This window comes from Cryptomeria japonica, chromosome 2, assembly GCF_030272615.1.
Source record: "Cryptomeria japonica chromosome 2, Sugi_1.0, whole genome shotgun sequence".
In the NCBI taxonomy this organism is placed as follows: Eukaryota; Viridiplantae; Streptophyta; class Pinopsida; order Cupressales; family Cupressaceae; genus Cryptomeria; species Cryptomeria japonica.
The window spans coordinates 259,679,088-259,751,176 of NC_081406.1; positions in this window are offsets into that span (position 1 = coordinate 259,679,088).

The window sequence follows — 72,089 nt, forward strand, 5'->3', positions numbered from 1 at the left end:
TTTTAGCATTGTGTTCCTATTTTAAAGCAAAAATCAACAAAAAATATTTAAAAAGAATTAAAAACAACAAAAACAACAAATTTAGAATAGTTGTCTTTCTATTTTTTGGACACTTAGTTAAATTTTTTGGGCTTACAAACAGATCAATGCCTGCACAAACGCATTAATGTCTACACTCTGGTTCGGTGCCTAGCTAGACCAGAAAACCTGCCCACCTTTTAATCCAAGTTTCAAATTTTAGTTGTTAGCTAACTCTCTGTCAACATTTAATTTTCGTTCCTTTGATGTTTGTGCATGTGCATCAACATCTGCATCTTCAATCCATGTCTACGCAATAGGTATAATTTGAATTCAAAATTTCAAAATTTCAAAAAAATTTAGATTTTGTGCTTTCTATTTGTTAGGCGCGCTATCTCCCTTCAACATCCATGTAGGCATTGTGGCATTTGTGCCTGTGGATCAACACCTGCACTGTATCCTTAGGGATTTTTTAAGTACTAATCAGATTTTGAGTTTTACAAGGCTTTCCTTGCCTATCCAAGATTGAAAGCAAACTACTAACAATTTTTGCTGCAACACGTTTGTTGAAGACATTATTTTTTATACTAATATTGATTGTTTTGTGCCTTTTAGATAGAAATCATATACATGTGGGAATAAAATGAACAAGTGTCTTATGTGTTTGGTGAGATTGCACACTTAGTGTAGGGTGGACCCATCGTTGCACTCAAGTATCCTCTCCCCTCGCCTTCATGGACCTTGGGTGTAAGAGAAAGAGTGATCAACATCTTTTATTTTTTGTAATTGATGGGCATTTATTGATTAAGGATTTCATCACCCCATAAGAGTATCTTGAATTGGGACATGTTGGGGATATCAAATCTCCCAACGCGATCTTGAGCGGGTTTTTTGAGTTGCTATATAAATAAGATGGTTAGGCGGCTGAAGTGTTGAGTTGATTCGACATATGTGGGGGCCCTCCTTGCACCAATAAGCTCAGTTAGAGCCTTAAGTGGCTTGCTTTGAGAATCTATTGTTGGATTGGTGATCCCTCAGAAATTATACTAGACACCAGTTTTAGTAACCAAAATCCTACATTTGATAGTGCAGGGGATGCAGATTGTACCTTAAAGTTACTCCTCATGTAGCACCACAAGATCAGACATGAATTCCCCATATAATAGATTCTCAGATCTTTGGGGTAAGGGAATCTGGTATGCTCAAGAAGTGTGTGTTGTGGAGTGGAGCCAGTGCTACTAGAATCCCTATTTGTCCGCTTGTTGGAGGTATTTTATCGAGGGGCCTATCAAGTGTTTTCCACTTTCCAGCCTTAGTTGTATGTTTGATGCATGCCTTCATTTTGTGCTATACCAGTTAAATCTATTTGGGGTAATCTAGGCCCCCTATCACCTTTACACTCATTGTTGAGTGTTACACTTGGTCAATGTGTATACTTTGCTTGATGTTTTCTTGCCAAGAGTAGTTGGCAATTACACCCTTTCCAAACAATTCGCAAACATTTTCCAAATCAATTTTTTGTAAATCAAACCTAAGTCCCACACATTTTTAACCATTTTCCTTCATGCCCACATCAACCCAACATCCTATAAGATCAATCCATCGCCGAATCAAAAAGAAGAAGCTTAGCTTGAAGAAACTCCTTAAGCACCATAATTTTTTGTCATAAATCCACCCCGCTTCCTCCAATGGTCATAAATTCATAATAACCACCACCGATTACTTCACCAAGTGGGTGGAAGCCATACCACTCACCTTCACAACTAGCAAACATATTTCCAAGTTCATCATGAATTACCTTATCTGTCACTATGGAATTCCCAAAGAAATCATCACAGATAACAACAAACCCTTCAAAAATCAAGATGTTAAAGAACTATGCTAGAAATTCTCCATCCAACATCGCCTTTCCACTCCATATTACCCACAAGGTAATGGTCAAGTTGAGGCTTCAAATAAAATCCTCATCAAAATCATAAAAAAGAGTCAATGAAGTTGGTCGTGGCTGGAACTTGCAACTCCACCCCGCCCTTTGGGCTTACCGCACAAGCATCCACACACCCACAAGTGCCACCCCATACTCACTAGTCTTCGGTTCTGAAGTTGTCCTACCCCTTGAGATTAAGATCCCATCACTAAGGGTTTCGCTGTAGAATTCCCTGATGAGGAATATAGAGTCGCTAGGCTACAAGAGATTGGACTACTAGATGAAAGGTACCTCAAGGCCTTGAATCATCTCCACAATTTTCAAAATAGCTTGTGGTTAAGTTACAACAAGAAGGTTTGAACTCTGGAGTTTGACATCAGTGATCTCGTACTTATGGAAAATCAAAGGAATCTACATGATCGTGAAAATAAAGGCAAGTTTGAGACTAATTGGCTTGGACCCTATGTTATCACAACAAAATATGGATTAGGTTCCTATCAATTGGCTACTCCCGAAGGTGAACCCTTGGATGAGCCTATGAACATCATGCACCTAAAGAGTTTTTATGTCTAGTTTTCAGAGATCACCAAGTTTTCAAAAATCAAAAAATACAAAAAAATGAAAAAAGTAAAGAAAAATTAATTCGTTCATTTGTGAAACCCACTCTGTGGTGTTATGGGCAAGTACCTTGGTGAAAACCTATTTACATGCATCAAGGTAAATAATCTAGATCCATTGTCGATTTGGAGAAACTCAAATTTTCCCCAACCTCCCGCCCAAGGGTGTTGCAATTTTGATAATGTTCACGACCAAATTCCGCTTCATGCCATTTCCTTCTCCCAGCCCACATGCTCGGTGTTCATATTCCATCAATCGAATAATATGACATGCAATTCACAACCACTCACCTGTGGAGATGATCAATTGAAATATGCAAAATTAATTGACATGACTCATACAGTCAGATCCATTGTTCCAAATGTTCTGACGTGACATGAGTCATCTTAAGATCCTCCACTAAGCTCTCATTTACTCCCACCCACCCACCCTATTCTCATATTCCATAATAAAAATTTAATATTTTGATGTCATTCCCACACCCTAGTAATGAGGAGGATTATACAAGCCTATTCATAAGGACATATGTGCATGATGACTCCCCCCTTGATTTACCATCATTCTCCCTACTTCGCTTGCAGCCGGTTGTCTCCTTCATTCTACAAAAAAGGAAAACCTGTGACCCTCCATTCCATTCCTCTCACTTGCTTGCAACCATTTGACCTATCCATTTATTTAATCCATGCCATTGCATAAACCTTCCCATCCCACTCCTTGAATGTCTAATCTCTTAATGAATCTATATAATGGTGCAATCATTGGGCCCAACTTGTAGCTGGTTGTCTCTTTCATTCTTCAATCCACATCACCACTTAAACCTTCATCACCTCGCCAATGTATATCAAGGTTATTTGTATCTTCATTGCTCCACTATCCCTGAGATGATGATTCTTTACCCAAGCCATGAATAAGGATTATCCCATCACACTGAGCTTCATCCCATCACACTGAGCTTCATCCCATCACACTGAGCTTCATCCCGATTCTTGAGCTTGAGCTTCTTCTTGACTTGTGCGTCATCCAGACACTCGTCCACATGAGCTTAACCGAATCTTTGCAGTGAGTACCAAATCCACATTCATATGTCCATACCACTTGCTCTATTGCATATCTAGATTAGTCACTTACTCCTACCCATCGAGATGCATCCTTCCCAGTATGGCAGTTTATCCCTAGTCCTAAGTCCTACTCTTGGAAAGAGAGGTCAGTTGGCCATGTGCATTTTTGTTTGCATGATTTGGTCTTTTTGCTTTGATTTGCATCATTTTTTCCTATGACTACTCGTACCTACAGTTGTCCAGATCATCTTATATCCAGGTATGTTTTGAATGGGTGTATATTGGGGCTTATCTTTGTGGTATGGTGTGTTTGATGGTTTCTCTTGCATGAACCTACAACCCTGTATCTACATCTATATGGTGTTTACATAGTTGTGTGCAAGAGACACCTATTATCTGAGAGTCAATCCATGCCTTGGATTTTTCATAACATTCTGATTCCTATAATCAGTGGTGTAGACTATCCCTGCTAATATCAAAACTAGGTTTGCTCTCCACATTTCACACAAAAAATCCCTCCATCTCAATCTCATCATATTTTCATTTCATCCTATCACTATGCATTTTGGAGACCTCAATTTATTCACTTTCCTAATTTCTTCTAGTCCTATGATGTTGTACTATGGTTGGCACATTACAAAAATTATCATTTCACTACCATTTAGTTGCATATATTTGCATAATCATTGTTCATTTAGTCACATAATCATAGTTCATTTAGTTGTATAACAATAACTGCATTTGAGACATGCAAGGTGATACATATAATCTTTACTATCTACCGAAATGTATGTGTCATGCATGTTCACAACTGTACATTGTAGGTTCATAATAAATACTAATGTAAGTTTTCAAACATTAGTATCTCATGTACCACTGCAATCATTAATAATCACACTATTCAATATAAAACATTTGAAAATAATCACACTTTGGTCAATTAGTCAAGAACAAGTCCAACACACTATGCATCAGAATCTCACTCATTAATTTTTCATGCCAATGGTCATGGAATTCATTAAATGGCCACACTATTTTAGTTTGTTATATTTATTAGTGGCTAAATAAGGGTTTTTATTAAAACAACCGACACATTTAGTTATCATCCATTTAGGTGCATCTCATTAATCACATCACATTTATCATATCATAAAAAAATAATAACGTGCATATAAGACATTCATTTGCATCACATATCATAAGCATCATCATCACTTAAAAATACAAAAAAATGCATATCATATATACATATCATCTACATGCATCCTGCATGCACAAACCTATTAGAAACATCACATATATTACATGCATAAATACATACATACTCATCCATCCTGCATCACAAATAAGTCAAATAACATTGATCATATGCATCTCATACAATCATCATCCATCACATCATAAAACAATAATCAAAATCCATAATAAAGTCCATATATATACAAATGCCGCCAAAATCACATCTCATATATATATATATAAAATGAATAAATGTGTCAATCATGGTACAATAGCATGTCCTCCCTGAAGGGTCAAAAAAATGGTATGTCACATACAAGAACTATCATATGCTCTCCTAATCTCCTCCCCCTGTTGCACCTGAAGGCCCATCTAGTGGTCATGGTGCCCTCATCCCCATAGAGGTGCTTGAATGGTGGCTCTATGTCATATGGGACCAAGTGCTCTTAATATATGATGCAGCTCTGTGATCTGCTAGCACTACCCCATGGTACAATACTCTATAATAGGCTGCCTCTCAACCCAAACTCTTTGGCCTCTGTTGTTCGCTGGTGAGATCTTGTTACCCTATTATTTTTTCAATAGTCAAAATCCTATCTTTGGTAAAATAAAGCATAGTTAATGTTGCCTCACCAAATTCAGCACATTTAGTTCTTAATTATGTAGCGGTCTTACTTGTCCTGTTTTAGTGAACCTACATGTTGAACTCGTGTCTCGGTTCCGAGTTCAAAGTTCACCTGGCACCTTTATGTGTCCCGCGGTTTTGTTTGTTGTTAAGGGGTGAGTGTAAGTATGTTAGGTCAGTTTTGAACTTGAACCATTGAACCATTTCTTGTCTGGTTCAAGGTTCGAGGCTCATCTTTGTGTTCATCTAAAAGTTTTCGCTTGTTCCTAGTTCAGTTTTGTGTTGAGCCACAAGGTGGTATTTTGCACTTCAAGTCCTCTTCATTATTGTTCTACCATGTTGAACTTGAACCTTTGAAATTTTTGTTAAATGGTTCATGGTTCAACGTTCATTGTAAGTTGGCTCTATAATTATAACAAGGTGAGGAAAGTAAATGAAAGGTGGCACAGAAAAAGGAATATTTTGAGCATGTCAAGTTTTAAAAGTATAATTATGGAAAGTAGTCATGAAAGCTTGAGTTACTTGTGTGGAAGTGATTTGTAATAAAAGTGGTTGTCAGAATCCCATCAAATCAGAAGTTCCTTCACATGCTTGTATGAGTTGTTAAGAAGCATGCATAAGTTTTGTATAGATTTTCTTACCTTTAATATGCAAACCCTTTAGCTATAATTTAGTAGTTGTTTATTGTTGGAGAAGAAAAGGATATTGAAGGTAATTATAGCTCCATATTTTCAAGGGTTGCAAAGATTTCATGATAGTAACAGGTGAGTTTTGATTATCCCTTTCCCGGTGTGTTACTTGCTCGAAAAGCCATTGTAGTGAAATCTTTTGTTTTGGGTAGAATTATGTTCTTGTTTTAAAATTGTTTGATGAATGTAAGAGCGGCTTCCATGAGGCTGACCTTGCCAAAAATTGGTCATACATCATGTTTAGTGAGTACACTTCTAGAGTTGGGAGACACTTCTTTGGCTTAGGCTGACTTGGGAGATTTTCTAGAGAGAATGGGAAACCCAAATGGAAATTCAATAATGGGAAAGATTGTTAAGAGTGGGTTGATTGAAGTTGATGCATTCCCTATTGCTGCCCCTTTCCCTGGACTAGTTATGGAATGCATGAGTAGATAAGGACTAGTTATGGAAAATGGTGATGGCCGCCATGGGCATTTCCCATAAGGAGTTGTATGAGGACTAGTCTATTGGTACTTCATATGCATTTTTCTCTGAGAAAAAATGCACCTACAAGAGCGTCATTGCGAGGAATTGACTCCTTAAGTTGCAGAAAGGAGGTTCTAAGTTACCCAAACCTCTCACAAGAGAGCATTTCATAACAGAGGTCCGAGATATTGTAATTTTGTTGAATAGAATTAAAGGGAATGCACATGCCTTCTATTGGGAAGACTAGATATATTTTTACATTCAAGTGTTGTTGACTGGTGAAAAATATCTAGACTGGGCACAGGTTATCACCAACAAACTCTATGAGGGTTGGCATAATTTTGTCAATATGACCAGTTTCTATATATCTTCTTACCTATTTTACATTCTTGCATGTACTAGAGAATGGCAAGGGTTGCATCATGAACCCTAGGTTGATGGCATGAAAGTGTATGAGTATTACCCACACTTGCAACAATGGAAGTATGCTGAGAATTTTACAAGATGGAATGATGTCTTTGCAGGCAAACTTGTCTTTGAATTGCAGGGGAATGTGAATAAGAGGATGTCAGCTGAAGCCGTGGAGTGAATCAGCATATATGGAAGCTACTCCATTCAATTCTCCAGATTTACCTACATTAGAGTGGGGGCTTTGAAGGTGAACCATTTAAACTGCCCAAGTATGCCCTAGACAACCATGTGCTTATTGAAGTTTGTAGACAACTTGCCCACATAGATAATAAATTAAAGGAAAAAGGTAAGTCTGAGGTAGCCTTTCCAATTGAACTTGGCCATTACAGTTGCAAATTTGTTTCTGATTCCTTGAACCTAGAACTAGAATTCAAGAAAATGAACTTACAACCTTACATAGCCAGATGCAAGTTTGACAGTAGAGGATATGCAATAGAGCATTTGAATGTTGATGCAAACTTTCGGCATGAACCCCAATTAGATGACTATTGGGAAAATTGTTATGATGAATTGGAGGTCAGAAGAAGACTGTGGTCAATGTTCACCTTGCAACAAATAGTTACAATGGGATTGTCAATAAATATTTCTAGAGTATGAGAGGAAGAGAGTGAAGATGTGTTGGATCCCAAGTTCAATGAGAGAGTTCAAGGGAAACCAATTCTTGAAATCAATTGGGACAGGAGAGAGGAAGAAAGTATTTAAACTAAGTCCTTTAATATCATAAGGAGAACAAAGAAGTGGTTGAGGGACCGCAGATTCACTCCTAAAGTGGAAACAACTAGTCAACTTCATGCTACTACTTAGTTTCCCACTTCTTCCTCTAATGTGATTGTTGATATTGCAGGTGCCACAAGACAAAAGGCCAAAGAATTTGGGAGTAAAAGGTCAAAGAAATCTCCATTAAATTCCTCACCAGTTCGAGTCACACACTCTAAGAGCAAAAAGGAAAGCAGGAAACCTACGGTGGACCAGATTGTTGTTGACCTAGACTCGGGTGAAGAGACTCAAGTAACCATGGATGAACAGGTGCCAAATGATCCCCCAGATCAAGATATGGACAAGGAAAAAGAACCTAAAGAAGACCAGAACCCAATAGGAACCATGACCATTGTTGGTCCTCCTAGCTATCAGACGCCTCCACCCAAAATTCCTCCAATGCTCCCACATGGCTAGAGGCTTCTATTAGTGAAAAACACAATTTGGTTCCCATCACCATTCCCATTGAAGACATGGTTAACAAATACCTTGGGAAAACATCTAAGTTCAAAAAGCTTAAGACAGAGGATATGATAGATATTGATGATGATACAGGGCACTGGGTAGAAGAAGTGGCCAGGCCTATCTCAGATAAAGATGTAGGAAATGCCACTAAAAAAGATTATGTTGTTGAAAAGGTTGATCTCAGAGTTGCTTCAAGGTCTGCAGATGCTAAGTCCACCAAAAGGATGATATCCATAACTTGGAAGGATGAAAAGGACAAACAAGAGTTGAAGAAAATTGTCAGATAGATGACAGGATATATAAATGTCATAAATAGCCCGAATCCCCAGCCTCTATCACAAATGTCACTATCTTTTGATCCGAAATCACTAGTGAACCTAAAGCTACTAGATCAAGTTCAAAGGAACTGCATGATAGCTGAAATTTTTGATAAGTGGGTTAAGTCCATAGCATAGCAAGGCACATATCACATTGATAATTTGATAAAAGTGTTTGGGGATGTCATGGTTGTAAGTAAGGAGCTGGAATTGGAAGCCTTAGCATGGGAGAAAGAAAATAATAAATGGGTAGTAGTATTGACACAAATGAATGATGTGCAAAAGTTTGGAGTTATGAAATTTCTTGTCGAGAATCCTTTGGATAGTTTAGATGATAATGTCTTGTATGTGGCAAACAAAAATATTGAATGGAGGAACTTAATCATCAAACAAGGCCATGAAGAGTCCATCAAATTGCTTAAGGAGTTAAAATAATGCAAAAAGATCTGTAGTGCATTGATATACAAATTTTGAAATATGATGGACAAATTGGCAAAGATGCAGCAAAAATGATCACATCCTTCAAGGAAAGAGTGCAGCTCATCTAAGAGATGAAATCCCTGACTACTGATGATTTCTCTCAAAAAGCGAGGATTGAGTCCATGTTGACAGTTTGTTTTGATCATGTGGAAGAACATAAGATTAAATTCTTGCAGGTAAGCAAGGATAGAGAGGTCTAGAAACAATGCATTATACATATTGGGCTTCCTCAGTATCAGCTTGTCCTCAACTTCTCAGTAGCACATCTAGAGTGGTGGAACATACGTGGCACATCAACAAAGAAGGATAAGCAAGAAGATTCTTCAGCTGCATCTAAACCTTGATCATGCCACCAATGAATTGTCACCCTATTCATGACTCTTGTCCGGTTTTCTTTTTCTTGTTATTCTAGCTATAGGTAGGACAATTTCTTTAACTCTTTAATAGAGTTAAAATTTAATTCTAGTTACTTTTCAAAAACTATAAGCCTGGAGGCTATTTATGTAACTAAAAATGCTATTTCAAAGGCTCGGAAAAAAAAACTTTCAGATGGGTTAAGAAGACTTGGTTTTCTTTCAATATGATATGAATTTTCAATGAAGAAATTTTATCTGTGATTGAAATGATACATTTTTCTATCATCTTCAAATTTGTGTGTTTGAATGCGAAAGTGGATCTCTGTTGGGATTTATTTAATGTGTAGAATTTGTTTTCTTCTTGATTATTCATTTATTTGTATGAGTAAAGAAGTTTGTGAATGATTATATCTCATAAAAATATGTTGATATCTCTTTGTTTGGACATTATGACCCCCCTTGTCCTTTGAGGCATGAGAGAGATTCAATCAGAGTCCATGACATTTTGATTCTGTTAGAAAGGGTATGTTCATAAAATGGAATTGATTTGATTGTGAAGTCCGTGAGCTTCGCCTATATAAGTATTTATATTTAGCAACATTCATATTGTGTTGATGAATGAATACAAAATGCCTTTCTGGCTTTCTAGTTAAAAGTGGAATCAATGTTTTGTTTGTGTTTAAAAATTCATTGAATATCATATGGGGAGTTGTACCCTTATGCAGAGGGTAACCCAATAATCGGTTCACCCAACTGTTGGTTTCTTTTCCCTTTCAATGAGGGGATACCTAAGTCATTCACTACAAAATTAAAGAAGGTCAAAATCTGTTAAACAACATATGTGCATACACCTGTGCAAACCCTATGGGCTCTAATAGCTGTCGGGTTGCATCTCGCTCACCTCGCAACCTAACTGTGTCTGGCTCTACCTTTCTCAGTCGGAATGGAGTGTGGCCATCTCCTCATCCATCCTCTATATCTCTTCCCTCATCTGGTGGATATCCTCCTCACTCCTCACCTACTCTAGAAGCTGGTTTGTCACATCCCTCTCTCATTTGAGATTCCCAACCTCTGTCAGTGCTATCTAGAGATCCTCCCTCAGATCCTTCACCTCTCTCCTATATCTATCAACCTCAAACTATAGACTTGCTGCCCTCAACCACTCCACAACCAACTCCTCCTCCAAATTCCTAGTCCTCCCCTGAGCAACATCCCTTTTCTGAAACTCTACCTCCAGTCTCCTCTCCCTCTCCCTTGCCCCATCCCTCTCCTGCACAAACATATCATACTCTGCCTGGGAGACCCATCCTTCCTATACCTATCCACCCTCCTCATCCTAGTCCTATACATCTGGGATGTCCATTGGCTCCACATCACCACCCTCTCCCTCTTAGGGAACCTATCCAATCTGCACTATTGGTGGTTGTAACTATAATGGTAACTCCTCTCGAGGCACCTGTTGTCTCCTACTCCCTCTCTATGGAGCCTGTACCCCCCTCCCCCTCTTCCTCCTCATCGTTGTCCCCCCCTTTTTTCCACCCTATATACTGACCCATCCTCATCTCCCCCCACCACCTCATCAACCGATGGTCCTAGCTCATCTAGCTCTAGAACTCTAGGAATGCTCAATTGGATTGGCCTATGTGCCTCCCACCAGTACATGGATATAATTGTGCACCCTGGATCCTCACTTGCCTGATACCACTCATCCCAGACACTCATCTCTACAGTCTCTCAGCTAATCCTGACCTCTAGTAGCCCGACTGCCTGTCCCCATACCCTGGCCTCTTGTGTGATCTGTTGGTATAGTCACTCATACACGACTAAATCATGCACATGTCCGAACTGTCGCATGACCCAGTGTGATGTGTAGTTCTCAATAACATACACCGATCTACCAAATAACCACATCTCTGATTATGCCCAGGCTAACTGCCAATCCCCCCGCCACCACTCACTGTCCATATATGGGTGACAACAAAAGAACATCATCTGATCAAATATCCACCTCCAAAACCACATAGCTTCTAGGTAGTGATAGTGCAGCAAGCCCTGATACCTGTCAACATATAAAAATCATCACCTCCTCTCCTGCTGCCCTACTGGTCATGCTATTGCAATGTGCTCCCATGCCCAGATATGAAGTAGTGTGACTCTTGTACCTAGATTCTGGTAATCCCAGTATAAACACAAGTGTATATCATAATAGAGTTTTCCTAGCATAACTTCTCCCCATGCATACTCCTGAGCATCCTCAATCATATAATACACACACTTGCTTCATCCCACTAAAAATCCATGTCCGCTCAAATCTGGCATCAAGCACCCACTAATAAAACTACAAATGAACAACACTAGTTGTGGGATGTGTCAAATCTGCATAGCCCAACCTAACTGCATTTGTGTCCCCTCCATCGGCAACACTACATACTCACATACCTGTCATAGGTAGTACTCTCGTCCATCCAATCTATACTTGGGGATCATGCCTCGGATGGGGTTCTTCATGATCCTCCAAAAGTCTAAAAGTGTGATGGTGGGCTCTCCAGTAGGAAGATGGAAAGTACATGTCTTGCTATCCCACCACTCCACCAGTGTTGTCATCATAGTAGTATGATCCCTAATCCTAGACCATCTCCCAGTGAACCCTAAGCCCATTGTTCTCAAGATCTCCCTCTCATCTACTTTGAGCCACCTGTATAGCCTCATGGTCGGAGGCCAGTGCTCTCGGGATGTAAGCGGTCCCTCGTCCTCTTGCATCTAGCCAATTCACTTCATTAACCTTCATATTGTACCCTATTCCACCTATTTATCCTACCCTACCCCTATGCTACTCTATTCTATCTTATTTCCTATCCCGTGCTATCCTCAGGGCATGTGTGCATCCCCTTGAATCTTCCCTATCCCTTTCCCCTTTTCCATTTTCCCCCTCCTAGATTCCCTGATGTAGATGTTGATCTTCACTAGAGGAGGCGTCAAAACTGTGATGCATACATCATGCCATAGGCAGAGATGTTCAACCACAGTCTCAGCCCCCTTTTGACCCCTTCAACCACGAACGATGCCTACAGAGACGTTGAACCCCTGCAGAGATGCTGATAAAATGATTAACCTGTACAAGAATGCAATCCATCTCTCTCCAAAGGCTATGTTCTCTCTAATCTCCTAAAGGTGTATGTGACAATGACTCCTTCTTGGGCCCTGTGTGGCTTATATAGAGCCCCCCATGGCCCAGTTTCCTCATCCTTCGGTCAATTCACTCATTTTCTTCCACCATCATTATTTTTTCTTTTCTCATCTCCCCTTTTCCTTTCTTCTTCTATCATTTTCTTATTTTCAAAAATTTTCCCAAAAATTGAAAAATTCCCAGTTAAATTCTCGAGGGGGCATATGCCACCCGCATCTTCACGCTGGGGCACCCCTTTTCTGTCTTTTACCCATCGCCAATTTTGCCGCTACGTAAAAAAGGGGCAAAATGTAGACGTTCAAAATTAATTAAATTAAACATTTAATTAATTTTATCCTTCCGAGGTTATTAATTAATTTAATTGTGTTCTTTATTCCTCTCAGAATTCAATAAATTTAATTTAATTAACCCTATCACTATCTAGTCTAATAATTGATTTATTAAATAAATTGATTCTTCCTCATTCTTCTAAAGTTCTCAAATTAATCATTTCTTCTAAATCCTCTCTTTGTTAATTAATGACAATTAATTAACCGAGTCATGTGATTCCTACAAATCACTCTCCCTAATTTTTCATTAGCCTAATTAATTTTTCTAGAAGCCTACTTAACATTATTTCCTAATTTTTAATTCCTCCACTCATTCTCTCTCCTCTTGTCAAATCCTCCTACAAATCCCTCTTGCCTTCTAATCTTCTATTATCCCACCTAATCACCTCCTTAATCATTTGCGAGTGGCTAATATCCATGATTACCCACCAAGTCAACCAATAGCCATAAATGGCTAATAAGTCCACTTGTCCCCTCCTCACCTTCCAACCTTAAATGCACCTAATTGGATCATTTCAAGGATTTCAAAAATTCTCATGCTCCCATGCACTCTCATCTTCCCAAGGAATTTTAAATTCCTTTTCTCATTTTCTTTCCCAATGCACTCCATTATTTGAAAATTTTTAATTCTCTTGTTCATCCCGATGAAATTTTTAATTCTTTCTTGTCTTCCCAATGTACTCTGGATATCTTCCCCATGTACATTATGGAGTGTGGAGACAAGATATGTCTTTTTGGAAAATCTCTTGGTCTCTACACCATATCCTCTCAATCCATGTGCTTCCTCTCCTTCAATCTCCACCCTTGATCCCTCTTCAATCTTGACCGTCCAATTCTTCCCTTTCCAATCTATAAATTGTGGTCTCCTCTCCTTCATTTCACATCTTCAACTTGTACAATCTCATTCTATCAATTTTAGCTTAGATTTTGTCCCTAACAACCTCATTATAGTTATTTTGCATCCATAATCACTTAGCAACCCAATCCACTCATCCACTTTGGCATACATCAATTCATCTCCCATCCATTGTTGTGCATCTTGGAGAGCAACCCACAAATCCACTAAGGGACAATCCAAACAAGTCAAGGAGGGGCGCATTCTTGGATTCATCAAGGGTCCAATCCAAGGAACAAGTGGTTCCATAGAAAAGGTATAAGGTTATTTAGTATTTTATTTCACATTTTATGCTTGTTTTGATTTAAACTAACCTTCTCACCATTGCCTTGTTTTCCCTTGGTTCAATTGGGACACCCTTGGCTCAATTCTATGAAAGATATATACATTTAACTATTCATAAAATCTTGGCGTTCCCTCACAATGGGTGAGTCATAATGATCAATCATAGTTTTCTTCAACTCTTAGCCAATCATGGAAACATCACCCTTAAATTATTTTGGTCTCAAAAACCTTAACTTTTGAAACCTCATCAAGATATCTTTTTTCTTTCCTATCAAAAGTATAAAACCAATAGGATATCAGCCTTTAGTAAACCTTTGAGGTCCACTTCAACTACTCTTACTAATGATTCTTTATCTATGGATATGGAAATAAGTGTTCTTGTCTCACATCCTAGACCTAGACTTCTTCCCAATCCTTTTATTCCTCCTATATATGTTGCAATTCCACTTCCCTAATTTTATAAAGGACAAAGAGAGTAACTCCCGACATCTTGTATCTCTCAACCTAGTGTAGTTTCTTCTATTCCTTTTTCAGTTCATAGTATAACGAAAGGAAAGAAACCAATGTTGAGTGATCCCTAACCTTCTTCCATATGAGCTTCAAGTTGTAATAAAAAAATCATGTAATGAAAGAGAACACCGATGAAGATGTCATGCCAAGTCTCCTGATCTTGCTTCTCAAAATATTCTTGTTGTCATGAAGGATTGCACTCGCGATGCTAAACTTAAAGCTCAACAATCTTGTGAAACATGGAAACACCTTCGAGCCAGTGGGTTGCTCAAAGTGATGGTGAATCTCTAGATTATAGGTTAGCTTCATGTATTATGAATCTCCTGCAAACTAATTTCTGTTGAGAGAAAGTTTAGAAGGAATACTGAAATTAAACCTATCCTATGAGGTGATGCACCAAACATTATTTCTGAGACCTGCAACCTGCTTAACTCACAAAATCCTTCATCTAGTAGAATTCAATCACTCATGACTCAACTAAACATGTGATGCATCAATATTTCATAGAAAGGATTGAATTTAGAGTTTGCCTAAAGGAAAACAAATTATTTTCACAACTACAAACTACTAAAATCAGCTAGCACAATCTATAACTTTCACCTAACATGTAACTAATGAATAAGACATATTTAAAGGATTTAAGCACAAATCACAATAATAACATCAAATCATTCATCCATAACACAATACAAGAAGTGTAGAGAAGGAAAATTTTGCTATTTTATCAAAAAATGAAGGAGTTGTTGCCATTAAAAAACTTAGAAAATGAGCTTTCATGCTCAAGGGAAGCATTGTAGCTCACATTTCCAAGTTTGTAACAGCAGTGATTCCTTTATTTTCAATAAAATAGCACAATTTTCCTTCTCGACACTTCTTGTATTGTGATATGGATGAATGATTTAATGTCATCATTGTTATTTGTGCTTAAATCCTTTAATTATGTCTCATTCAAATATGATTATTGTGAGTAGTTACATGTTAGGTGCAATCTATAGATTGTGCTAGCTGATTTTAATAGTTTGCAGTTGTGAAAACAAATTGTTTTCCTTTAGGAAAGCTCTAAATTCATTCATTTCTATGAAATATTGATGCATCACATGTTTAGTTGAGTTGTGAGTGATTGAAGTCTACTAGTTGAAGGATTTTGTGAGTTAAGCAAGTTGCAGGTCTCGGAAAGAATGTTTGATGCATAACCTCATAGGATAGGTTTAATTTCAGTATTCCTTCTAACCTTTTTCTCAATATAAATTAGTTTGCAGGAGATTCATTATACAAGAAGTTGACCTATAATCAAGAGATTCACCTTCACTTTAAGCAACGCACAGGATCGAAGGTGTTTCCATGTTTCATAGGATTGTTGAGCTTTAAGTTTAGCATCATGGGTGCAATCCTTTGTGACAACAGTTCCCTCTCCTAAGTATTTATATGTTGAATTGATCATATTTTGCCAGCATTCACCTAATCCTAGGGAGGTGCTTTATCTTGATCATCCTCGTCAAAGATTAAATTTATCTAGATGCATAATAATTCTTCTTCATATTATCCACATATGAGATCTTCTATCGTGGTTAATTTGGATGGCGATGTTGATAATAATGATGTGAATTCTAATGGGGTTCTTCCTATAGTGTGCTAGTTAAGTGGTGGTATTGTTGTTGTGGCCACCTAGGTTCAAACCCTCATTGGACCATTGTGATTGTGAGCATGTGCCTTTATTGATCTAATGTACTTATGGATTTGAGCCTTAGCTTTGTTATTTGGGGATGAAGTCCCCTATTTGTGTTGGACATTGTTGCTACTAGGAAATGTTGTTGTCATTGATGTCAACATATTCCTATGATTTATTGCTCTGGTGATTGTATATTGGTTTATTGGGATCATGGTTTGGTGTATGGGGTATTTATAGTATCAGTATATATTTCTGTACTGGTTTCAATGATCTGAGAATCTTAATTGATCATATCATATGATCCAGTTTGCAGTTTGGTTTTTCTGATCAGTGCTTTCTAGAGTTCAGTATTTCCTCTGGAATATTCTGGTGTGATCAGATCTTCAACTGAGATTTTCGGAGATTGTTTTGGATGTACTTGTGTATCTTCATTGTATATGGTTCATAATTTGGTGCTCCACAAGTTATCATTCTTCATGATAGTTGCTACTATTTGAATATTCTTGAGGTTCAGATGTTGATCGATGAAGATTTGATAAGTGGTGTTGGTGCAACTATTACTGATGATTCTAATGTGCTTTTTGGTGTTTGCTAATTATTTCCTCTTTTTTTTGATGATCTGCATTGATCATTGTGCAGGTTTTTAGTGATTTTGTTGAACCGGTGATGTTCTTTGTGTTATGCAGTATTCCTGGTGGTGTAGCGTGTTGCAGTTGATCTTGGCATGAATTTGGTGGTGTTGTGTGTTTGGAGATTTTATTTAAGTCCTTGTTATATCATGTATATCATTATGTTGGTCTGGTGGTCAATCTTTGTATCGTGTGATGTAATATTGTATTTGTGAGTTGAGGGTTTGGCTGACCTTATTGTCAAGGTTGATGAATTGTATAAATAGGTGATATAGTCATGTAATTTAGGTGTCAAGGTTGTGTCTGCATTATTAGAGAGTGGTGTATGTGCGAACTAAGGGATTCATCTTTTGGTGTGGAGTATTGAGCAGAGATTGGTGAAGAGAAGACATAAGTGCTTAACTAGAATTGTCATTAGGCATTAGAAGATCCTCTTATTGCAGTTCATTCCTTTTGGATTGTAGTCTGAATCTTGTTGTAAGTTAGTGAGACTTCCTTGAGGGTTGCAGCCTTTTGAGTTATTGTATCCTGAGTAAGTGAGCTCTAGGTAGTGTGCCTAAATGCTGGTGCATTCCCCATTGTAACTATTTACACATACTACTGCAGAGTATCATCTTATTATGGGTAGGTTCCCACCATGGTTTTTCCCTTAACCACATTTTCCACATCAAAATCTTGGTGTTGTGTGTTGTGCTATCAATTTTTTTCTCTTTGTTATTGCTGCAAATTATCAGATTTGCTTTTGTGGTTAAGTTTGTTAATCCGGTGAACACTAATTCATCCCCCCTCTTAGTTTTCCTTCATCATTGTTGCCAATAGTTTGTAACCTCATCAGTTTACAGCTCTAGGTCAAAAGTGTTTCATGTGGAGACAAAAGGCGTGTCATGACAACATCACTAGTCACATTAAAAAGTTTACTCGACACTTATTTAAACAAAATTTATGTGAATTCTAATGATTTTGATGTTATGTATAAAGTTGAGATTAATCATGAGTTATCTTAAATATTTTCAAAAGCTTTAACTTTAGCTCCTAGTGACAAATATTCATCATTAGAGCATGGTCCTTGTTTGATACTAGTGATAGCTCCATCTACTATATTAGTTGTGGCTCCTCTAGCATCTTTTCCACCATCTCTAAATGATGTTGAGCAAGATTGGAAGGTGGATGATTTTCTACATTATCTTCACTCATGAAGTAGATTCTTTTGTTTGTTTGCTTGCATGTAATGTGATCCCATAATGTGATGCTTAGCATGTCTTTGTGTTTTGTTAAAATTTCTTTGGATGACCATTGTTGCTTGATTGGCATAAGGCAACGAAGGGACATTAATTTTCATGACATTCCTCTTTTGTATCTCACTTATTATATATATTGTATACATGTTGTATTGTAAATGTGCTCTTGTTTTAAATGTGCTTTTGTGTTGTGTACTTGGGGACGATCCAAAGCAGTGAGATCTTTTTTATCTCTTCCATGTTGACCCAAAAAGACTTGTGTTGCTAATCTTATGTGCTCTTCTTCCATTGTGAACATAGTTCCACTACCTTCAGGGGGTGGCAGGGGGGTGAGGTCCATTCATATAATCATACTTGATATACATGATTTATATGATGCACATATTGATCCCATATAGTGGATCCATTATGTTCTCTTTCATGTCTTGTGACTTTTGCCTTTGATTTGCCTAGATGCTTGGGCACATTTCATTGTATTGATGTGCTTGTCTTTTGGATGCATGTATGCTACCTTAAATAAATTGATCTTGGTAAGGCATACACAATCACTTTAATATGGGGGCATACACTTTTCTACATGTTACACTTAGTGCACACACCACAAGGTTTTATTTGTACACTTTGATCACACACCATGATATGTTGGTGCATGCTACAACACCCATTTTGTGGGTATGTGCAGGATCATGGTGTGCCAAAACAAGCCCTTAAGTGGCAATGAAATTTCAAAAAATCAAAGTTATGCAACTTGACATGAAAATTTGAATAAGTTATGAACATTATTTTTAAACCCATAGGAGGAGAGAGGTGATCGAGGGTAATTGAGGGAAAGAAATAATGTGAGAGAGAGTTGGGTGTAATTAGAAGATAAGAAGAGAGGGAGAAGATTAAGTATCAACAAAAGGAGAGAGGGAGAGATATGGAGAGAGGTGAAGAGAGTGATAGAGAGAGGATAATTAGGGGGAGTGGAGGGGGAGAGCGAAGTATTAACAAAGAGATGGAGAGAGAGGGTAATCAGGGGGCTCTTTCCCCATCTCACCCCCTCTTCCTTTGTTGATACTCCCTCCCTCTCTCTCTCCTCCCCTCCCCTTCCCCTAATTACCTTTTCTCTAGACCTCTCTCTTTGAACCTCTCTCCCCATCTCTCCCTCTCTCCCTTTGTTGATACTTTACCATCCCCCCTCTCCTCTCAACCCCTAATTACCCCCAACTCTCTCTAATTCTCTCTTCCCCAAATACAATATCTCTATCATAACTATCCTCACCTCTAACGTTACCATATGACCCCTTAGGTGTCGTTAGGGGTCATATTGTGTCCTAACAGGTCATATGGTGTCCTATGAACCCTTAGGACACCATATGATTTCATTATGGGTCATATGGTGTGCTAAGGGGTCATATTGTGTCTTAAAGGGTCATATGGTGTCCTATGACCCCTTAGGACACCATATGACCCCTTAAAACAATGTATGGTGTCATTATGGGTCGTATGGTGTCCTAAGGGGTCATAAGGTATCCTATGACCCCTTAGGACACCATATGGTGTCGTTAGGGTTTATATGGTGTGATAAGGGGTCATAAGATATCATATGACCACTAAGGACACCATATGACCCCTTAGGTGTTGTTAGGGGTCATTTTATGTCCTAAGGGGTCATATGGTGTCCTATGACCCCTTAGGACACCATATGGTTTCATCATGGATCATATGGTTTGTTATGACCCCTTAGAAAACCATATGGTGTTGTTAGGGGTTGTATGGTGTGCTAAGGGGTCATATTGTGTCTTAAGGGGTCATAGGATGTCATATGACCACTTAGGACACCATATGACCCATTAGGTGTCGTTAGAGGTTATATTATATCCTAAGGGTTTATATGGTGTCCTATGACCCCTTAGGTGCTGTTAGGGGTCATATTGTGTCCTAACGGGTCATATGGTGTCTTATAACACCTTAGGACACCCTATGGCATCTTATAACCCCTTAGCATACCATATGGCATCATTAGGGGTTATATGGTGTGCTAAGGGGTCATATTGTGTCTTAAAGGGCCATAAGACATCATATGACCCCTTAGGATACCATATGACCCCTCAGGTGTTTTTAGGGATCCTATTATGTCCTAAAGGGTCATATGGTGTCTCATGACCCTTTAGGACACCATATGACACCTTGGACACCATATGATGTTGTTATGGGTCTTATGGTGTCCTAAGGGGTCATATGGTGTTCTATGACCCTTTAGGACACCATATGGTGTTTTTAGGGGTCATATGGTGTGCTAAGGGGTCATATGGTGTCCTATGACCCCTTAGGACACCATATGACCCTTTAGGTATTGTTAGAGGTTGAATATTGTGTCTTAATGGGTTATATGGTGTCCTATGACCCCTTAGGACACCATATGGTGTTGTTAGGGGTTGTATAGTGTGCTAAGGGGTCATATTGTGTCCTAAGGGGTCATAGGACATCGTATGACCCCTCCTTAGACACCATATCATCCATTAGGTTTTGTTAGGGGTCATACTATGTCCTAAGAGGTCATATGGTGTCCCGTGACTCTTTGGGACACCATATGACCCCTTAGGACATCATATGGTGTCGTTATGGGTCTTATGGTATCCTAATAGGTCATATGGTGTTCTATAACCCCTTAGGACACCATATGACCCCTTAGGGAACTATGTGACATCATTAGGGGTCATATTGTGTCGTAAGGGGTCATATGGTGTCCTATGACCCCTTAGGACACTTATGATGTTGTTAGGGGTCATATTGTGTTCTAAAGGGTCATATGGTGTCTTATGATCCCTTAGGACACAATATGGTGTCATATGGTGTCCTAAGGGGTCATATGGTGTTCTATGACCCCTTAGGACACCACATGGTGTTGTTATGGGTCATATGGTCTCCTAAGGGGTCATATGGTGTCTTATGACCCCTTAGGACACCATTTGGTGTTGTTATGTGTCGTATGGTGTCATAAGGGGTCGTATGGTGTTCTATGACCCCTTAGGATACCATATGACCTCTTAGGACACCATATGATGTCGTTAGAGGTCATATGGTGTGCTAAGGAGTCATATGGTGTCCTATGACCCCTTAGGTGTTTTTAGGGCTTATTTTGTGTTCTAAGGGGTCATATGGTGTCCTATGACCCCTTAGGACACTAAATGACATTGTTATGGATCATATTATGTCCTAAGGGGTCATATGATGTCTTATGACCCCTTAGGACACCACATGGTGTCATTATGGGTCGTATGGTGTTCTAAGGGGTCATATGGTGTTTTATGACCCCTTAGGGTACCATATTATGTTTTTATGGGTTGTATGGTGTCCTAAGGGGTCATATGGTTTCCTATGACCCCTTAGGACACCATATGACCCCTTAGGACACCATATGGTGTCATTATGCATTGTATGGTGTCCTAAGGGGTCATATGGTGTCATTAGGGGTCGTATGGTGTCCTATGACCCCTTAGAACACCATATGACCCCTTAGGTATCATTAGGTGTGATTTTGTGTCGTTACAAGTCATATGGTGTCCTATGACCCCTTAGGATAGAATATGACCCCTTAGGTGCTGTTAGGGGTCATATTGTGTCCTAATGAGTCATATGGTGTCCTATGACCCCTTGTGCACCATATGGAGTTGTTAGGGGTTGTATGGTGTGCTAAGGCATCATATTGTGTCCTAAACGGTCCTAGGACATCATATAACCCCTTAGGACACCATATGACCCCTTAGGTATCGTTAGGGGTCATATTATGTCCTAAAGGGTCATATGATGTCTCGTGACACCATATTACCCCTTAGGAAACCATATCATGTTGTTATGGGCCTTGTTGTGTTCTAAGGGGTCATATGGTGTTATATGACCTCTTAGGACACCATATCATGTTGTAAGGAGTCATATGGTGTCCTATGACCCCTTAGGTGTTGTCAGGGGTTGTATTGTGTCCTAACAAGTCATATGGTGTCCTATGACCCCTTAGGACATGATATGACCCCTTGGGACACTATATGGTGCTATGGGTCGTATGGTGTCCTAAGGGGTCATATAGTGTCCTGTGACCCCTTAGGACACCATATGACCCTTTTAGGATGCCACATTGTGTTATTAGGGGTCATATGGTGTCCTAAGGGGTAGGACACCATATGACCCCTTAGGAGACCATATGGTGTCATTAGGGATCATATTATGTCCTAAAGGGTCATATGGTGTTCTATGACCCCTTAGGACACCATATAACCCCTTAGGAGACCACATGTACTAAGTTTCAAATAAGGAGAGATATAAGGGTGAAGAGAGATGAAGATCTAAAGAGAGGGAGAAGAAATAAAGGAAAATGACATAAATAGAGATATAGATATGAAGGAGTATGAAGTGAGAGGGAGAAAAACTAAAGGATAAGGATGGATAGAAAGAGGTAGACATATCTAGATATTGAAAAGGAGATAGGAAGATAGAGATAAAAATGAAGATAAAGGGAAAGGGAGATGAATAGATATAGAGAAAGAGAGAGGTAAAGACATATAAATATATAAAGAGATGGAGAAAAATGGATGGAGAGGGGTAAAGAGAGTGAGATAAAAATAGGAAGAGAAATATCGATAGATAGAGAGATATAGATAGTGCAAGAGAGTGAGAAAGAGAGATAGAGATTATAGATAGCGATAGATAGAGAGGGAGAGAGAGAAAGAGGGAGATATAGAGATATATAAAGGAACTATAGAGAAGGATGGGGGGAGAGAGATTGAGATATATAAAGAGGGAGTAAATAAAGAGATAAAAGTAGAGAAAGGGAAAGATACTTCAAGAGGGCGATAGAGGAAGAGACAGAGAGGTAGATTAATCATGTATAGGGGAAGATATATAAAGATAGAGGAACATATAGAAAGAGAGATTGATAGGGAAAGAGATGGAGATAGAGATAGATATGGATAGAAAGTGATAGAGAGAGTAAGACAAATGGAGGGAGAGATGGAGTGAATAAGTGAGATTTAGAGATAATGAGATATAAATATACATGAAGATAAATCTATAGGGATATAGAGATAGAGGGGACAAGATAGGGAGAGAAAGGAGATGATAGAGACAAGTAATAGATAAGTATAGGTAGGATAAGGTAGAGGAGGGAGATAAATAGAGAGAACAGAGATTATTAGAGAGATATATATAAATAAGGAGTGACAATGATGGAGTGGGAGAGGGAGAGATAGGAATAGAAAGATGGAGATATATGTAGAGATGCATGTAACTTGGGAATTTATTTATCTAGATGGGATGAGAAAAGAAGTGAAATAAGTAGAGAAGAAAGAGATAGATAAAATATATTTATATAAGTATAGATAGACAAGTGATAGATAAAGGAGGTGATAGGAAAAAAATGCGACTTTGTATGCAAAATTGTGAGTATTTAAAGTTTTAAAATTGAAGGACTAACTTCATATGATTATAATTAATGTTTGGTCTATAATATCATATAATTACCTTATCCATTTGATAGGTCTCTGAATTACCTTTCCAACGCTTGTAAAAGATCAAAATTTGATAAGAAACGCAAAAGTTATGCCCATTTTACTAAACTATACTTTTTATGTTGAGAAAATCGGATATCTGTTTTGTTTAGTCGGATATCCATTAATATCGGATATTAATGGATATCTGATTAACCAAATTCAAATTTTGGCCGACCCAAAATAAAAGTCAAAGCGGATTTTGGCATGTTTGGAAAAGTTTAAAACGTGTTTTTTTCTCCATTGCCACTTTTGGCCCCCCATGATCTTGCAGATACCCTTGTAGTCAGTTTTTGTTCAGATTACTTTGAAAGACGAGGTATTGTTTTGTCATTTTTATGTTTGGTGCATGTTGCATCGCCCATTTTCCAATTGCTTTTTGTCAGTTATTTAAAAAACCAAGGTTTTTCTTTGTAATCTCTCTTTGTGTTAACATAACTCATAGTAAGCAACTACTTAATAGACCAAGAAGTCATGTCTCTTTTCTTTCTATCTCTTCTCATATGTCTCATAGTAAGCAATTCCTTACCAGGCCTAAAAGCCATATCTCTTCTTCTTTCTTGCATGCTTCATGTGTTGATCATTCTACTCCTTTTATCTTGATATTTTAGATTGATGAGACCTAAGTCCTTTAGGGCTTCTAGTGTTTCTTATCTCTTTAATATTTTGGTGAAATTCTGTCAATGCTATCTTATTCTTTATTGAGAGTTAAAGCATAAGATCATAATCCTGCTAAAGTGGGGGCTAAATGTAGTGGTATAAATTGTATCCTCGTACAATTTTATATCCATTTGTACCTCACTTTATTGTTTCTCCTTTCTTGTCCTCAATTATGTTTAATTCTACACAAATGGTGCTTCAATCTGATGTTTTAGCCTTCTATCTCTCACTAACTCTATTCTAGCACTAGGAAAACTAGACTACCTAGACACCTAGCACTATAGTCCAGCCAAACATGGCCCAAATTTGAACTTTCAAATTGTCAAAAAAAATTAGGCAAGAAAGTGCTCTCAATGGAGGCCTTCTTTGAAATTTTAAACATGTTTCATGAGGTTAGGTATAATAGCAAGCCTTATCCCATCGTTTGACACATATGTCATCAAGAAATTCAATTCACATCAAGAAATTCAATTGAGCAAGCAATCAAGAATCTTCAAGATTGTGAAGGAGAGGTCAATTATTCAGACTTTCAAACATTCAATATGACTTTCAAACATTCAAACATTCAATTAGTCAGGCAATGATGAGATCATGATTTTTTAGATTGTTTTAACATCATACATATGTTGTAAATTGTAAAGGTTAATACTATACTATGTTATCAAGCAAAGAACCTAGTCGGTAAACCCTAAGGTTATCGCTATCGGTTAATGAAGGCAGAATGTCTACCGAGTGAAGTTTAGTATTCACTGAGTTGTTACCGAGATGTAATTGAGCTATAACAGAATGCATTAAATGTTTACATGCGGTATTTAATGAAGGAAGCTGATGAGATGGAACTGATTAAATGATTGGTGAGTCATGGAAGAAGTTTGTTAACAAATCTAAGGCAATGGAAAGTCGGCATGAATATCTACAGCTTAGATTGAACTGCAATACCTTGGCACAAGTTCCAAGACTATTATGCAAGTTCCAAGGTGGGGTAAAACATTTTCAGATCGAAAGATGCATTGAACCTGGATAAGATTAAAGATCTGATGGCTATGATTGATCATGGGAAATGTGATCAAGGAGATTATGCGGTTATCTAATTGTTTATAAATAGGAAATTGTTGATAAACAATGTATGCGGGCAAGTGTATGCATAGGGATGCTACATAGTGATTACCGAGCACAGAAGCTTGAAGACCTGTTAGAATAACAGAGTATAGAAGCCCAAAAGATAGACAAGATTAGTTCTATGTCTAGATTGTATTGAACAAATAAGAATCTGCTTTAGCATTTTAGATGTGAAGTTGCAGATAGATTTTTATTACTGTTGTTTTGTGAAAGTGACAGAAAATATCTTAACCGAGTGGACTTAACAGTCTTATTTGTAAAACCCTCTAGCAAGGTGACATTCAGATTGAGTGTTTGAAATCCTTTAACAAGCTCACTTCTAACAAGGTGAAAATCCTAATAGATCTGAGGGAAATCCCTTAACCGGGTCACATCTAGCAATGTGTTTGTAATCTTTAACAGGATTTTCTTTTAACCGAGCATACTCTAGAAGAGTATATTTCTTAGTGGGTCCGAAATCCCATAGTGGTTTTTCCCTATTTGGGTTTCCATGTTAAATCTAGTGTTATGAGGTTTATGATGTTTATATGCTTTTGAGTTTGCATGTTTGACAGTTTTGGGTTATATTACTGAATTATATGTTACCAAGGTTGAATCTAGTGTTTTTATGGATGTTTAAGTTTGTATGATTCACCCCCCCTCTCATCTTGTTGGTTATTGGATCTGTACTTATATTAAGTATCAAAACTATCAATTGCTATCAGAGCTTTGGACTTCAGAAGGAAAGTTTAAAGGCACTTGAGTTAAAGATCCAAAGATGTATAAGAGGGATGCACCGAAGCTGAACAAGTCAAGTTTCTCTACATGGTAGAAAATAATGAAGCTACATCTATCAGGAGTTGGAGAATATGCTATATACTATCTAGAGAATGATTTTGTTTCACCGAGCACCTATCCATTGACTATGGAAGAGATAAAGGCAAAGCAAGAACATATTCAAGAAATGATTGAAATAACATCTGCATTGACCGATTCAGAGTTTAATTATCTAGAAGGCTACAATGATGCAAAGGCAATGTGGGATAAGCTCATATCAGTATATGGAGGAGATAAACATGTTCAAAGAGAAAAAGTAGATAGTCTAAGAGGACAACTTGAATCTATGAGGATGAATGAAGGTGAGAACATAACTCAGTATAGTACAAGACTAAAGGAGATTGTCAATCAAATCAAAGGAGCAGGTGGAACTATTGAAGAAAAGGATATAACAAGTAACTTGTTAAGAACCCTTCTACCAGCTTACGCAATCCAAGTCTCTTCAATCAATGAATTGAGGTATGTACCTAATATGCCAGTTTGTTTAGATACTACTATTGGTAAGCTACATGCATTTGAGTTAAGTAACTTTGATAACAGTGGATCTTCGGTAAATAAAGTTGAATCTGCATTTAGTTCTTTTCATCTTGATGAATCTATTGATTACAATGAAAGAAAGTATAAGTACTCTGAAGGAGATCACAGTGGATCAAGTGAAATATTTTGGAAGAACATGAAAGAAGTACACAAACTGTATGAGGAAATTAGAAAGCAAGAAGAGTTTGAAGCACTATTAGCCAAAAGGTTACCAAAAGGCAAAGGTAAGTATAAAGGAAAACTAACTTTGAAATGTTTCAATTGTGATAAGATAGGACATATGGCCTCTAATTATCCTGACAAAGATTCTACTGAAAAGAGAGATTACCGAGATGATAGACAGAAAGATAATCATTACAGAGGACACTGAGATTTTAGAAGAAGAGATAAAAAGACATGCTTAATAGCTGATGAAGAATCCAATGATGATAAATCAGATGAGACTGATACAGAGGAAGTGGTTTACATGGCTATCAAGGATGGATCAGATGAAGAAAGGTATGAAGAAAAAGCCCTAATATCTCACATAAACACTAATGATTCTTGGATTATAGATAGTGGATGCTCACATCATATGACAGGAGATAAACACAAGTTTGTTATGTTAGAAGATTATGATGGAGGCTATGTTAGATTTGGTAATGATGCACCATGTCCGGTAAGAGGTAAAGGATCTATAACACTTCTTGATAATGCAAGATGCAATAATGTTTATTGGGTTGAAGGTTTGAAATACAATTTGTTGAGTGTAGCACAGCTAAACAACACAGGTAACCAAATAGAATTTCAGAAGGGAATTGTCAAAGTTCATGACAAAAATGGAAAGTTAGCTGCTACCGGGACACAAACAAAACGTAACACATTTCACCTTGACTCAACTCATAATAAGTGTTTGTATGAAAAGATGGATGATACTTGGTTATGGCATAAAAGGTTTTGCCATGTAAATTTTGATAATCTGATCAAAATAAGTAAGAAGCACCGAGTAAGAGGTCTATCAAGTCTTGAAAAACCTAAGAATTCTATGTGCCAAGGATGCCAGATGGGTAAGATGAAGAGATCAAGATTTACACGTAAGTCTTACACTTCTAAGGGAATTTTAGATCTAGTGCACACTGATCTTTGTGGTCCTATGAAAGTTCAAAGTTATTATGGTGATAAGTATTTCATATTATTTGTGGATGACTATTCAAGGATGATGTCAGTAATGTTTTTAAAAGAAAAATCATAAGCTTTTCAAATGTTTAAATAGTACAAGGAAAGAGTTGAAAATGAAACAAGAAGACAACTGAAATGTCTTAGATCAGATAGAGGAGGAGAGTTCACATCTGATGAGTTCAACTTATTCTACAATGATCATGGTATTAAAAGACAAGTCTCTACACCGAGAACTCCACAATAGAATGGAATAGCTGAGAGAAGAAACAGATCTATTGTGGATTTTTCTAGAACACTGATGATTGAAAAGAAGGTGCCACAAACATTTTGGAGAGAAGCAATAAGCACTGCAGTTTACACCTTGAACCAAGTACAATTGAAGAAAGGTACTTTGAAGACACCATATGAAATCTGGTATGATAAGAAACCTAATGTTAGTTATTTTAAAATCTTTGGAAGTAGATGCTATGTTCATAAAGATGATAGAAATGGCAAGTTTGATCAGAAAAGTGAAGAAGGAACATTTCTAGGTTATTCTTCTAGAAGCAAAGCATTTAAATGTCTGATCAAATCATCTAACAAAATAGTAGAAAGTGCAAATGTAAAAATTGATGAATTTGCAGAAAGAAATGATGAAGGAAATTCCAAGGAACTAGAAGACTATGATGAATTTGTCTATGTTCAACCGACAAGTCCTACCGAGAAGATTGTTGAAGAAAATGAAGAGAATATCTAGTTACCAAGTGATGAAGAAGATCATATAGAGCCTATCGAGCCTGTATTAGCCAAGTATGTCAGAAGACATCATGCATCAAGTTAGATTATAGGAGATAAGGATGATCCATTGATGATAAGGAACAAATTGAGACAGAACACATGTTTGATATCTGAATTTGAACTGAGAATAGTGAAAGAGGCATTTAATAGTGAAGATTGGATAAATGCTATGACAGAAGAGATTGATCAAATCAAGAAGAATGACATATGGACACTAATCCCAAGACTGAAGGACAATAATGTAATTGATACAAAGTGGATTTTTAGAAACAAGCTAAATGAAAAAGTAGAGGTCATTCAAAACAAAGCAAGACTAGTTTGCAAAGGTCATGCTCAAGAAGAAGGAATTGATTATGGTGAAACTTTTGCACCTGTTGCTAGACTTGAAGGAGTAAGAGCATTGTTGGCCTGTGCTGCTTTCAAAAACTTCAAGGTATATCAAATGGATGTCAAATCTGCATTTCTGAATGGAATATTAGAAGAAGAAGTTTTTATTGAACAACCTGAAGGATTTGTTGAAGACAATAATAAAGATCAGGTATGTAAATTGAACACAAAGCTTTATATAGTTTGAAACAAGCACCAAGGGCATGGTATGAAAGATTGCATTCTTATTTGATTAAGATTGGTTTTATAAGGACAAGTGAGAACAACAACATGTACATGAAGAATGATGAAAATGGAATACTAATCTCAGCCATATTTGTTGATGATATTATATTTTGTGGAAATGACTCTTTATGCAAGAACTTTGGAAATGAAATGAGCAAAGAATTTGAGATGTCATTAATCGGTGAGATAAAGTATTTTATAGGTTTACAGATACTGCAAATGAAAAATGAGATTTTCATTACTCAATCCAAGTACATAAAGGAAATCTTGAAGAAATTTGGAATGGAGGATTCAAAACCAATAAGTACTCCTATGACTACCAACTGTAAATTATCAAAGAATGATGAATCTGCATCTGTTGATGAGACACTTTACCGATCCATGATTGGAAAGCTACAATATGTTGTTCACAGCAGACTAGACATAGCACATGCAGTAGGTATTGTTGTAAGATTCTCTGCAGATCCTAAGGAAACACACATGATAGCAATCAAAATAATTTTTAGATACTTGAAAGGCATTGAGGATTATGGCTTAGTATATCAGAAAGGAAATGATTTTGATTTAAAATTTTATACTGATGCTGATTGGGCAGGCAACATTGATGATAGAAAAAGCACAAGTGGAGGAGCTTTCTTTTTAGGAGAAAGACTAGTGAGTTGGCTTAGCAAGAAACAAGGATGTGTTTCACAGTCAACAGCAAAAGTTGAATATGTCACTACAGCATTGAACTGTACCAACATTGCATGGATCAAACAACTATTTGAAGGAATAAATGAGAAAGTTAACAATCTAGTAACTATATTCTGTGACAATACTAGTGCCATTAATATTTCAAAAAACCTTGTTATGCACTCTAAGACAAAGCACATCTCTATCAAATATCATTATCTTAGAGAAGAATCTCAAGAGAAGAAAGTGGTGTTGGAGTATGTTAGCACAAAGGAACAAATAGCAGATATCTTCACCAAGCCACTACCAAGGGACACTTTTGAATATCTCAGAAGTAAGTTAGGTGTCCTAACCCTATCTTCTATTCACTGACAGAGTTCGGTGAAAGCATGAATCTGATGACTCTATTGAATATATTTTGGGAGTTGATGCTGATTTACATCCTTTAGGGTGTTTTCTAAAGGTGTACAGGAATTAAATAGGAAATATTACAGGGAACAGGAATTGTAGAAGAATGCTCTGACCGAGACTCAGTTGATACACAATAGCAGGAAATAACTTCTTACAGAAAGTAATTTTGTTTTAGTTCTTTACTTTTTGGCATTGTTGTCAAAGGGGGAGAAGACCTACCAAGGGGGAGAAGACTAATATAGGGGAGAAGACGTATCAAGGGAGAAGAAGAAAACTGAGTAGACTACAGATTGGAAAGAAGAAAAGAGGAGAAGTCTAATGTATGGGGGAGAGCATTTCAGCATTTCAGAATCATAGCAATTTGAATCTTTTAAGGTCAAATCAATTGGTTTTGCCATCAATGCCAAAGGGGGATATTGTTGGCAATATTGCATTATAACAGACAATGAAAGATTGTTGGCATTTCTTAAGGATATTGAGAAGGTTGTTGATGATTATGGATATAACTGATTAAAGATGTTTTACTATCTTGATATTATTATTTTATTATTGATGTTAAGAAATTGATTTTCTAATTCAGTATGATGTTGCCATATCTTGAGAAGTATGATATGAAGATTATAAAGATGTCGGTAAAATACACAGGAAAGAATATGATGAATAAGGTATTCAATGGGCAACTAGTACTGAGTCAGACAATGATGAGATCATGATGTTTTAGATTGTTTTAACATCATACATATGTTGTAAATTGTAAAGGTTAATACTATACTATGTTATCAAGCAAAGAACCTAGTCACTAAACCCTAAGGAACCTAGTCGGTAAACCCTAAGGAACCTAGTCGGTAAACCCTAAGGTTATCGCTATCGGTTAATGAAGGCGGAATGTCTACCAAGTGAAGTTTAGTATTCACTGAGTTGTTACCAAGTTGTAACCGAGCTATAACAGAATGCATTAAATGTTTACATGTGGTATTTAATGAAGGAAGCTGATGAGCTGGAACTGATTAAATGATTGGTGAGCCATGGAAGAAGTTTGTTAATGAATCTAAGGCAATGGAAAGTCGACATGAAGATCTACAGCTCAGATTGAACTGCAATACCTTGGCACAAGTTCCAAGACTATTATACAAGTTCCAAGGTGGGGTAAAACATTTTCAGATTGAAAGATGCATTGAACCTGGATAAGATTAAAGATCTGATGTCTATGATTGATCATGGGAAATGTGATCAAGGAGATTATGCAGTTATCTAATTGTTTATAAATAGGAAACTGTTGATAAACAATGTATACAGGCAAGTGTATGCACAGGGATGCTACATAGTGATTACCGAGCACAGAAGCTTGAAGACCTGTTAGAATAATAGAGTATAGAATTATCATATGCATATTGAGTACTTTCTTAGAGCTTCATAGTATCCATTAGCTAGCATTATCCTATTTTCATCATGCTTGCATCATTAATCAACCACACTCCATTTGTTTATGCCATCTTGTGCTACTGCTTAATGTTGAGAGCAAATTCTACTATATACAAGGCTATTGATTTGCTTGTAGATTCTAGGCTTGTGGTTGGGTCATTTAAGAGTTTTACTACAGATTTATATTTCAATATGTGTACATATATCAATTTGATTATTAATCCAATCCAATCAAACATAAATCTAACTTATTTTTTTGATCCAAGTCATGTCCATGGATTCAAGGTCATCATTGTAGTCATCAACTTGATTCAGTTAAATGTCAAAATTAAAACAAAATTTTTTAGTTAACTAATTCCATCTTATGCTTTGGTCCTATATTGACTTTGTACACATTTTCACACTATGATGTTGTGTTTATGTATAAAGGAACACTCATTGCTTTCATTTCTAATTATCTAATATGACATGAAATTAGAAAATACTATAATATATCAATTCACATTTGCACTCAAATCAAACTACTCTATTATATTTTCTCACACTCACCTTAGCACACCCCAACCACCAAACAACAATTCTTAAAATAAGCATATTTGAAGCTTGTTGTTTGTGAAGGTATTTTTAACACAACTAGCTTAATAGTAAAACCCTAAGAGATTAAGAAAATACCATCATCCAATAGTATTGTAGCTAGGAATTCGGAAATCATCACAAGCAAATCAACACTAATCTAGCTCAATCACGAAAACTAAAATGTAATGATCAATCCTAAACACACTCAATAAAGACATGAAAGCAAAAACATTCAAAACTAAAGATTAAGCAAACCAAATGTAGATCTGAATGCTTCCTTCACGCGGCTCCATTGTCCTTCTTTCTTCTCCAAATAGCCTTTGTTTGTGGATCTCACCTTCAAGTGCGTAAACCTAATGTGAAAGCAAGATTGACATTGGCACAAGAGTACTCAAAGCGTGATTGATTTGACAAAAGTGATTCAAAAAAGTGATTATTAGCTAGGATTGAAGAAATTCATCCAATTTATAGACAAATTGGAGAAAATATCAAATTAGCATGATATTGATATTAGAGGCAATTGATTTCAAAAATGGCACAATTGAGTGGAAAGAGGAAGGTTATGACACCTTCTATGTCATGAATTATTACATATTGCCAATGCAAAGGTTAGAGAACTAGAATCTTATGACATCTTGCTATGCCAAAAGTATGACGCATGAGAAATTCATGCTTCCACCGAAGCACAAAAATAGGGAGAAACTAGAGAGAAATTAATTAGGTGGAAATTAAATTTGACAAATTAGAAAATAGGTGGAAATTAGGAATTAGGAAATTAGGAAATTAGAAAATTAGAAAATTAGAAATTGATGAAATTAGGAATTAAGTGAATTAATTAACAATTTTTCATTCATCAATTAATTCACACAAAGAGAGAGAATTAATTAACCAATTAAATAAATATTTAATTGTGACAAGAAGACTTAGGATAAATAAATGAATTATTTAACCTAGAGGAAAAATGCCAAACAAGATTAAATGAATAAATCATAAAACCTTAGAAGATGAAATAGAAATGCAAGGACGACAATTAGGTCTTGACAAAAGATAATTAATGTCGATTCGAATTGATCATGATTTTGAATTGATAAACAATTTGATTGATAAATGTGCCAATTGACAAGGAACAATGACTAATTGATCCAAATTGACATGATTAAGAAGACGACGACGATTGATGATAAATCGATCTCAAAATGACAAAGTTGACAAGAAGACAAAGATTGACAACAAAATAGATTGCAAAACGACAAGATTGAAAATGACCACGATCGATGACAAAATCGATCGCAAGATGACAAGATTGAAAAGAGGACAAAACCCTAATTAGGATTGACGATGTCCAAAATGATGACAAATGAGCACGCACATTGATGCAACAAGATAAGATTGACCAAAATCATGATTGAAGATTGTTGTCGACAAGACCAAATTCGAAGGTGAGATGAATGAAGAATGCAAAATAATGACTCGATGCTCGCACATGATAAAGACCAAGTGCATGACATAGGAGAAATGTTAATGCGACACAAAAACCTAAAATGAGGGAATGTGCAAATGTTAAAGTATGATTCTGCAAGCATTGACCATTTTTTGACGTCTACATTTTGCCCCTCTTTGAGACAATGCGAGTTTAAGCATTGTTTCAAAGAACTTAAATGAAAATGCCCCAGACAATTGACAATGACATATGCATGCCCCCTCGAGAAATTGGCCGGAAATATGCAAAACAGAGGCCAATTGATCGATAAAAATGATAGGATCGAAACGACTGAGAATCAGAGATCGGATGCATGAAGGAAAAGCAAATGATGGTGCAAAAGACCATGACCAGCATAAGATGGAGAGGGTACATGTCCATCTATGCACTGACAAAGATCTATAAATGGGACCAAGAGGTTAAAAAGAGCTCATTTGCACTAGCCAAAGAGGAGAATTTGTTGCTCAGGACAAGGACACTTGCAGAGAGATGGCAAACATTCCAATGGTGGATCACCTCAGAGAATGTGTACATACTTACAGATGATCAGATGATGAGGGAGCAGCGGTATGTATCTCAAAAACCCATATTTTCAATTTCATGAATTTTGATCGCTTACAGGACATTGCGGGACCCACAGGAACTGTAGAAACTGACTTCTACGCCTGTGTAGGGAGAATCTTGCGCTTGTGTGAGGTCTTTTGTGCTTGTGTAGGGTACACAGGTGTAGGTTATGTTACACAAGCATAGGAGTCATCACATAGGCGCAGTTGTGCATTGGTAACTCAATTTTGGTCAAAAATGGTATTCGAATGATCCGAAAAGGGGGGATAAGGGTAGGATAGGTCAAAATAGATAAAGAGCACCCTGATTTGGCCATGAAACAAGGAAATGTAGCCCATAGGAGCAAACCCTAAGACTGACAAAATGTGCCCCAATTGTGATGCAGAGTCGACAGTATCCATTGATCATGTGGGAGAACCGACCAGACTACTTCATGCTACGACATAGACTCAGGAGCATGGACAGAGATACCTTAGCAAGACTTGGGATATATTATATCACATTCATGCCTGAGATCAGGGAAAACACAGGATTGCTTACCGCATTGGCAGAGCGATGGCATTCGGAGACCTCCTCATTCCATCTAGCGACTAGAGAGGCGATTGTGACACTAGAGGATGTATGGTGCATCCTTCACATTCTGATACATGGGGAGATGGTAGAGTATGACCCAGTGATAGGGAGAGATGCATTGTGCAAATTATTCGATTGCAACACAAATGATTTGGATATCGTAGAGAGGGAGATCGGCTGGGAGACCATGGCATCAGAGTACGATCGACAATATGTGGTGATAGCAGTGGTGATGGCATGCTTACTAGTAGGAGACAGAAGAGGACATGGATTCCCTAATGGATGGGGAAGAGTGCTAGAGCAGATGGCAACAGAGGGGACAGTGTACGCATGGGGACCATGTGTACTGGCTATGCTGTATTTTTAGTTGCATCAGATAGCATATCAGGGAGTTCAGACTTTGAGCTGTGGAGTCACATTGCTACAGGTATGGGAATTTGAGCACATAGCCATATGTCGACCAATTACAGAGAGACAGGTAGTACCACACCGACTGTATGTGTACTATTATGGAGGACCACTGAGATAGGGTCCTTTTGGATACATATTGTATTGGCGACACGAGCTAGACAGATTGAGAGACTTCACATGGAGGCCATATCTTGATTGCCCTAGATGGTTAGATGATAGGGATGAGCTACCATATTGTAGACAGGAGAGATACTTGATTGGGCAACCAGTGAATCACCAAAGAGTGATTGAGATGTACCTGCCAGAGAGAGTAAGACGACAGTTTGGAGAGAGACAGGATGTACCTAGAAGGATGGCACACTTTGCCCGATCTCACAAAGAGACGAGTCAGTGGGGGAGTATGATTCAACCACACATAGCATATGCCGACTTCGCATAGCTACAAAAAAGATAGTGGGATTGAAGGTCAGATGTGGTGGATGCTAGGACAACAAAGGAGTATGAGCGATGGTTTGCACGACGACGGCCAGTGCCATTGACTGATCCTGATATTCCAGTACCTAGGAGACAGGAGGACTTCCCACTCACAGGAGAGGAGGAGGGAGATGAGGATGACAAGGAGGATGAGGGTAGTGATGAGGAGGAGGAGGATGATGAGGACAAAGATTATGAGGGGGATGATGATGATGAGCCAGATTCAAGCAATCAGGAGGCATTGCAGGATATACCCATAGAGCCGAAGACAACTAGCATAGAGGAGATGGAAATGTGTAGGGCTACCATAGTGAGTCGGCAGGATCACATTGCGACATTAGAGAGACAGAATGCCATCTTGAGGACAGAGCTAGATCAGTTCAGAGCAAAGATAGCTAGATTGACAACGGCTCGAGATACAGCAATAGCGCAGGCACAACGAGAAGAATAGAGAGTCATTGAGTTCATTGGGTCGATTAGGGATGCCAGTGCACAGGAGATGGCACAGATGCTGGTAGAGACCGGAGAGGAGATATGCCATTGGAGGACACTATATGAGGGTGTCATTCCACCAGAGCAGAGAGAAGCTTCATACCAGGCACAATCGAGGATAGAGAGTAGGGCACGCTCTCAGAGGTCATTGAGTAGCATGGGGGTGAGTGGACCTATGAGACCACCACAGCCAGGACCTGGGACAGGAGGGACATCATCCATGAGATGTGACAAGGATGATGAGGACAGAGGGAGCACCCAGTGATAGAGGCACGTGCTCCTTATGACAAACAATGGACATTATGTAGTGTGATATTATATAGTCAGCTTGCGGGCCATACTTAGGACAGACAGTCCAGTTTTGTACTTCGATATTATTTTGGCATATGATATGATATGCATCGATATGATGGGATGTAATGTGTTATGACTTATAGTTATTTTCCATGTATGGATGACGTATGCACTATTTATGAACATGTATGGATATATTTTTATGTATTTTTGATGCATTTATAATATGAAATGGATAAAATGCTTGATATGATACTCGATGTTATGCAAATGTACTAACCAAATGGATGCAGGATGTAGCATATGGTTGTGGAGATCAAAGCACTAGACCGAACTGACTATCCAAACTGACGGAAGAAACGTTAGTAAGAAGAAATGAGACAGAGGAGAGTTAAAGACGAAAAAAAACTTGCTTTCAGTAATGCACTTTGTAGGTGAGAACCTTTATTTTAATATAGAAAAATGGATGCATAGCATCACGGCATTGAAGGCCAGAGTTGAAATGCAACCCTCTTTGCAAAAGATAGACACATCATAGACAAACAACAATCACAACAAAAAGAAATAAAGGGACCATGAACCATCCCGGTCACTCTAAATCACTCAGTGACATCATCGAGCAACATAGGAACATGATCAAAGATAAATCAATAAATGATAAGACTCGCTAATTCCAACAAGTCAAACAAACATCTTGATCTTCATTGTCAAAAGTTGAAAGTGCTGATAGGATGATCATGCTGTCTGGTTTCAGGGAATGTGGTACCCCGTCTAAGATAGGACACAGTCTGGTTTCGAGTATACCACACCTTGTAGAAGACCCATGATAGCAGTGACAAGGTCAAATGATATTGATGTTGATGTTTGAGTGATATGACAATTGTGATCAGTTTGAATGTCTGGTTTTGATTGAAAAAGTTCATCTATGAATGCGTCATTCTATTAAAGCACAATGTGATTGCATGTTGTTAGAGGGATGCTCAGTGATCTATTGATGCACAAAAGGGATAATTTATTGCAAAATGCTTGTTTTTGCAAGTTTTATAATTTTTTTTTTTTCAGGACATTATTTGATTTTTAGATTTTTTTAGGACATTTTTCAATTTTTTTTTTATTTCAGGACATTTTGTGATTTTTTTTTGGATTTTTTAAGGACATTTTCAATTTTTATGGATTATTTCAGGACATTTTCAATTTTTAAGTTGTAGTGATTGATCATGACAAGGGGAACGCACCCAATGCACATTGAAAGACATATATGTAGACCAGGACCGAAACAATATATACAAGAAACCGGAGTATGCAAGACAATGATGTTGACCAATCACAGGCCTGGAATAGAACATTGGGTCAAGACAAAGATAGACATGATAAACTGACCGAGAGAAAGCCTAGGTAGAGGTCATGACAAATGACAGACCAATGATCTCGTTACACATGGTGCTTGATTGCCAGGTTTTCACCATGGTACTTGCCCAAAGCGCCTGTTTGCCAGGTTTTCACTAGAGGGCGAATCATCTTTCTTTACTCTTTTTGTTCTTTTTTCTTTGTTTTTTTTCACTTTTTTTTTTTGTATTTTCTTGTATTTTAGTTTTTGATTTTTTTGTATTTTTTCAGGACCATATTTGCAAAAGTGCCTAATAGAAAATTATGCCCAGTACTTGCGAAGATGCATGCTATTGATAGCATCAGATAGAGGTTCACCTTTTGAAGTGGCTAGCTGATATGCCCCCGAGCCATAGGCTACAGTCACTATGAAAGGCCCAACCCAATTAGGTTCAAATTTGCCTTTGATGATGTTAGTAGACTGTGCATTCTTGGGGTTTGCGTTTAAAACCAAATCTCCCACTTCGAAGTGTCACCCTTTGACCTTCTTATTATAAGAGCGACGAAGACGGTTTTGATATGCTTGCAAATGTGTCAGGGCTGTCTGACGTTTCTCATCTAACATTTCAAGCTGATGCAATCGAGAGACTCTGTGCATCTCATCATCAATTAGATGTTGCAAGGAAACATGCAAAGAAGGAATCTCCACTTCCAAAGGTAAAATGGCTTCCGCACCATACACCAAGGAATAAGGTGTTGCGCCAGTAGGTGTACGGATAGAAGTGCGATAAGCCCATAGTGCTGGATTCAACTGTACATGCCAGTCTCAACCAGCATCATTGACAACCTTTTTTAGGATCTTGATAATGGTTTTATTTGATGCTTCGACTTGACCATTACCCTGTGGATAGTATGGACTGGAGAAACGGTGTTGGATATGAAATTTTTCACAGAGTTCCTTGACATCTTTATTCTTGAAGGGTCGACCATTATCTGTGACTATGGCAAGGGGAACCCCATATCTGCATATGATATAATTCAATAGGAATTTTGAAATCTGCACACCAGTGATATAGGTCATGGGGATAGCCTTGATCCATTTTGTAAAATACTCTGTGGCTGTAAGGATGAACTTGTATCCATTTGTAGATGTTGGGTGAATCTTTCCAATAAGATCCAATCCCCATTGAGAAAAGGGCCACAGAGATATGACAAAATGAAGCTCTTGGGATGGTGCATGAAGATAATTTCCATGGATTTGGCATTTGTAGCACTTCTTAACAAAATTGTGAACATCTTTTTCCAGAGTGGGCCAATAATACCCAGCACAAATCAACATTTTAGCTAAGCTAAGACCATTGAAATGGCCCCACATATACCATCGTGAAACTCGTGTAAAGCCATTTGTACTTCATTAGAATCCAAACACCTGAGGAGGGTATGGTCAAAGGAACGATGGTAAAGGGTGTCGGCAATGATGACATATTTAGCCATCTGTCGGATGAAGGGTCGACATTTTTTAGTGGAAAGGTTAGGTGGTAAGATTTGGGATTTCAAATATTGATATACATCATTGTACCATGGGGAGTTAGGACCAACAAGAATGCACATCACATCTGCTGTCAGAATGTCAAAAGAAGGGACAAGCAACTGCTCAACCAAAAATTCACATTTGTCCATATTATGGGGCATATTCAACATGGAAGCGATCGTAGCCATCACATCTGCTGACTTGTTTTGCATTCTTGGAACTTGACTAAAATGGATGGCCATGAATTTTGTCTTGAAGAAATCTACCATGTGCTTATAGGGAATATGCTTTTCATCTTTTGTTTCGTAGTCATCATTGACTTGATGGATAACTAATTGTGAATCTCCATAGACTTGCAAATGTGTGATGCTCTAGTGGACCGCTACACGGAGTCCTATGACCAGTGCTTCATACTCTGCAATGTTATTGGTACAATGGAAAGTTATTCTGTAGGACTTGGGAATAGCATCACCTTGAGGGGTGACAAACAAGATGCCTGCTCCGGACCCAAACTTGTTATGGGACCCATCAAAGTATAACTTCCATTCATAAGAAGATGTAAGAGCAAAGACTGATTCATCCAAAAAATCTGTCAACATGGGATGGTCATCATAAATAGGAGCCTCTGCAAGTTGATCTACTATGACTTGTCCTTTTATTGCCTTTCACTCTATATACTCAATATCAAATTCACTAAGGATCATAACCCACTTGGCTAGGCGACCCATCAAAGCTGCTCTGCTAAGAAAGTATTTCAAGGGATCAATTTTTGCAACTAGCAATGTCTGGTGATTTAACATATAGTGTCAAAGTTTCTGTGTTGCAAAGACCACTGCTAAGCATGCCTGTTCAATAGTTGAATAATTCAGCTCATAGCCTACTAATGTCCGACTGATATAATAAATAGCTCACTCTTTGTTGTTCTCATCCTATTGAGCCAAGAGAACTCCTAATGCCATTTCAGTTGCAGAAATATACAATATAAATGGCTTTCCTTCTATAGGAGGCATTAGGATAGGTGGCGACATCAAATAGTCCTTGAGAGATTAAAAGGCTGATTGACATTGGCCAGTCCATTTAAAAGTGACTCCTTTATGCAATAGATGCTGGAATGGATGACATTTGTCTACCAATTGAGCTATAAACTGATGGATTGACTGGAGCTTTCCTTGCAGACTTCTTAGTTGACGGAGACTAGAAGGAGGAGGCATATTCATTATTGCTTTAACCTTGGCAGGGTCGACTTCAATGCCTCTATGGGAAACAATGTACCCTAGTAATTTGTCAGTGGTGACACCAAAGACACACTTCTTTGGATTGAGTTTTAGCTTGTAGGTTTCCATTCGGTCAAAGATAGGGCCCAGGATAGCTAGATGACTATCTCTTGTGACAGATTTGCATAATAAGCCATCAACATAGTCCTCCATAAAAGTATGCATGAAATCATGAAAAATCATCGTCATCACTCTTTGATATGTTGCACTTGCATTTTTAAGACCAAAGGGCATCACATTCCAGTAGAAAGTACCCCAAGCACAGGTGAATGCAGTCTTATGTTGGTCTTCAGGAGCAATGTGAATTTGGTTATAGCCAGAGAAACCATCCATATGTGTAGGGAAAAAAAGAGAGACTAGGCTAACATGTCCTAATCCTACCTTTTGACACACATTGTGGAATACGAAAGAGCCTAAAGGTATCACAAAATTGTCTACTTCTTTTTGTGGAAGAGAGAGCCATGGGCTACTTATTAGGGTTTCTATTCCTTTGTTGTAATTGAAAGATAAAATGATGCCAGTTCAATTCCTAACCCCAAAGTGCAAGTATGAACTAATAACAAGATTGCAGAATTGAGATTGAACAGTGGAAAGCTGTAAACACAAGGACAAGACAAGAATGCAGATGCATACCTAGAGTTAAAATCTGAGTGAATGTCTAGGACGGGGGTGCAAGCACCACTGTCCTGATTCTGCTCCTGAAAACTGCTGTTTTGCAACCTGAAAAGCTTTTGGAAATGCTGAAACTAGCTGTCTGACTGAGGGACCAGGGCACCCAGCACCACTGTCCCTAGGACCATGGCACCTAGTGCCCCTATCCTGGTAGGACTAGGGCACCCCACGCCCCTGTCCTAGCTTTCTGGGTTGGAATTTGGTGTGAAGTTTTGTCTCGGTCTGCTTCCGTCGGATCTGCAACTTCCGGCGTCGTCCGAATCCCGAAATCTACACTTATATCTGAAAAGGTATGGTGGGTGGCTATATAGGGTTTTGCCTTAGTCAAACCCCCACTTTGGTGATTTCCACCTCCACAAATAGCCAAGTTGTATTGTAAAAGTAGTGTGTGCGTAGACCTTGTGTGTGTGCAAGATCCTAAAATGCAAGTAAGCAAACTAGAGCAACCTGGAAAGTAAACCCTAATTGCTTGTAAATGATAATGTAAATGCTCCAAACCAAGATGCAAAGTGATCTAAAGCATGAATACAAATGATATAATGAGGCTTATGCAAAGACATGAAAACAACATGAAATCATACCCAACCCCAAGGGAGGGGTACAAGCCAATCTTCAGTCGGTGATCCCTTATTGCTCTTCAATGCCTTCAAAGCCCTAAATGGATGAATAAAATTGATGAATGCTTGATGGATGGATGTTGAATGTTATTGAAGTCTTCAAAGATCTGCTCTTTCGTTGCATAGAAGGTCCTTGAAACCAAAAATTCCCATCCTTTCAGATGAAGAAAGAGAGCTCTTATATATGAAACCCTAGGTCTTAATTTCAACTTTTGGCCGACCTAGAGATTGAATCTCCCACCAATTTCTTGGGGTTAAGATTTATTTTATGATTGGATCGCGCTCCTAAAATTTCAAGAAAAATGTCCCGGACCGTGTGCACTTCAGGTGCCATGGTCCTAACAACTTCTCACCAAATTTTCAGGGCTGTCGGATATGATGATTTTAGAGAGAATTCTGAAGTTACAGGTGATTTCGAGATGTTTTGACCCCCGAAATCAAGCCCCCAAGTTCAAAATAGGACCTAATTAGGGTTTTTGATTAAATGATATATTGGAGGAATAAAATGCAAAAGGGCACACTTTGATGAAAGGGCCCAACTTTATGATGTGGAAGATGATGAAATAGAACCTTAGACCTAATTAATTTAATTAATTAAGTGCTAAAGGGAAAATGCGATGCAAAGTGCAAGATGCGCCAAGGCGGGAGCTAAACCGAGTGTGAAATTGTACCCCTTTAGCAAGTGTGTACAATTTTTGATGCTACATTTAGCCCCCACTTTAGTGGTCATATGAGTACTACGTGCATATGCAAGCTAAAGCACAAGAAATTAAACATTATTTGAAAAAAGATATATCCATAAGTCTGTCGAACGAAGCCCCTAGTGGTATCTACAATACACAGTTAGGAACCGCACCCTACAAAACACATGTTAGATCACAAAATCACCTAGTACTTACTAAGGAAAGTGATGAAATTTGCGAGTAGCTATATGCCCCCCCTACTTCGGCTTGCTTATTAGGGAGGTGAAATAGGATAGCATGTTTACTTACGACAAATTGTGTGAGAGATTATTGATAAGAGATGTTCACTAAAGAGGCTTCATCAGAGCACATTTTGGAACATCCCGAGAGTAAGGGAACGAAAATATGATTCCTACACAACAAATGGTTCAAAAATTGCATCTCCCAAACTCAAGTTATGATGAAATGAGTGGTAGAGGAAAATTAGGGTTTTGAAATTAAAGGTAAAGGAATGAAAATACATACCTTGAAAGTGACTATTGCATTTGTCACTTTGTTGATTTCTGAGTATTGTTCATTGCAGTGGAGCCCACATAGCCATCATCATGCCTTCATGATGACCGAAGCATCCCACAAGGATGGAGATCATGCGACAGGCCATGATTAGTGACGAGCCACTGGACGAGGTGAGTTGATTGAACTTTGACTTTGACTTTATGTATTTCTGTTGACTTTGAGTTTCTGTGATCGAATGCGGGCCCTAGAATCTGACCCTAGGTCCCACCCAGGGCGCCATGGTCCTATTAGGGCACCATGGTCCCTATGGGGTGCCATGGTCCTCTCAGGGCGCCATGGTCCCTGAAGGGCGCCATGGTCCCTGAAGATCACCATGGTCCCAATCAGGACTTGGCAAGGGGTGACAATTTTCATCTTTTTGCGTAGTTGATTTTGATGATTGAGTACTAATTTCACTGATGTTTTTGCATTGCAGGGTCTCCCATACATGAGAGAGCACATTGCGAGGCAGATTCTTCACAGTCTGTGAGATCAGATTCCTTGGCTGACTCAGGTAGAGAGGGATACGTTATCAATAGTGGGTTTATGGTATGCGATCCTCATGCCGACCATTTGTTTCCATCATGCGATGTTGATGGCACTTATGGAGCGATGGGATCCTGACACATGTACATTCCATCTCCCAGTACGAGAGATGACGGTTACACTTGAGGATGTGTACTGCATACTTTGCCTACCTATCAGAGGATCCACCGTGACATACGTGACCGATCGGTCAATGGAGGACTATGAGCAAGAGTAAATATACTGCATAGGGAGAGTCATGTCGAGTGAGACTAGAGGTCGCATCATGATCAGTTAGCTCTTACATCCTACAGGAGAGGTGCCCCTTATGAGATGTCTTATGATTGTCATCATTGCACTATCCGTCTACCCTAATGGGCGAGGTACACACATGCATGGGGGTCTCACATGGTGCATTAGGGCTATGGAGAGACATAGGAGAGTATATGCTTGGGGTAAGAGTATGCTTGCACATCTCTATCACGACCTCAAGGAGTATGTGTTTGGACAGTGTTGTAGCTTGATGACATGCACACTTCTACAGGTGTGGATATTTGAGCACTTTACATGCACCAGGCCTGTCGGCTATCCGATGAGTGCGGCTAGCGAGCAACCTAGGGTGTTTTCCTATCCACTTATCAACGAGTGGAGATTTGGGGATCTACTATATTGGAGAGTGACATTTGATAGATTGACAGCTGAGGTGACAGTATGGAGACCATATCTACGGATGCACAGATGGGATGAAATGGAGAGGTAGCTAGCATGCTTATAGAGAAACTGCCTACTGAGAGGACGATACTCACATATCATAGTCCCATTCTACTTTGACCAAGTATGGAGGCAGTTTGGGCTAGACCAGTGTGTTCCAGCCGATGTACCTATCTATACTCGACACTCGTGAGTCCTTCCCAGACCCAGAGCAGTAGCGAGACCTACAACAGATGATATCGAGATTATAGATATAGAGGGGTCCGATCAAGATGTGGTCATTGATTACTCTGCAGATCTCGGAGCACAGTGCAGGTATCTCTCATGGTTTGTGAGGACATACCCAGGGCCTATCTTTCAACCACATTACCCGACAGGCCATCCAGGTCCATGGAGACATGGAGACCGAGATGAGGATCAGGGATCCAGATTGGAGGAGGTAGGAGATCCTGATCCATCCATAGGAGATCAGCCTAGTGCCAAGGAGGAGGAGGAAGGAGAGGAGGATGACACAGATAGAGATGATGATGATAGAGATGATGAGGATGAGGATGCGGGTGAGGATGCAGATGAGGATGAGGATGATAGAGATGATGAGGAGTTAGACGTAGCTCCCCACCATTCAGGAGATGATACCATAGCCTTGGATCCCCCTCTTATTCGCCAAAAGGGGGAACACGAGGCAATACAGAGACCTGTACCCATCGTGCATAGATCACTTGAGTGTGGGGAGCCTAGTAGTTCCCATTCACAGATGCTACCATATCACAATCCCTATTGGCACGAGGGAGATCCAGGTATAGTAGGTTTATATTGATTGATTAATGTTTTGATGATATAGAATGGTACTAATACAAAATCCATTCTACTGCTACAGCTAATGTGCAGGAGTGGCATTCCTTGATCCAGCAAGTAGTGACAGATATTTCCATGATGGCACAGATCCCTAGTTCCTCACAGGTTGCTTATAGGCCTTAGGGGAACGCGGGCTGACATGAGGACTTGTTTTCCCCATTTCGAGTATAGGTTGAAATATGGAGGGAGAGAGAGAGAGAGTTCTATCAGAGAACCTTTAGCGGGCACAGTGTGACCTAGCAGCAGCTCAGGCCGAGGCTACCTCATATCGCATGATCCTTATGGATAGGGATCGTAGGAGTTCCTCTCGGAGTCATTCATGGTCTATATCACGTTATACACCTGTGGGTCCACCTTCATGGCCGGATCAGGAGGGAGCGTCTAGTCATCACTCTCCAGCCAGTAGCCCTAGGGATGGGAGATGATCTCATGATGTAGGATAGGTCACATTTTGGATGTATAGTGACCTACTTTTGTATATGAAAACATGGTCCACATATATATATATATACATGCTTCTCTTTGTCTCAAACATGTTATCTTTAATGCCTAAAACAATGTATATTTTGATTAAAGTGATTACATTTGGTAGATGTACACGTATGTTCTGAATTTAATGTCCATGTGATTGATTTCTCAATGCTCCATGATTAAATTGATACATGTGTGACTTAATTAAAATAAAATATTTAATCAAGTACTACATTGATGATAGAGAAGAAATATGTGTTAAGCCTAAGAATCATATAACTAATGTGATTTAATTTTAAAATTAAACACAACATGATATGATTCTACTTAACACATAAAGACATTGTATAATATGCCAGCATAATGGAAATGTAAATCTTTTGCAATTTACATAAATGAATTCAAGACAAACTATAAAGTAAAGAAACATGCTTGTCAAGAACAAAGAAATATAGATTAAACATAATATCATTTAATTCTATTTGTTCTAACCAAGATATGCTAACATATTACCCAATTTTGAAGAACTGAAAAGAAGATAGATGAAATGAAAGATAAGGAATGAGGAATTAAGCATAGTATCTACACAAGTGCATAGCATTTATAGGTTCTTTAAGAGGTGTACTGTCTACATCCACTATTTTGTAAGCACTTGATCCATAATCTTCAATAACAATATACGGTCCAAGCCAATTAGGACTAAATTTTCCCTTTTCTTCAGGTAAGGTATTCACATTGTGCTGATTCTCATAGAGAACTAAGTCACCTACTGAGAAGGAACATTGAATAACCTTATCATTATAGCTTCGTTGTAGAGTTTTGTGATACGCTTAAATATGCTCAAGAGCATTTATACGCTATTCATCAAGCATTTCAAGCTGTTGAAGTCTTTGTTCTCTATAAGAGTCATCATCTACTATACCTTTGAGATAAACTCTAAGTGATGGAATCTCTAACTCTAAAGGCATAATAGCATTAGCACCATAAACAAGATTATAAGGGGTAGTTCTTGTAGCAATTTGTACACTCGTTCAGTAGGCCCAAAGAGCATAGATTAGCTGAGTACTCCAATCCTTACCATGCTTATTCACGGTTTTGTGAAGAATTTGTTCAATTATCTTATTGGATGATTCGGCTTGACCATTTGATTGAGGATAGTATGGTGTATAAAATCTATGTTTGATATGATATTTCTCGAGGAATTTCTTCACGTCCTTGTTCTTAAATGATGTCCCATTATCTGAGATTATAGTGGAAGGTATCCCGAATCGAGAAATAATGTTTTCTAGTAGAAATTGACAAATCACTTCAGCAGTAGTAGAGCGAAGGGGAACAGCTTCTACCCACTTTGTAAAGTAATATGTTGTGGTTATAATGAAAGTGCATCCTTGAGATGAAGGAGGAGAGATTTTACCAATGAGATCCAACCCCCATGCAGAGAAAGGCTAAGAAGCTACATGAGAACGAAGTTCTTGGTAGGAGCATGAATCAGATTATTGTGTTGTTGACATTGATGACATTTCTTAACAAATGAAAAAGAATCCTTTTGCATAGTTTGCCAATAGTATCCCATATGAAGCAATCTTTGAACCAAGGATTTGCCTCCAAAATACCACCCACAGGCACCTGAATGTGCCTCTTCAAGAGCAATAGGGATTTCTGATTTGTTAAGATAGCGAAGGAGAAGACTGTTATAACCCCTTCGATAAAGAACATTAGAAAGAATGATATATCAAGCAGACAGCTTGCAGTTTCTAGCCCTAGTGTTCCTATTGGCGGAATTAGGAAAGGTACATTTGGTCAAGTATCATATGATATGCGAATACCATTCATCTGAGTCTATAAAGTCACAACATGTCACCAAGCTAGAATCATCTACAATAGCTGGAGAAATAAGGTTGTGAATAACAAATTTAAGATCAACCACAGGGTCCTCTAAAGATACAAGAGAAGCCACACATGCCATTGCATCCGCACGTCGATTATCTTTTCGAGGAACAGGTTCCATGGTATAAGAATCAAATTTTTGTAACAAAGAGATAGCAAGGTCTTTATATTGTGATAATTTGTCTTGTTTTGCCTGATACAGTCCTGTTACTTGTCTTATAATCAATTGCGAATCTCCATAAATATGTATGTGCTTTACATTCAAAGCCAAGGCTGCCTTTATTCCAGCTATAAGAGCCTCATACTCAACAATGTTATTGGTACATAGGAAATTGAGACGATAAGATAAAGGAATGGATTTCTTTGTAGGAGAAATTAGAACAACACCTGCCCCCGATCCCGTATGACACTTAGAGCCATCAAAGTATAACTCCCAAGTTTCACCTTTCTCTATACAAAGAATGAAGTCATTGGGAAAAGACTCAAGGTTAGGGAAGGAGAAAGGTGAAGGGGCCTCAACTAAGTGATCGGTCAACGCTTGCCCTTTAATTTCTCTTTGTGAAACAAATTTAAGGTCAAATTAAGTTAACATCATAACCCACTTAGCTAGGTGTCCTGATAAATCAGTTTTAGAGAAAAGATGCTTTAAAGGATCAAACTTTACCATGACGTGGACTTCTGAATTTAAAAGATAATGTCTCAATTTCTGAGTCACAAACACCAAGGCCAAGCATTGTCTTTCTATCGTAGAATATCGGGTCTCATAATTGAGTAAGGTATGACTTATCTAATAAACTGGACATTCCTTACCATCTTTATCATGTTGTACCAATAATGCTGCGAGAGCATGAGAGGAAACAATTGTATAAAGAAGAAAGGGTTTAGAAGGTTCAGTAGGTTGAAGGATAGGAGGATTAGCCAAATATACTTTTAAATCTTCAAATGCTTGCTGACAATCTTTGTTCCATTGAAAAGTGATATTCATTTTGAGAAGTTGAGTAAAAGGAAAACTACGATCCGCAAGTTGAGATACGAACCTACGAATAGCTTGAATCTTTCCTTGTAAGCTTTTGAGTTGAGACACATTTCTAGGAGGTGGCATGTTGACAATAGCATCTATTTTCTTAGTGTCCACCTCAATCCCATGATGCGAAACTATGAATCCTAATAGTTTTCCACTATCCACACCAAAAACACATTTTCAGGGATTCAAGCGCATGTGATATTTATGAATTCTTTCAAAGATTTGACAAAGGATCTTAATATGATCTATACGAAGAATGGATTTGGCTAAAATATCATCAACATAATCTTCTAAAATCTTATGCATATAATCATGAAAGATAAGGGTCATCGCTCGTTGATAAGTTGCGCCGGCATTTTTAAGTCCAAAAGGCATCATCACCCAACAAAACGTACCCCAAGGAGTAGTGAAAGCAGTTTTGAATTGATCTTGAGGATTAATGAAAATTTGATTGTATCCTGAAAAACCATCCATGAAGGATAACAAAGCATGTCCTACTGTAGAATCAACTATCATGTCAATGTTTGGGAGAGGGAAATCATCTTTTAAAGAAGCATTATTTAAATCTTGAAAGTCGGTACACATTCTTATTTTATTATCTGATTTAGCAACAACGACAATATTTGAAATCCACGGGGAATAATCAATAGGGCGGATAAATCCAGCCTCCAATAATTTTTCAATCTCAGCCTTAACAAGTAGAGCTACTTTAGGATTCATTTTTTGAATCTTTTGTTTCACAAGCTTAGCATCGGGAACTAAGACAATATTATGAGTAACAATCTTAGGATCTATACCAAGCATGTCAGAGTATGTCCAAGCAAAGATCTCAGGGAATTCATACAATAAATCTGCATATTGTTTTTGTTCTTCTTCATCCAAACACTTTCCAATTTTAATAACTTTTTCTTCATTGCAAGGATCCATCATAACATCAATGGTGTCACTTATGGGAAGATTACTTTGTTGAGGAATATCCTTTAACTGAGGGAATTCTTCCACAATCTCATCATTATCAATCTCTCTTCCAAAATAAGCTTCAGTGTTCAAACAATAAGGAAATCCCCTATTGTGATGATAACGAGGAAGAGTGTCATATGCTCCCAAGAACTCAGCTAAAGCATCATCAGTAGGAAAGACATCCAAAGCATAGGCGCACGAAGGATCTCCATCAATATACTCAGGGTGTCTCATTGGTAGAGACGTAGAAATAACATTAACACTAAGACATGGTCTCTTAGAAGCTTTAGTGCACTTATAGGGATTATAACCAAGTCCAAAGGTCTCATCATAAAGATTATTCCCTAGAGGAACCTTTATCCCTTGTTCGTGAGTGCCACAACCATTTCCATTATACCCATACTTAGCTAAAATATGAAAACCACGACCATAACGATTAGCCATTTCAGAAAGAGAAGGTGGCTTTTCATAAGACAAAGAATCAAATTCTTCAGAATTAGAGGTGTGAGGAGAAGAAGTTTGAGAAGTGGCCACAAAATTATTTTTCATCGATTTAGGTAAGATTGATTGATCTTTAGTTTATTCCTTCTTTTTAACTTTAAGATCTCTAGGAGGAACCCTATACTCACCTACAAAGGTGGGATTAAAGTCAAGAGATCCCCAATCGTCTTCTACGAGAACCTTCTCAGGATCAAAAGCCTTTTCATGTGTAGATTCAAGTTGAGAAGAATCTTCTTCAAGAACTTCAGACTCATCCAAAGAATTTTGATTATCAGAGGGTGATGATTCATCCATAGGTATCTTGTTTAAAGAGTCATCACTAGAAGAGGAAGGTTTAGAAGAACTCCCTTTGGAAGTAGATGTTTGCAAACAAGCCTGAAAATTAGTATCACCTATCAAGGTATATGTCTTATTGTTATAAATATATTTAACTTGTCTATGCAATGTAGAGGGGACAACTTGCATACTGTGAATCCAAGGTCTCCCTAATAACAAGTTGTATGTTAGATTTCCCGACATAACATGGATAGGAGTAGGCAAAGTAACAGGTCCCACTATGATGGGTAAGGTGATAATACCTAATGAAGACTTAGCCACATTATCAAAGCCTCGAATGGGATGAGAGTCAGGCTCAATAAGGGATGTATCCACATTCATCTTATGCAATAGATTAATGCTACACGCATTAAGGCTAGAGCCATTATCTACCAGTGTTCGTCTTATAGCAGTGTCATTTATGATAACCACAATCATCAAGGGATCATATTGATGTTGAATTTCACTAGTAGGCAATTCATCTTGAGTAAACACAATTTGAGCTTTAGGATTCATCACAGAATTAACCAAAGACACTATATTACTAGATGTAAAAGGTGGAGGAACATTCAAATCTTTCAAGGCATCTTGTAACATTCCATGATGAGTGGAAGAAGTTTGGATCAAATCCCAAAGGGATATCTTAGCAGGGGTAGCTTTAAGTTGTTCTATGAGATCATATTCCTTAGCAATAACTTGTGAAATACGTGGAGCTTGCGGAAGAATTGGTTGAGGATTAGGAAGAGAAACTGGAGTAATAGGAGGAGGATTAGGCTACCTATTATTTCTAGTATTATAAGTATGAGTAACCGCATGATAACTCTCTCTAGTTAATTGCTTGGCATAACTATAAGGACTTATAGGTTTTCTTCATTGCACAGTGATGATAGGTTTATTCGGAGTAAGAAAGGAATCATGACCATACCCTCCTTGGACAATAAGGAGAGGTGATTTAGGAACTTGAAAGGTGGGAGAAGGATATGCACCTTGGACTTCAAAGAGAGGCTTATTATGCTCATTCAGGTTTATCATGTTAACTAATTTAGAAGTTTTGTTCTTGTTTAAAGATTTCGATAAAGCCACAAAGTCATCAAGAGCATCATCCAACAAAGCATAATCATATCTATTAAAAGGTTTATCTTTTGATTCAAAAGGAGACATCTCTTCATAGAGGGGATCATTGAAAACAACCATGTTACTAGATTTAGTGGAAGATTTGGTAGGAATGTACCCTTGAGAGGAATCATTCAACTTATCTTTCTCATCACACTGAAATGGCATAGTAACAACGTTTATGAGTTTTTGGCAAAATGAAGGTTTGGTATCTTTAGGGTTCAAAAACTCATCTAAAGCTTCATCTAATTCATCTTGGCTATACTCGTAATTGCATACATCATCATAAATATGAACATCTTGCAAATAAAAATCTGACATTTTGAAATAAAAATTGCATAAAACTTAAACACACAATGCAAAGAAACAAAGAAACACACTCTTTCTTTTCCCTCTTTTTTTTTCTTTTTTTTAATGAAAATGAAACTTAAATGAAACACACTAAATCTAGATCTAGATCTAACAAATGCAATGCAAGAGAAAGCAATAATAAGCTCACGTCGGGTTCACCAAAATGTGTAGGGAAAAAAAGTGAGACTAGGCTAACATGTCCTAATCCTACCTTTTGACACACATTGTGGAATACGAAAGAGCCTAGAGGTATCACACAATTGGCTTCTTCTTTTTGTGGAAGAGAGAGCCATGGGCTACCTATTAGGGTTTCTATTCCTTTGTTGTAATTGAAAGATAAAATGATGCCAGTTCAATTCCTAACCCCAAAGTGCAAGTATGAACTAATAACAAGATTGCAGAATTGAGATTGAACAGTGGAAAGCTATAAACACAAGGACAAGACAAGAATGCAGATGCGTACCCGGAGTTAAAATCTAAGTGAAAATGTTCAGGATGGGCGCACAGGCGTCACTGTCCTGATTTTGCTCCTAAAAACTACTATTTTGCAACTTGAAAAGCTGTCGGAAATGCTGAAACTAGTTGTCTGACTAAGGGACTAGGGCACCCAGCGCCACTGTCTTGGCAGAACCAAGGCACCCCATGCCCCTATCCTAGCTTTCTAGGTTGGAATTTGGTGTGAAGTTCTATCTCGGTCTGCTTCTGTCAGATCTGCAACTTGTGGCATCGTCCGAATCCCGAAATCTGCACTTATATCTAAAAAGGTATGGTGGGTGGCTATATAGGGTTTTGCCTTAGTCAAACCCCCACTTTGGTGATTTCCACCTCCACAAATAGCCAAGTTGTATTGTAAAAGTAGTGTGTGCATAAGATCCTAAAATGCAAGTAAGCAAACTAGAGCAACCTAGAAAGTAAACCCTAATTGCTTGTAAATGATAATGTAAATGCTCCAAACCAAGATGCAAAGTGATCTAAAGCATGAATACAAATGATATAATGAGGCTTATGCAAAGACATGAAAACAACATGAAATCATACCCAACCCCAAGGGAGGGGTACAAGCCAATCTTCAGTCGGTGATCCCTTATTGCTCTTCAATGCCTTCAAAGCCCTAAATGGATGAATGAAATTGATGAATGCTTGATGGATGGATGTTGAATGTTATTGAAGTCTTCAAAGATCTACTCTTTCACTGCATAGAAGGTCCTTGAAACCAAAAATTCCCATCCTTTCAGATGAAGAAAGAGAGCTCTTATATATGAAACCCTAGGTCTTAATTTCAACTTTTGGCCGACCTAGAGATTGAATCTCCCACCAATTTCTTGGGGTTAAGATTTATTTTATGATTGGATCATGCTCCTAAAATTTTGGGAAAAATGTCTGGGACCATGTGCACTCCGAGTGCCATGGTCCCGACAACTTCTCACCAAATTTTCAGGGCTGTCGGATATGATGATTTTAGAGAGAACTTGATTTCGAGATGTTTTGACCCCCAAAATCAAGCCCCCAAGATCAAAATAGGACCTAATTAGGGGTTTTGATTAAATTATGTATTGGAAGAATAAAATGCAAAAGGGCACACTTTGATGAAAGGGCCCAACTTTATGATGTGGAAGATGATGAAATAGAACCTTAGACCTAATTAATTTAATTAATTAAGTGCTAAAGGGAAAATGCGATGCAAAGTGCAAGATGCGCCAAGGCAGGAGCTAAACCGAGTGTGAAATTGTACCCCTTTAGCAAGTGCGTACAATTTTTGACGCTACACCATCAATGAAAGCATCTCATATCCAGCAGTCATGTCAACGATGATATCAATATTTGGTAGTGGAAAATCATCTTTAGGGCATGCTTTTTTGAGATCCCTAAAATCTGTACAGATTCTAATGACCCCAATCACTTTGCTAATTGGTACTAAATTTGAAATCCAGTCTGCATAATCAATGGGTCTAATGAAGCCCACATCTAGTAATTTTTTTAGTTCCACCTTGACTAAAAGAGCCACCTGGGGATGCATCTTTCTAAGTTTCTGTTTGACAGGCTTGGCATCTGCTTTCAATGGCAAGTGATGAAGGACTAATTCTGGATCGAGGCCAGGCATATTTGCATAGGACCATGCAAAGCTGATCTTCTTCTCAAGAAAGAAATTGACAAAATCTATCTTTTCCTGTTTTGATAGAGAAGCAGCAAAATGAATGACCTTAGGGTTGTCAGGTGTACCCAAATTGATTTCCTCATTCATTTCCACAAGCAATGTTGATTTATCCTGACTTGATAGGGGTATGTCCACTCTTCCACCTTTGGGCACCTCAGAGAGGTTTTCACCCATAGGTAGGTCTTTTATTTTTACTTTTGTATGATTAGAGAGTGCCTTACGGTTTTCACTCAAAGACCTATTCTTTTGATCTTTTACTTTTTCTTTTCTTTTTTTATTTTGATGACTGGAAGATGGAGTTGACTCCCCAAAATATGCTGTGGAATCCAGATCAATAGCAAATCCTGCCTTATGATCACCTTGTGGTATACCTTCCCATAGTCCAAGGAATTCTGCAATTGCTTCATCATTCTGAAAACAATCCAATGTGAGTGGTTCTTGTTGGTCATGTTGGATAAGTTGGGGATAAACGAGGGGCATGTCATCATCGGTTTTTAGGAGAGAGAGAGCTGAGATGGTAAAGATGTAAAGATCCGTGGTATCACTATCCAAACTGCTTATATATGATTCAGAGCTTGGGTCCCAGAATGACTCTATCCAAGCATTAGGACATGTTTTAGGAAGGGGAGTTATTTCATGTTTGTCTTCCATGGGCAAATCATCAGGGTCAAGGAAAATATTGTCAAGGGCATAGGAGCTAGAAGAAAAAGAACTCCACTCCCATTCATTGGAATCAGTTTCGGGTTGGGTATCCTCAAGTGTTATTTCATCATCAGAACTACACCCTTTTCCACAGGTGGTCACTTTGGTAGATGAGGATCCAATTCGCAATAGTACAAAACCTAACCCTAAAGTTGGAGGTCGCTTCTCGGGTATAACAGGTTCTAGCCTTCCCTTCTTGTCCGGGCCTAAGCCACTACAGCCATCATATCCTTTCTTTTGCAGCATAGTAAATCCTTTGCCGTACAGTTCCACTAGCAACCTGACAGGTGGGGTCTCAGTTGGATCCTTATAAAGCCAATCTTTGAAATCATCATCTAAAGTTTATTTGTCAAGTTCACCCCATCTTGTAAATGTAGTGGGAGGCTAATATTGAATGACTACTTTAGGTTCCTTTTGCAACAAATGTGGTTTGCCATATGATTTTGGAGATATTGGTAAATTCCCGATGAGGAATGTTTGATCCATTGAATATTCTCCACATCCTTGGTCCTGTATCTTCAATTTTCCTTTGACAGCATCTAACAATACATTAGGATCCACATAACTATCTGATTTGGCTTCTCTATTGACTAGGACTTGCTGCTGCAGAGAATCTTTTAGGGCAGCACAAAATTGAAATGGATTAGGATCTCTTGGAATTGTTATCTCAGTTCCATTGTAAGGATATTTTAAACATTGATGATAGGTGGATGGAACTACTTTCATTGCATGGATCCATGGTCGGCCAAGAATCATATTATAAGGGAGATCGAGGTCTAAGACCTATAAAGAAGTGTTTTCTGTCACTGGACCGACTCTAATAGTCAATGTAATTATCCCTTTAGATGGGCGCTCAACATCATCATATGCTTTGATTGTTATTCTTTTAGAAGAATCAATATCCTTTTCTATATAACCAAGACCAATGACCACTCTCAAGGTACAGATGTTAAGACCCGCTCCGCCATCTATCAAGACTCATCAGATTTTGCAATTACAGACAAAGACTTCAAGGTGTGAAGGATCATTATGAGGAAGCTTATCAGGTGAAATATCATTATCAGAAAATGCAACATTTTGGGAAATAGCTAGATGTCCAATTCGGGCTTGAAACTGGTCAACATCAATGTTTGTCGGGATAGTAGACTCAGTTAAAGCTTTATCTAGGACTGCACGATGCATGGGGGACATTTTCAACAACTCAAGGATTGATATTTGTGCAGGTGTCTTTCCTAGATGATCGAGGAGATTATACTGACTGGCAGGAGTTGGTTTGAGAGGAGCTGCAGGAGCTCCTTTCAGGACTATTTTGGATCGACAAGTGGTGACTGTGCAAGAAGAATCTTGTCCCTTTATTCTTAGGGTGGCAACATACTCATTTGATGCTTGAAAAAAATTGATGACATTGTTATAACCAGTACTTGCATAATTTGTTCTTTGGGTAGAGCTGGAAGAAGATGCTTTACCCTTGTCATGTTCAAGCAAAGGAGTTTTAAAAATTGTATGATCAGTATTAGAAGTTGCGTTGGGTGGATCTATCTCAATTACTCCTTGCTCCAATAAGTCTTGAATTATATGTTTCAATTGAAAACATGATGCGGTTTTATGTCCTTTTGATCGATGGTACTCACAATAGGCATTATCATTCCACCAATGCGGCTTCACCATTGGTTCTGCCTTGATATCTGGTAGCTTGATAAATTTTGCTTGTATTAATTGTTTCATTACTGACTCAATAGGCTCTCCCAATGGCGTAAACTGTCGAGGAGGTCCATCCCTTGATCGGAAAGGTTTGCGTTGCTGGTTTTGTTGCTGACCTTGTTGCTGATTGTATTGTTGAGTGTATTGTTGAGCATGTTTTTGGTATTGCGGCTGTTGAGTAACATTGCTTGCTGGTGTTTGATTTTGTTCCATAGTTGACATATTAGGAGCACTCAATTTCTTGATTGTGAATGGGGGTTGATTTGCATTCACCGCTCGTGTGTCAACAACTCCATCATTAGTGACATTCTTATTTTTATACCAAAATCTATTTCTATCCCCTAAACTGTTTGTGTTGTCACTGTCTTTGTTAAGCTTAATGATTCCCTTGGCTACAAGAGCAGTTTCAATGTTCATCCCTTTCTTAATGAGTTTCTCAATAGTACTGGGACTTTTCAATTTGAGTTCATACATCATTTCTAGGACCAAATTTTGGATAAACAGATTCACTTGTTGTTCTTCAAGTATATCTAGGGAAGAACGACTAAACAAGCTTCCCCATCGTTTCAAGAAAGTCACTAATGGTTCACCTTGCTTTTGCTTGGTGTTACATAAATCTGACATGGTCACGTCACTGTTGATGTTGAACGTGAAATGAGATATAAACTTTTGAGCCAGCTCCAACCAAGTCTTTATGTTTCCTGGCAAATGCGAATACCAATCCATAGCTTGTCCCATGAGGCTTCATGCAAATAATCGCATTAAATATGTTTCCTCATAACTCACTTCAGTACATCCTGCAAAAAATGCTCGAATGTGATCTTTTGGATTGCCATTCCCTTTATATTTCTCAAAATTAGGTGCCTCAAAATGCTTAGGGAATGGAGGCATGTATAAGCTCTTATCAAATGGATTAGGACATAAATCTTGATCTGTATACAACTTCTTTGTTCCTTTGGTTTCCAATGCGTCAACTTGTCATTGCAACTTCTCAAGTTGTTGCGCAATTGTATCAGATTTTGGAGGTTCATCATTAATCCTGGTGGGTACCCTTTGTCGATACATCGTGTTTCCGATCAGTTGTTGATACTCTAAAATTGCCGTCTTTGGTGTCTCTAGCATATAATGTTCTTGGTACACCTCCTGTTGTTGTGTTTGTGCCATGCCTTGATATTGACCTTGTTGTTGTGCTTCTTGTAACCTAGGTTGATATTGCAATTGAGGGTGTTGTTGATATTGCACAGGTGGTTGTGAAGTATGATAACTTGTTTGTCTTGGCACATATTGAGGCACATGTTGTTGTTGATGCTGACAAATCAGAATTTGCTGACCTTGTGCCAATTGTTGTCGTCGTGGTGTAAATCCCATCATTTGCAAAAAACTTTGTTTAGGTGGTTTTTGTTGTTTCTCCCTAAGATGGGGTATGGCACTTGCATTAACTTGTTGTGTTGTTTGTCCAATCCATTGTGATGGTTGCAAGTTTGCATTAACTTTTAATGAGGCAGAAGGTGCTGCAATTTGTTGCCGAATGCGATATTGTTGTTGTTGTGCATTGTTTGTTTGCACATTCGATTGTACCTTTTGTGTATTACTCAATTGTTGTAACATTTGTTGTTGGTGAACACCACTATCCGTAGCTCTTTGTGTCACCATTATTGAAGGATCTGTCACCATAGTGTTTGGCAAATATATTGAGCTTAACGGGACATAAGTACTTTGTTGCATTGTGGAATTATTTTGGACATTGGTGATATCAGGCATTCCAGTTGTGAAGCTTTCTTGCATCTTGGATTTTGATCCAATTTTATGCATGTGAGGAACCACTTCTTGTTGAGGGACAATTGTCAATGTTTGCGTAGTCTTCATTTGATCTTGTGTTACAGGTGTTGTGTTGAATAATGGATTATTTATTGTCTCAAATGGTGACTTTTGAGGAATAGTCATTGTTAATGCCTTTGAAGCACGTTTACTCATCAAGGTAGGTTGAATTTCCTATTGCACATTTTCTTCATTTGGATGCAAAGAGAAACTTAACAGCTCACTGCCTTGTTGCATTTGCACATTAATTTGCTCGTTTGAGGAAGCCACATTGCTCATCATGTTAAGATATTTTTGCGAGAACATGTTAAAGACCTTGTTCAAGAATTTATCCATCTTTTTTGTTAACTTTGGATCTTGAAGGAACATATCAACATCATCAGAAGCATCAGAATCTGATGAAGAATCTAGTTGGACATTTGGATTTGTTTCTTATTAAATGCCTTGATCTGAACCAAATCCTTGTGAAAGAGTTTGTTCCTCATTTCATGTTGCAGATTTGGTTGATTCCAATTGAAAGGTGCATTTCCTCTTGGTGTTGGTGGAACACTCCCATGTCCTGGTTTCATGGATACAAATACTGGTTCACATAATGGAGGTGGTCCAAGTTCAACCATTCCATATGGTGGTAATGATGTGTTTGATGAACCTTCAACTTACACTATTTGACTAGTTTGAAACTGTGAATTTGCTATGTTGTCAATGGGTTGATACGTTGGTTCGCCCATCTTCTTAGATTTTGACCTTGTTTCAACAGGCATGCCACTATGCAAATGCAATATTTTTGGAATTTTTCAAGGATAACATATGATATGCAACTAAATGCAACCTAAATAGATGAAAATGCAATCTATGGCAAGAATACAATCTATGGTTTTGGTTATTTTTGAAGATTTTGACAAACTTTTGAATGCAAATCTAAAAGAGACCCTTAGGAAATTGAAATGATGTCTACACCTCAAAGGACAAAAGGACCAAGTGACAAAAGGACAAAATGACAATGTCTCCCCTATATGCTTGGATACTAAGCTAGGTTTGACGAAATGACAAAAGATAAAAGTTTGATAAGGTCAAGACTTCTTAATAATGACTTAGGGTTTATCAAATATTTGGATTACTCAAGGATGACAAAGCCTAGTTTTGACACTATATGCAAAGGGACAATTACAATGCAAATGACCCTAATATGATATGATAATGACTTAAGCTTGATGAAGAGACCTAGGGTAAGCAAATGCGAATGTATGACAATGGTATTACTCTAATGCAAGAGGACACATGCAAATGGATGACCCTTATTGATATGCAAAGGAGTATGACCTAGGTAAAACTTAGCTTTGGTAGTTGACAATGACTTTGCAAAATGCAAACCTAAGATGAACCTAAATCTAAGTGACATGAATGTTGAGACAAGATTTTAAAAAATGTTGGACAACCATGTTTGGAGGTGTTTTTGAATTTTGTTGGATGAAATGTTCTTGTGTTTAACTTTGTTTTGAATCAATTTGGCTTGCTTTTGAAATGAGATATAATTCAACTTTTGACAAGCAAAGAAGACAAGATATTTCCACTTAGACTCAAGACAATCATGCTTATTCACACATTTCTTATGGTAGGCAAGGACATTAGGTACTTGAGAGGTAGACTCATTATGGGATTCAAGGAGAATACATAGATGCTTGACCCCACGGGCTCCCGTCCACGACACTCACTTCTCAGGGCAGCCAAGCATCAGTCCCCATGGAAATCTCCCCATGGCAAACTTAGTATTTCTTCCAAGTATCTGAACTTGTCCTTCTCAAGCAACTAGAAGGATTTTGGCCTCTAAATACAATGTGTTTAGTAAGGATTTCTGTTAAGCGTTACTCCTTGGTGTCACACAAGCGTGATTGAGACATTAAGCCCACGAAGATACCAAACAAATGTAGTCGTGCAAGCATGATTTAGACCTTGAGGCCCTACTTAGATGTTGATATGAGAAAGAGTCCAAGGGTCATCACTTCCTAGGTAGCTACAATTCCCACGTAACTCTTCCTTCAAAGCTTTTTCTCATCAGGTATGTGTTTATAGTGAGTTAGAATGCCAAGGTATTCTAGCCATACTCACTTTGGGTCGTTCCCTTCTCACAATTGTCACTTGCTGGCAAAAGAAAATGGTCGGGAAGGCAGGCCCTCTAAAGGTGACACAATCAAAACAATGAGCATGGTATCGAAGATCTGGATTTTGGATCACCCTAAGAAGGATGAGAGCATACTCTCCTACTCCAATGTCAAACTCAACAATCAAAGAAAACATAAATTCATTCCAACCTATTTAGAAATCATACTAGGTGCCTATAATATTAATTGCAAACACAAAGTTTAGTTGTAATCCAAGGCAACTTGTAAAACCCAAGTTAGAAGTTTGATATGCTTAGTCTTTGACTATCGAATCTGCATAAAGCGTGTTAGTAGTTTGATTTGTTGTCTTTGTCATGCATAATGCCAAGGCGCTGCACAAAGAATTAGTACCATAAAACCAAAAAGCAAAGATAGAATGCAAAACAAACCAATTTGCAAGTGAAAACACTGCCTTTTTACCTCTGTTTCTGGACTTTACACAGGCGCAAAATGCTTGACACAGGCACAGAATTCTTGACACTGGCATAGAATGTCCTTTTCACAGGCGTAGAATGCTTGACATAGGTGCAGGTTGTCTTACACAGGCATAGAAGTTCCCAGAAAACCCTGCATTACCCTGTTTCTTGGGTTTTTAACCTGCACATCAACTCAAAAGCACTCAAAAGCATGATTAGGGGGTTAGTTCACATCGGGTTCACCAAGAAATGTAGCTAGGAATTTGGAAATCATCACAAGCAAATCAACACTAATCTAGCTCAATCACGAAATCTAAAATGTAATGATCAATCCTAAACACACTCAATAAAGACATGAAAGCAAAAACATTCAAAACTAAAGATTAAGCAAACCAAATGTAGATCTGAATGCTTCCTTCATGCAGCTCCATTGTCCTTCTTTCTTCTCCAAATAGCCTTTGTTTGTGGATCTCACATTCAAGTGCATAAACCTAATGTGAAAGCAAGATTGACATTGGCACAAGAGTACTCGAAGTGTGATTGATTTGACAAAAGTGATTCGAAAAAGTGATTATTAGCTGGGATTGAAGAAATTCATCCAATTTATAGACAAATTGGAGAAAATATCAAATTAGCATGATATTGATATTAGAGGCAATTGATTTCAAAAATGGCACAATTGAGTGGAAAGAGGAAGGTTATGACACCTTCTATGTCATCAATTATGACATACTGCCAATGCAAAGGTTAGAGAACTAGAATCTTATGACATCTTGCTATGCCAAAAGTATGAGGCATGAGAAATTCATGCTTCCACCGAAGCACAAAAATAGGGAGAAACTAGAGAGAAATTAATTAGGTGGAAATTAAATTTGACAAATTAGAAAATAGGTGGAAATTAGGAACTAGGAAATTAGGAAATTAGAAAATTAGAAAATTAGAAATTGATGAAATTAGGAATTAAGTGAATTAATTAACAATTTTTCATTCATCAATTAATTCACACAAAGAGAGAGAATTAATTAACCAATTAAATAAATATTTAATTGTGACAAGAAGACTTAGGATAAATAAATGAATTATTTAACCTAGAGGAAAAATGCCAAACAAGATTAAATGAATAAATCATAAAACCTTAGAAGATGAAATAGAAATGCAAGGACGACAATTAGGTCTTGACAAAAGATAATTAATGTCGATTTGATTTGATCATGATTTTGAATTGATAAACAATTTGATTGATAAATGTGCCAATTGACGAGGAACAATGACTAGTTGATCCAAATTGACATGATTAAGAAGACGACGACAATTGATGATAAATCGATCTCAAAATGACAAAGTTGACAAGAAGACAAAGATCGATGACAAAATAGATTGCAAAACGACAAGATTGAAAATGACCACGATCAATGAGAAAATCGATCGCAAGATGACAAGATTGAAAAGAGGACAAAACCCTAATTAGGATTGATGATGTCCAAAATGATGACAAATGAGCACGCACATTGATGCAATAGGATAAGATTGACCAAAATCATGATTGAAGATTGTTGTCGACAAGACCAAATTCGAAGGCGAGACGAATGAAGAATGCAGAAGAATGGCTCGATGCTCGCACATGATAAAGACCAAGTGCATGACATAGGAGAAATGTTAATGTGACGCAAAAACCTAAAATGAGGCAATGCACAAATGTTAAAGTATGATTCCGCAAGCATTGACCATTTTTAGACATCTACAAGTATAGTTAAAAAAATAGATCAAGTTTGAAAATATACCATTAGAGAGGCTTGCAATCTCCCAATTTCAATAAATCTGCAGAAAATATAATCATCTTAAATTTGTGGAGCAACTGTTGCTTAGGAGAATGATTTCCAGAGGAGCCTACCTGTAGGGTGCTGGAAAATTGCATCATTTTCCTGAGAGGAAAAATGATTTTCTTGTGATTGGCAGCTATATATAATTCACTTTTTAATTATACTTTCTTCCACAATAATTAACCAGCAGTTCTCTTTGCATATTCAGAAAATAGTTTAGTAGAGTAGTTATTTGTGAAAGCAATGACCTAGTTTCATAGACTAGGAGTTTTAGAGATCTAAATATTGAAAATTAAAAGTTGAGAACTAGTATAAACTGTCTTCCTTAATAACATAGAATAGAAGTTTATGAGTGCAATTCTTTCCACTGGAGCTTAATGCATGCCTTATACTGTATAGGGGATCGACATTGACTGAGGGCCTTTAATTACAATTTATCTTTGACCTTTATTTGTTAGAGGAATGTAGAGGCTATCTCAGGAACAATAGCTGAAATGTCATCATAATAAACACTAGTTAGCTCTTGTAATGCTTCAATCTACCCAGTGATCGATATGCAACTCTGTCGGTCCCTGAGACAAGGTAAACCCAACAAGTGCAAGTGCAAAGATCCCCATACCCTTAACCAAAATGCATTACTCATCTAACCCCTTTGATATTTATTTGTTCCCTAGTCGGAGACTGCAATATTGGGAGAGATGAGGAAAGATTCTATTTTGTTCATAGGTCTAGGAAATTTTAAAATGTTTTTAAAAGAACTTAGAAAAAAAATTTGGGATACTTAAAAAATGTTGCTCTTAGGGTAATGTGCTACAAGTTACAACATGATTTATGAGAATTAAGGAGCTTCACGGACCTGCAAGTTCACTCTTGAATCAATAAAAGAAGCTCGTTGAAGAAGTATATAGGGGAGTTTGTGATCAAAATCAATAAAAGAAGATCCAAACTTAAGAAGGAAGTGACAATGTCTTAAAATCATAGATACAAGACTCGCTTGGACTTGCCCAATCACTTGCCTAGATTTTGCAACTCTTGAGGATAGCAAACCCAAATTAGTCCTAGGGATTCATGATGTTGGTTTGGAGGACTTTTGAAGGTTGGTTAAAAGCACTAAAATTATAAGAAATGGGATGTGTCATGAAAGTTTGAAAGTTTGTGTGGTCTCAAAGGCATTAATTTGGGCTTGGTCATAGTGCTTTGCCCCTCAACCTTGTTAGCTGTTCTCCTAGACCCTATTGGGGGCACTGCCACCATACCACAGCTCTAGTTAAAAAAAGAAAAAAATAAAATGATTTTGGACCTTGCTTGATGGAAAAGCGACATTTTTCTATTCTTTAACTTTTTCCCGATTAAATCCCAAGTAATTGAATGACATTTATATTCCTAGTTTGTTGAATCAATCTCTATCCTAAGCAATGCTCCTATGGCTATAGCAGCATTTGTAGACTTCTCCAAGATACAAGAGTATGGTTCCACATAGAGCTAGCAATGCTGGGTTGAGCGATACTCTACAATTGTTAATGAATCCATATTGTGATATTTGTTTTTGATGCAATGGATAGCATAATCTGCAAGCTTTTTACACCTAAAACACTGGACAACATTTATAGATTTAAAATACTGTTTCCTTTAGCAAAAATTTTCTTTTATGCTCATGTGATTGATGCATACTTGCATATGTGATCAAAGTAGCTTCTATTTGATAATTTTATGGTCTTTAAAGTTTATTTATTGCAAGTTCTAAATCCTTAAAAATATTTATGTTTTATACTTTATTGAAGTGTCCAACTATAAAAGTTTTAAATCCTTACAAATCTCCATATTTTATGGCTTATTGAAGGTTGCCAAGTCTTGGGAAAGTCAAAAATCGGTTTCCTGAGGCTGAGTCTTATAACACTATTTACAATTCACCAGAGTGACCCAGATTGACTGATCAATCAACTAGTTTGACAAACTAATCAGTCGAGTCTACCAACTAATATTTTCCAATCGAAGTAGCTGAAACTAAGTTACATCCACAAACCACTCAAGTCTCAAATATTTAACTAAGAACTAATCTCAAAGAAAACTCCCTAGTTGATGGGGACTAATTCTCCTAGATAACTATGTCCTCTCCATATTGATCTCCTGTTGCACATAGTATTGGAAATCTATTCTAGCCCTAGGAATGTAGGAAATGATGAACAAATCTAGTGGAATCAAACTAAGCAAGGTCTCACAAATAGGTATTGACACAAGCTTAATTCAATCGTCTATGGTATACTTAAGGATTTTCAGACTATTACCATCATGCATTGACACCATCCAAGTTGATGCTTGTCAAAGGTTGCATAATAATTGAAGTTAAGCTTACTCAAATTTCTAGTTGACCGCACAAGGCGCACTTACCAGCGGCAAGAGGCTAGTGGTATGGATTAAGGAACTCAATCTAATAAACATGAAAATAAATTCTAATCTAAAATTCTAATCTAACTTGGAAGAATTGAAAACCATGAATGAAAACACAACACTTGAAGAGAAAAATCACCAACAATTGAACAATGATTATGATTCAAATAGCTGCAACATATACCAACCATTCTACAAAAACTCTCTCTTACAAATGAGAGACAAAGAGGTATATATAGAGTCTCTTACAAAATGGATGGTCGAGATTGATACAAGATCAACGACCAAGATCATGCCAACAAAATCCTAGAATTTCCCTAATTAGGGTTTACATAAAAAATGGTGCCACCAACATATGGCCCAATAAAAAGATACCTAGTCATCAAATAGGGAATCTTCTAGAAGATTCCTTCGTGCATCTCTCTCTCTCCTAGCATACTCCAAGAATCTAGCCAATACAAAATCTAACTCCTCCAAGGAAATGCTAGGCAAAGTATCCTGCTACAAATCAATCACGTCTAGTGAATCCAAGCAAGCATCCAAAGTGTTCTGCCAATCTGGCATGAGCTTCTACAAACTATCAACATGACTCAACAAAAAGACCAAGTCATCCATTTGACTCTTCTTCAAAGAGTCCAACTGGAAAAAATACATAAACTTCATTTTGTCTCTTAATTTGGCTATGTGTAAACAACTAGCATCACTAACATCAACACCCAATAATTCCTCAATTGAGGCAAGGATCTTCATCTGAATGTCCTAAATCAATCCCTCCATCTCCATACAGCTCAACTGGGCGTTCTCCTAAGTTGAGCTCTTCACAACCAATGAACAATACTAGCCATGGAAATTGTATCTATCTCCACTGCGCACAATGTTCTTGCTGACCAAGGTGGAATGAGGAATCTTCTTCAAATCCTTGAGGCATGGAATAGTCTTCTCCTCAATAGGCCGGAATTCTTCCCAAAATCTCTCTAAATACTAGATTCTAAATATGAGGCTTGTTGTCCTATCATATGCCTAGACAAACTGAGTAAGGAAATCATTCACCTGTTTTCTTAAACTCTCAACCCACTTTTCCACCTCCAAGAGTGTATCCCTCATTGCCTCATAGTGTGAATGTAGTCCATGATCAACTACAATAGGGGAAATAAGGTTGGGATTCTCATGCCTTATCCCTGAAATATACTCTCTAAGTCTAATATTCTCTTCTTTGTATTTCTCCTTCTCTTCAATTTCTCTGTCTAACCTTGCGTTAATCGCCTTAAGATTATCGTCAACCTCCCAAAACTCTTTCTCTCTTGATGTATGACCAAGGGCAATTGAAGTAATCTAGAAATCCATAGGAGTAGCAATGTTCATTGTCACACCTACAATAGGAACAACAACATGTGCAATCCACATTCATGTCTCATCTCTATCTATGTGCGACAAAATCTCAGCTCTCTTGGGTTCCTTCCCCTTAGCACTCCTAGCAAGGTAGTCATCAATGTTATCAATAGGTTGTACCTCTATTATTTTCTTACTTTTCTCCATACTTCTCATCAGCCAATCAAGAATAGCGGCCATCTTCATGCCATCATCAAGACACATCTCTCAATCAAGCCCTCTCAATGCTGAGATAACATCATCATCATCATTAGGATTATTTCTGGTCAAATTGTATATCTCATTTCCCAAACTAACTTCCAAAAGGATAGTAGGGGATCCCAGCTGATCATCATTCTCATTTGGTGGTGCAGATGTCACTATGGCATGTAACTCCTGAATATTTTTTGGTAGTATCACTATGTTGGAGCATTGTTGGGTTTCCCTATTCTGCTCTATTATTTCAATCACCTTAATTGATGAGACATTGAAAGGTGGTGAAGGAATGATATGTGGAAGAATGATAGTCTTTTGTTTCTTCTTCTTCACCTCCTCAATATTCTTCCCTCTGGCCTTGACTCCTCCTGGCGTGTTCTTCCTTCTCTTGGGAGCTTGAATCTCTTTGTCTGCATGAATCCTAACATTACTGATAGTCCTCTGATCATCTTCAGAAGTAGACTCTTCTAGCTTCATATTTTTCATAAGTGAAGGGAACACCCATATCAACTAACTTATTCATCTGAATATCTACCCATGAACGGGAGAAACTCAAGACCTCTCTCATCAATACATTCAGGTCAATCTCCTCTGATTTTGACCAATTAGGCAATAGGATTGCCTTCTTCATTTCATTCTAATATTTTGGATGTGTATGATCCCTGTCATCTTATACTTGATCAGGAATGAGGAAAATTCCACACTTCCTCATGAAATCCACTGACATTTTGGAGCACCTTCATCTCTTCACTACTTGCTTATCCATTAGATCAGCCCAATAATATTCTATGTCTACTTCGTGGATGAACTTCTCTCCCCTGATCCTTACAACTTTCTTATCTGGATCAAATATTTCTCTTTTCTTGAAGGTTGCAAATTGATAGAATGCAAGCTCCTCACTTGTAGTGTTGGCAGCTAAGGTAGACTGGAAAACCTTCGATGTCTTCCCAACTGAAATAGGATATGTCATGCTTGTCCTATGCTTCTCTCTTTGAAGGGTAGATCAAACTCTAGAAGTTGTCTCACCACCTCCAAAAAGATCATTTTATCGGATGGATACCTAGGAAGCCTGTAGCGTTCAGAATTTCCCCATGAATCCTAAGGTACGTGAAAGTGGGAAACTGAATATACCACGATCTATATTTCTCTATTAGCTCAGTTGCCTCCTTGGACAATCTTATGTGGATTCTGCCTTGCAACATCCATGTGATGTACATGGTGAATACATCATTCACCCTCTTATAATATTCAATTCTGTACATGTTCAGCTAGGGATAGCACTCATGACTTCTGAATTGTCCTTGTCCATTCTTGACTTCACCTCTGCATATCAATCCTTTGTATGAAATGAACCGTGCAAGTAGGTATACCAAGTAGGAAGTCATGGCAAATGACTTGGACCACTCTACATTCCTTAGCTGAAAGTCCAAATTCTCACTTATGATCTTAGACCAATTTACCAATGTCCCTCTAAGACAATCCTAGATTAAATAGAACATCCAACCATCAAATATTTCACCCTCTAGCATCCCCATCACTCTGTTAAGTAGGAATACTAAGTCACTATACTCCTCTTTGAAGTCTATGCACATAAGTGTCTTGGGAGCCTTGGAATGATGAAGCCTAGGCTGAATCATCCACTCTTTGTTCATCATACTCTTACATGCATCCACCTTCTTTGTGTACCACTCTTTATATTCATCCTTAGTTGCATCCTTCATCTTTGCTCCATGCAAAATTCTGAACACCTCAGCAATCACATCCTCAGAAAGGTAGACAATAACAACACCCTTAAGAGTTTTGATCATTTGCCATTAAGGATCATAACAACATGCATACTCCAGGATAAGCTCACTGCATTGTATGGACCATGGAAATCCATCAACATGTAAAATACCACTCCTCGTAATGTCTACATATGTCGGGGAAGGAATTTGATTTCTAACTTTGAAAATCCGTTGTCGCATCAGGTTCAGGTTCAAGCAATGCATGTTTGTATCCATAATCTCCTTCCATCTGGATGACACCTTAGGTCTGGATAGAATCCAGTCTCTAGTATCTTTTGTTGTTCTTTCCTTTCCTTAAATCCAGACTTCGACATCGCACTTGTACGAAGCTTGAAGTTAGAACTTAGGAAAATAAATAGTGTTCTTAATAGAATTTCTGACTTCCTAAAGATTTTAAGCTAATTAGAGCATGAAGTCAGGAAGATAGTACACACTCTTGGTAGATCTTGGTAATTAGATTTGAAATGTGACAACGTTAGGGTATGAACACCCTCTATGAAATTCATTAATATCTCCTTATACTTAGGCATTGTGTAAACTAAAGTGCAAAGGAGTATACCAGATCAACAATGACTAAGGAAAGGTTTGAAAGGTTGTGTTTTCACACAAAGTATGTCTGAGGACACCTTCCACAATCAACAATGGAGGTAAACAAAATTTGAAGACAACCTGAAAATTAAACTTTTAAAACATGTTGCAATCACCTAGATATGCATGAATTTGATGAGAATCAACCTTCCAAGGCAAACATAAGAAAATCTGAGCATGTATATAGGGTTGGCAATGAAAACTTAGTCTAAAGACAAATCTAGAAATGAAGTTTTCAGACTTACTAGCACCCATAGGAATGATAAAATACTCATAAATAAACTTCGAAATGAAGCAAGAATGCTTCCCAAGTGAAATCACAAGGTAGGTAGGTGGTTGGAAATTTTTTTTTTTCTGAGGATAGCCCATGGAGTTTCAGATCTACAACATTGTAAGATAACTCTGAAAAATTGATTGAGAATGCCTCCAATTAGCCCTTCGGATAAAATCGCTTAAGGCACAAAATAGCCGGGAACAAGATATAAGTCTGAAAACTGATTTTCCAGCCATATGTGGAGGTCAAACCAGCTACAACAATGGAGGATAAACCCAAGTCTGCAACACATCATCAAGTAGGGAATGATGGAGGAGACCAAATGTGAAGGGAATTCACCAAAATAATGGCACAAACACTTGCCAAATCAAAATCTTAATTTCCAACTATGGCACCATCTCTCAAAAATCTAAAAAAATATCTTCAATGCACCTCAATCTGCCAACAATCTGCAACTAAGATCTAGAAAAGCAAGCAATAATGGTGGAAAATCGCCAAAGTTCTTCAATCACCAAAAATCGCCATACTTCACAAAATCGTGATTTTCACGAAAAATGGTGGACTTCACCAAAATTAAAAATCTTAAAACAATGGAGGCAATAAGCCTCAATGGAAGCAATGGAGAGGATTTCCAAGCTAGAAAATATGGAGGCCTTCAATTAAACACTTCACTTCAACACTTCGCCAAAATTCACCAATACAAGAGAAAAATCGCCAAACATGGAGACACCTAGCAAACTTAATAATTAAATAATGTTGGAGACTCCTCTCTTATACTTTCTTTTGTCCTCAAATTTCACCACACAAGAAATGTGGGATAAAACACTTGCTCTTACACTTACCTTGCAAAACTAACTTGCTTCTAGAAGGGTAAAAACATTAAATGCTCATTGCAAATTATTTAATTTTATTTTTAAATTTTAAATAATCATTAATAATTATTTAAAAATAATTAAATTTGTGGCTCATTTATTAAAATATTTCAATTCAAGTAAAAAATTGAGCCATAAGGGAAAATCGATTCAAGTAGGGATTAAAAAATCCCATTAAAATCATTTAAAATGTCAAAATTTTCCCCAACAAGGGAAAATCGATTTCAGTGTGGACAAAAAATCCTCATCAAAACTAACATAAAATGGGCCATGGGAAAATCAATATGAGTTTGGAATGAAAATTCCACTCAAAATTTAAGTCATCACCCAAAAATACCCCTCTGGTGGAAAATCGACCTTAGTCTGGATGAAAATCTGAACTCAAAATTATAAAATGCACTTTCAGTGGAAAATTGCTATGAGTCTGGATAAAAATCCAAACAAAAATCCTTAAAAAACTTATCAAAATCCTTGGTGGAAAATTGACCTAGGTGTGAAATGAATGAAAACATCATCAGTGACCTTGTCCATACCTCCCTGGTGGAAAAACGTGGGTAGTCAGGATAAATCCTGACACTTAGTCAAATTTTAAAGCTTCCAAGGGGAAAACGACCTTAGTATTGTATAACAATGGTGGAAAATCAAGGCAAGCATGGATTTCAGGGGAGATCCATGTCCAGTCCGGATTTTGAGTGGGGAAAACCATTGGTAGTCAGGCATATGAGGGGAAAAGCACCTCTAGTATGGGATTTTGACCTTTTAACCCTTAGAATATGGATTTTACTCCAGAAAATGGTGATTTTTTCACTCAAAACCACTTAGAAACTCTGGAACTCAATTGGACTTAAGCAAATTCATCAAAATAATGGAGCGTAACACAAGGAAAACTATCGGGATAAAGTGCAAAATCAACTTGAATAATTATTTAGGAGCGAGAAAACAACTCCAAAAGGTCTGAAAACACCTTAGCACTTAAAATCACCAGCGAGGACATTTAAAAACACATTACGCTCCAAAAAGAGGTCTACACTTAGACAAAACTAGGATCATTAAAATATCTGTTAGGTCCCAAAGACAACTGAGAGGGGGGGGGGTGAACCAGTTGTCCAATAAATTCAAACCAAAATTAACTTAACCAAAACTTAGTGCTTAATGCCATTCAACCAAACTTTATGTCGGTAGACAATTTTATCAGTTAATTGCAGTACCAGTAAAGATTAATGCATGAAATAGAAAGAGAAATAACACATACAACACATAACATAGTTATTTGTACGTGGAAACCCTGTAAGGGGAAAAACCATGGTGGGAAGCCTTACCCACAATTAGATGATACTACTGCAAATAGTATGTGTGTACAATATGGAGTCTGCACATGCAAAAAGGCCAGTTGCCTAGAGCTCACTGCTCAATTACAAGATGGGAGTCACACTGACTACAATTGGATGATTAAATCCAATGATAATGTACTGCTCAAAATAGCATCTTCTTATGTTGGATTCAGTACCGGTTAAGCTTTGATATGCCCGCTTCAAGTACCTTCCTTCAATCTTGAAATGATGTCTGCGTGTATAGCTTTGCTTATTTTCACATATACCTTATTACAATCCTTTTTTCAATCGCATATCACATATTCAATCTCACAAATAAGATCT